The sequence below is a fragment of the Rhineura floridana genome, chromosome 1, assembly GCF_030035675.1.
Source record: "Rhineura floridana isolate rRhiFlo1 chromosome 1, rRhiFlo1.hap2, whole genome shotgun sequence".
NCBI lineage: Eukaryota > Metazoa > Chordata > Lepidosauria > Squamata > Rhineuridae > Rhineura > Rhineura floridana.
The window spans coordinates 168,716,784-168,788,044 of NC_084480.1; the positions used below are offsets into that span (position 1 = coordinate 168,716,784).

General features: G+C 45.0%; 2 protein-coding genes across 8 annotated transcripts in view; both read right to left on the reverse strand.

The window, feature by feature from the left end:
* Nucleotides 1-11,613: 11,613 nt before the first annotated feature.
* LOC133364479 (dimethylaniline monooxygenase [N-oxide-forming] 4-like) lies at nucleotides 11,614-43,913 on the reverse strand. Of its 5 annotated transcripts, XM_061585108.1 has the most exons (9): nucleotides 43,880-43,902; nucleotides 41,478-41,939; nucleotides 40,379-40,567; nucleotides 37,867-38,029; nucleotides 36,295-36,437; nucleotides 18,672-18,871; nucleotides 16,578-16,930; nucleotides 14,256-14,328; nucleotides 11,614-12,187 (listed from the first exon to the last, which is right to left on the reverse strand). In XM_061585108.1, exons 2-9 carry the CDS (start codon nucleotides 41,607-41,609, stop codon nucleotides 11,803-11,805), a joined length of 1,638 nt encoding a protein of 545 aa, XP_061441092.1. In that variant the 5' UTR covers nucleotides 41,610-41,939; nucleotides 43,880-43,902; the 3' UTR covers nucleotides 11,614-11,802. The 5 variants fall into 5 exon arrangements, 4 of the variants coding, with proteins under 4 accessions (XP_061441092.1, XP_061441123.1, XP_061441102.1 ...); XR_009757955.1 differs by lacking the exon at nucleotides 16,578-16,930 and having other exon boundaries at nucleotides 12,162-12,187; nucleotides 43,880-43,913; XM_061585139.1 differs by lacking the exons at nucleotides 11,614-12,187; nucleotides 16,578-16,930 and adding an exon at nucleotides 18,026-18,212 and having other exon boundaries at nucleotides 14,266-14,328; nucleotides 43,880-43,913.
* Nucleotides 43,914-49,368: 5,455 nt separating this feature from the next.
* Nucleotides 49,369-71,261, reverse strand: part of FMO1 (flavin containing dimethylaniline monoxygenase 1) — a 46,183-nt gene continuing 24,290 nt past the window's right edge. For 2 of the 3 annotated variants that reach the window (XM_061585167.1, XM_061585159.1), the window contains exons 5-9: nucleotides 62,025-62,167; nucleotides 59,761-59,960; nucleotides 58,216-58,571; nucleotides 56,983-57,055; nucleotides 49,373-53,439 (exon numbers count right to left, since the gene is read on the reverse strand). In XM_061585167.1, the coding sequence (XP_061441151.1) occupies nucleotides 53,097-53,439; nucleotides 56,983-57,055; nucleotides 58,216-58,571; nucleotides 59,761-59,960; nucleotides 62,025-62,167 (1,115 nt within the window). In that variant the 3' untranslated portion in view covers nucleotides 49,373-53,096. Of the gene's footprint in view, nucleotides 53,440-56,982; nucleotides 57,056-58,215; nucleotides 58,572-59,760; nucleotides 59,961-62,024; nucleotides 62,168-63,213; nucleotides 63,360-71,261 lie in introns of those variants that run through there. The other variant, XM_061585177.1, reaches the window with a different exon arrangement.

The window sequence follows — 71,261 nt, forward strand, 5'->3', positions numbered from 1 at the left end:
TTTGAACCACCTGGCTGGTCCAGTGAAGTTGATGTTGGAGGATTATTGTTTCAACACTGGTGGTCTTTGCTTCTTCCAATATGCTAACGTCTGCCTATCTTCCCAAGTAATTTGCAGAATTTTCCGGAGGCAGTGTTGGTGGAATCTTTCAAGAAGTTGGGAGTGGCGTTTATAGATGGTCCATGTTTCACAGGCGTACAGTAAGGTCGGTAGTACAATGGCTTTGTAAATAAGCATTTTGGTCTCCCTGCGAATATCCCGATCCTCGAACACTGTATGCTTCATTTGGGAGAATGCGGCACTCGCAGAGCTCAGACGATGCTGAATTTCAGTGTCGATGTCAGCTTTTACAGAGAGATGGCTGCCAAGATAAGAAAAGTGATCGACATTCTCCAGCGTTGCACTGTTAAGCTGGATTGATGGTGCTACAGAGGAATTGGTTCGCACTTGCTGATGAAGCACTTTGGGTTTTTTGATGTTAAGCAACAGGCCAAGCTTTTCATATGCTTCTGCAAAGACATTTAGGATAGTTTGAAGATCTTCCTCTGAATTTGCGGAGACTACATTATCATCGGCATATTGAAGTTCTATGACAGAGGTTGTAATTACCTTACTTTTTGCTTTCAGCCTACTGAGATTAAAAAGCTTTCCATCCGTTCGATATGTGATTTCCACACCAGTGGGAAGTTTCCCTTCAACAAGGTGTAGAATCATGGCAATAAAAATAACAAATAAGGTCAGAGCAATGACACATCCCTGTTTGACGCCCGATCCCACTTTGAATGGATCACTTTGAGAGCCATTGTTATTGAAAATTGTTGCCATCATTTTGTCATTGCAAAATATTCACAAATTTATCAGGACATCCAATTTTCAGAAAGATGGTCCAGAGAGCAGTTCGATTTACAGTATCAAAGGCCTTAGTCAGATCAATAAACACCATATACAGAGGTCAGTTATGCTCCTTGCATTTTTCTTGAAGCTGTCATGCAGTGAAGATCATATCCACTGTCCCCCTGGAAGGGCGGAAACCATTTTGGGATTCAGGGAGAATGTCTTCTGAGATAGGTAGGAGGCAATTTGCAAGGATCCTTGCAAGGATTTTACCTACGGTAGCAAGAAGAGAGATACCTTGGTAATTCCCACAATCTGTTCTATCACCCTTCTTGAAAAGAGTGATAATTATGGCATCCCTAAAGTCTTCCAGGATCTCCTCCCTCATCCAGATTTTTTTGATGAGCTTATGAAGTTGTTGTGTAAGTTCAGGCCCACCTTCTTTAAAGACTTCAGCAGGAATCCCATCAGGTCCACTAGCTTTGTTATTTTTCATTTGATTAATGGCTTTACTGACTTCATCCAAATTAGGGGATACTGCAAGCTCATCTCTAATTTGTTGTGGCGGGATTTGCGAGAAGACCTCATCAGCCACAATAGAGTTACGATTAAGGAGGTCGTGGTAATGCTCTTTCCAACGCAGTGCAATAGACTGTCCTTTAGAAGTTTGGTACCATCTATTGAACGTAAGGGATTTGTACCATAATTTGTTGGTCTGTAGATGGCCTTTGTGGCATTAAAAAAGCCCCGTGCATCATGAGCATCTGCAAAATGCTGGATTTCTTGAGCTTTCTTTATCCACCAGGTGTTCTTAAGTTCTCTAGTTCTTCTTTGGACCTCAGCTTTTGCATTGGCATAGAGTATTTTTCTTAGCAGCACAGTTAATGTCTTTTTGCCATATCTGGAAGGCTTTCCTTTTCTTGTCAATGATATGTTCAATCTCACTATCATTCTCATCAAACCAGTCCTGATGTTTCTTAGTTTGGTATCCAATAGTTTGTTCACATGCTGTAATAATGGAAATCTTCAGTTTAATCCAGTGTTCCTCAACGTTTTCAGGGAGTTCCGTAGGTAGATGTTTCTCGAGAGTTGTTTGAAAGCAAGCTTGTTTAATAGGATCTTGAAGGGTGTGGATGTTCATTTTATGCCTTGGTTTTCTTCCTTGGAGCCTACGTTGAGGAACAATATTAATGGCCATAGTGGATCAAATTAGTCGGTGATCTGTCCAGCAGTCATTGGCACTCATCATGGCCCTGGTGAGGAGTACATCATGACGATCTCTGGAACGGACAATTATGTAATCCAGGAGATGCCAGTGCTTTGACCGAGGGTGCTTCCATGATGTTTTAAATTTATCTTTCTGGTGAAAGAGTGTGTTTGTGATAACAAGATTATGCTCTGCACATTTAGTCAGAAGTAGAATTCCATTCAGGTTGCTATTGCCAACTCCTTCTTTCCCAATGGTTTCTGGCCATAAATCAAAATCACGCCCAACTCTTGCATTGAAATCGCCCAGGAGGATAATTTTGTCCTCCTTAGGTATCTCTGAAAAGATGGTGTCCAGCTGGGTATAAAATTTGTCCTTGATGTCTTCATCAGCATTTAATGTTGGTGCATAAGCACTTAGAATAGTTGCCTGCTGGTTTCTGGTGAGTTTTAATCGGAGAGTTGAGAGTCGTTCTTTAATGCCAGTGGGAACTTCTGACAAGAGCTTCACAAGATCATTTTTAATAGCAAAGCCTACTCCATGTATTCATTGTTCTTGTTCAGACAGTCCTTTCCAGAAGAAGGTGTAACTGCCTTTTTCTTCCTTCAGTTGTCCCTCTTCTGCTCTTGGAGTGCTGCTATATCAATATAAAAACGTCTCAACTCCCTCGCAATGATGGCAGTCCTGCGTTCAGGACATTCACTATCTCTATTGTCCAGCAATGTCCGTATATTCCACGTTCCAAAGTTCATTTGTCTTTTGCAACCTCTAAGTGGTGACCCCACTGGATGCGGTGATCCAGTCAGTGAGAGAGATGAGGCAGACTGTGTTTAGGGCACCTTTTCTAGCCCCTTCCCCATATGCGGTGAGCAGAGTGGATCCTGAATAGGACTGCTCAGTCATGGATACAGCTGCCGAACAACTCAACTGCCTTGGTCCTTGAGCCAGGACGACTGAGTCTGTATCCACCGCCCATGTGCCGGTCCATGACTAGCGGCTTCTGGATTTCACAGTCCTGCCCCGTTGCCATTCGCCGATCGCCATGGGACTTTTGGTTTGGTTTGGTTGGAAGATGCCTGTGCGTGAATTTGTTTTATGTGGGGAGATTGGTGCATGATGATCAACACACAGTCTTGACAGAAAAAGGCTTTGATCCAATGACATGGATACCATGACGATTGGAAGTCTTTTATCTGCTGCAGCCTTCATCCGCCTTCACAGCCGTTGTAACATACACATTGTTATCCTCCGTCTGTTCTGCCGTTGAGGACTTTCTTGGATCGTTCTTTGTCTGGTTCCTCTCCCTTGACCTTACCGCCATGGATGATCCTGCTGGGAGTACATGACTCCCGACGGCATCGCTCACAGGGTTCATTGGAACATGCAAGCCCACTCACCACTGCAAGGTGACGATCCATACACATATTCATACAGGACAGGGTCCTCTGCAAGATGGCATTGGTTCCAACCCAGGTCAGAGCTTTTTGTTCAGTCATGGCACAGACAAGGTCGTTGATCATTTCTGATTTTAGAGTGTTTTTAACTGTATTTAATTATGCATTTTATAACTTTTGTGATCCACCCGAAACGTTTTAGTTAACTGCAGGGAATAAATCTAAACAACACCAACAACATTAATTTATGTATCAGAAGAATAGCCAAAATACATAGGAAAGATTATAAGGAACTTGGATGCCCATTCCAAAATATGATTTGGGGCACCACAAATCATAGTTCCACACATCAGGGATACTGTCTTCTATTAGATGCCATCCATGCATAGTTTAGAGTCTCATCTATGAAATTACATCTTTATGCTTCTTGAGTGAATCATTGTCTGGTGATCTGGCAAGGTTTCCATCCGCCATGGCACCAGATAACACAGAGTCATACTTTGAGAAGAATTGTTGTGCATTTGATTTATTATATCTCTAAATAACTTACTACACATATATATTATATTTCTCCAACAGGTAACAACCAAGTATACAAATGAACACGTAAACAAGTGCAGACTTAATTTAAAGGAAAAGAAATAAGGAAGTCATATTTATCAGAACTGGTAAAACAGTAAAACACTTTTTTCTTACAAATACATTAGAACATTTTTGCAGTTTACAAAATCAACAGCATTTCACATGGGCTGGAATTAAACAATTTCACCCATTCGAAATAATCTCCTGGTTTTCTTTTTTTTTATCATTAATTTTTATTCAAATTTTCAAAGACAAAAAACAAAACAAAACAAAAATAATTAAACAATAAAATAAAATGTTGACTTCCCATTTGTCGCAGATCAGTTATAGGTCTACAATATATAACAATCCTGTATCTTAAATTATATTATAAAATCACTTTCCTCCAGTAGTTATCTTAATTAATCATCAAATCTCATAAACATTACTTTATTCTTTCCACAAAAAGTCAAAGAGAGGTTTCAATTCCTTGAGAGATATATCTTTCAATTTTTCTCCAAATAAACATGTTGATTAATCCATTTTATCAAATCTGTTAGGTCCAATAATTTCAATAGCCATTCTTCCATTATCAATGTTAATTCCATCTTCCATCTTCAATAATCCTGTTAAATCCAGTAATTTCAGTAGCCATTCTTCCATTATCAATAATCCTGTTAAGTCCAGTAATTTCAGTAGCCATTCTTCCATTATCAGTATCCCATAATAATCTCGTTATCATAGCCATAGTCCAAATAAACATATAGATTAATCCATCTCATCAAACCTGTTAGATCCAATAATTTCAATAGCCATTCTTCCATTATCAATATTAATTCCATCTTCCATCTTCAATAGTCCTGTTCAGTCCAGTAATTTCAGTATCCATTCTTCCATTATCAGTATCCCATATTAATCTTGCTGTCATAGCCATAGTCATATAATAAGAGTCTGATGGGAATTTCCTTTATCACAAATATTTCCTTGCCATCAGTTCTGAATATGTTGCTGAAATATTGTTGTAAAGTCATATCTCTGTTCTTCTTTTTTACAAAATGCACTGGCTCATCTCTTGAGAATTTTTCCATTGTCACATATCTGTAGTTAATTCCATAGATTTTTTCTATGTCAAGCTCCATCACATCATTCCAGTCCAGAAAATTATCCAAGACATTGATAACTTTATCTCTAATATCTTCATTAATTTCTTCAGAGACAATGTTGAATTCCAAACAGTAAACTTTGTTTCTAATATCCATAAACTCCAGATCTTTTTCCAATTCCACATTTGTTCCAATCTCCAGGGCTTGTATCTTCCCTTTAATTTTTCTTTTCTCATCTCTAATCTCATCAATCTCCTCTCTCACAAGATCCCCTATTTCTTTAAGCTCCTGCGTCATTTTGCCTAATTCAATTTTCATCTCCTGTCTACCCTGTCTCAGGGTTTGTTTCGTTATCTCAATCTCATCCATTATTTTCTGAAACATAATTTCTTCCATGGTCTCAGCCACTTTCCTGATTGCCATTCTTAAAACCACGAAAACAAAAATTATTTTGTAAAATAATTATTACACATTTAAATGTTTTTTCTTTTTTTTTAATAATGTTATTTGTTATTTAATTTTGAGAATTGCATTATTGTATTTATGCTTTATGATGTGTTATATTCATGTTTTTGTAAGCCGCCTTGAGGGCCTTTTGGCCATAAGGCGGGATATAAATTTAATAAATAAAATAAATAAAAATAAATAAATATTTCAGCCACAATTGGGTTAATATTCCAGGCTTGATGACATCACAGTGTAGACAGTACAGCCTGCCTTATCTCTTATTTGTTCAGGAATACAAAACAAATTTAGTTCCCAGCTTCAAAACAGTTAGTGGCATCGTGAACAAGTAGATTCGTCAAAATGAAATAGACCAAAAAGAAAATAGTCCCGGACATATAATACTCCAAAGTTCATAAATCAAATTTATTTATTTATTTTCCCTCCTCAAAATAGAAATCCCTCTTCCGTTTGTATCTTTAGAATGCACTTCCAGGCCAGCTTTTTGCAATAAAAACAAAGATAAGCTTTTTCAATTTCTTTCCTCCTTAATTTCGTGAATAAAAGAGAAGAGTTATAACTCACCCAGAAATTCTTTATAGCTGATTCATTGACAAATCTCTTTTTGCTGCAACGATTTAAACCAAGTGAAAAAAAAATAGAAAGAAGGATGCTTGCCTGTTAAAGTCCATTTTTCTTTGAAGAAAAGATAAACGTGTCGCTTAATCAGTTAGAGCTTGTTGGAAGTCCGTCCGGCATTTGCTGGCTGAACCTTCTCTCATAAATTAATGAAATTCAGTCCTCCCAACAAAAACAGGCTTTTGTGGTTAATCTCTACGTTTCTCCCTGCCCGGGAGAAAATCTTTATCAGTCAAAAAGAATGTTCTGACTGATTTTAAAACTGAAAAAGCTTCTTCTGAGACGAGAGCTCGTCTCAAAAGCAGGCACAGGCGAAGTCACCCTTCCCGGAAGTCAATAATCTCCTGGTTTTCAATCATCTCTGAAATAGTAAGAGATTTAGAAGAGCACCTTCTAAATTGCACATTGCACATCATCGTTATTGTTTGGTCCTTTATAGCCTCATTGCTACAATATGACTTGGAGTACTATTTTTCTTTGTGACGTCTTGGAACAAGTCATCTGTTGCACAAACATCACCACATTTGCCCAGGGTGGCAAAAAAGTGATACCCTCCCAAGTCTTTTAAAAACATCTTAAAAACAAAAGATCTTTACAAAATCAAATACAAAACATTGAAAAACACCTTTTGAAAATTACAAAACATTGTTGAAAACATCTTAAATGTAATTCCAATACAGATGCACACTGGGACAAGGTCTCTCCGTAAAAGGGTTGTTGAAAGATGGGATTTTTTTTATGTTTAATTTTTGTATCAGTCTTCCCTCTTACTCACCTTGTTACAGCTCAAATATTATTATTTTATAAAGCCATTGGTATTGGCGACAGAAGGAAACGTGGCACGTTAAACAACAATGATTTCTTGAAGATGTAATTTCATAGTTGACACTCAAAAGCATTCATGAATGGCATCTCAGAGAAGACACTCTTCCAGGTGCAATGAAGTATGTTTTATTGTGCCACAAGCCATCTTTTGTGATGGGCACCTCATTTCCTTATTCTTTTCCTGTACATATTCGCTATATTTTCTAATACATATATGCCCTTGTCTGTGCCATACAGATACAAGAAATATGATTTGTCCTGGCCCAGAGCAGAGTTTGGGGCGTGTACCCCTAGTTACTTATTTTTTCTGCGTGTTTTTGTCCAGTTTGATTTTGCATAGATGCCCTCCCATGTGCCCTGTGCCCAGCAGAAGCTCTGGGCCAGGCAGGACGTAGTGGCATCTTGTAGGGGACACCCTCCCCTTTTCTGGGGTATATGATTTGTCCTGACCCAGAGCAGATTTTGGGGCATGTACCCCTAGTTACTTATTTTTTTCTGGATGTTTTTGTCCATTTTGATTTTGCAGAGGCTCTCCCATGTGCCCTGCGCCCAGCAGAAGTTTTGGGCCGGACGGGTCGCAGTGGCATCTCGTAGGGTACACCCTCCCCTTTCCTGGGGTATATGATTTGTCCTGGTCCAGAGCAGTTTTTGGGGCGTGTACCCCCAGTTACTTATTTTTTATGATTTTATGACATCATTATGTATTTATAATGATATCAGAATCCTGATGATTTTGATTGTATACATGTATTGTCAGTCTTGACGGGGAGAGTCTCCTGATTACAGTGATATAGCATACAGGGTACCCCATTATATATTTTGGGGTTCAGGGGCATGTTAAATTTGGCTTGACGTTGCTGTAGCTGTCAACTTTTCTTGTTAGTGATTGAACTTTCACGCAAATAAGGAACTGGGAACTAGGAACCAACTTCAGCGTGGTGTTGCCAAAGATGTGTTTGCTGTATCTCAATGACCCATTTACTATATTAAACCTTTGTAGATGAAGCACCCTTCAACATAGTTTGCTTCACATAGGGGAAGAGCAGGTGGAGATTGCTGGGCAATAGAGGCAGCTTTTACCTGCTGCCCAAACAAAGAAGGAAACTGAGCTTGAGAAAGCCAAAGGCTACGAACCTCTTTTTCTGTCGTCGTCGTCGTCCCCCAGTCCCAATTAAAGGCTTGTTATTTTGTTTTTTCTTGTCTTTGTGTGTCCTCTAGTGGCCACGAGTGGGAGTACAGTATACTAACTCAAAGGTATCAGATAACCAAGAAGGCTCCTTGGTTCCTGATGGACAAAGCCTGCCTACCCCTTCTTCCAAAGGAACCTCCCTCTTTTTTGTTTGTTTCTCTTCTTGCTGTATTATTAAAAGCTGGACACCACTGGCTTAAGGGTCAAACAAAGGCTCTCCCTGCTGGGTGCCTGCAGAGCCCCACAGAGTTGGCTGCCTTCATAAGAGATATCAAGCTCCTGTTTCCAGGAGTCTAGCCCTTTCCATAACTTGAGCCCAGATGGAATCTGCTACAGAAATACTGTGATTCCACCAAAGTGTTTCCCCATTCCTCATTTACTTGCACTGAATACATGCTAATCATACTACAGTTGATCTACAATTATACTACAGTTAGTATATGCAGATATTAATTCTCAAAGGGAGCTAGGCTGGGGCATTCTAAACTATAAATATGATATGACTTTATTAGTTATTATAGTTGATCAGCCCAACAACAACAACAACATTTTTAGTTGCCAAGGATGTTTGAATGACTTTAGGGTACTTGGGGGGTGCTAAATCCAAAAATGACATTAGTTTTGTCAAATTGGCTCTAGCTTTTGAGATAATGGATACCCCTCAAATGACGATTGTACCCCAATACGACCTGTAGCTGCTGACATATGCAGCAGGGTTTGGTCTGTCTTTTTACTCTTGAACATTGTTTTGCAAGTTTATCCATTGCATATAATATCATATTGTTTATTATTATTATTTTTGAAGAGGAATATGAGTTCATCACGAAAAGGCTGCTTAAACAATCCTAATGCATTCTGCTACATTTGTGGTGAATACACTCTGCAAAAACAAAGAAAAAACATCACTGACTTTGTAAAACAAGCATACCTTGCTTATTTTGGAGTGAAGCTTGGAGATCAAGATAAGTCTTGGGCTCCCCATAAGGTTTGCAAAACCTGTGTAGAGTGCCTACGACAGTGGAAAAATGGAGAAAGGAAACGTTTAAACTTTGGTGTGCCTATGGTGTGGAGAGAGCCGCAAAACCATCACGATGATTGTTATTTTTGTGTTGTGAATGTGAAAGGCTTCAATCTCTACAAGAAACATAAGTTGGAGTATCCTGATTTGGACTCAGCAAGGCGACCTGTGCCACACAGCGAAGACGTTCCCATACCAGTGTTTACCTCACTGCCTGACCTTCCATTGTCAGATGTTGAAGAAATGCTGGATGTGGAGTGTAGCACAGGTGGTAGCCCTGGAAGTGGATATGAAGAAAGCTTTTCAACACCTGAGCAGTTCTCCCCAAAAGAACTCAATGATCTGGTACAAGACCTCAGTCTGTCAAAGCAAGCATCTGAACTTTTAGCATCCAGGCTAATGGAAAAGAACTGTCTACAGCCGGAAGCTAACATAACAGCTTATTGGACAAGAGAGGAGGGACTTCTTCCATACTTCAGCCAAGATGAAGAACTTGTATACTGCAATAACATTCCTGGACTTCTTCTCCAAATGGGACTACTGGAATATCGACCAGAAGATTGGCAGCTTTTTATAGACAGCTCCACCACAAGTTTGAACTGTGTTTTATTGCACAATGGTAACCGCTATGCATCTCTTCCAATTGCTCACTCAACAAAACTTAAAGAAGAATATGAAAATATCAAAATGGTCTTGCAGAAGCTCTGCTATCATGAGCACCAGTGGTCTATTTGTGTTGATCTAAAGATGGTGAACTTCTTGCTTGGGCAGCAAAGTGGATACACGAAGTACCCTTGTTTCATCTGCTTGTGGGATAGTAGGGCAAAACGAGATCATTGGGAAAAAGTGATATGGCCTTCAAGGGAACACATGACTGTAGGTGCAGCGAACATCATTAACAAGCCATTGGTTGACAGAGAAAAAAATCATTCTCCCACCACTCCATATCAAGCTTGGACTGATGAAGCAATTTGTTAAGGCCTTGGACAAAGATGGTGATTGCTTCAAATACATTTGTAGATCGTTCCTTGGACTGACTATGGAAAAACTAAAAGCAGGAATCTTTGATGGTCCTAAAATTCATAAACTCATCAATGATTTGAATTTCACTAAATTTATGAATGATGTTGAAGCTTCTGCCTGGTGCAGTTATGTCTCAGTTGTCAAGAACTTCTTGGGTAACCACAAAGCAGACAATTATGAAGAATTGGCACAAAACATGCTCACTAACTTTAAACATTTGGGTACTAATATGAGCATAAAGGTACACTATCTCCATAGCCACTTAGACAGATTTCCGGATAATCTTGGTGATTTTAGTGAGGAACAAGGGGAGAGGTTCCATCAGGATATAAAGGTGATGGAGGAAAGGTATCAAGGCAGACGGGACAGACACATGATGGCAGACTACTGCTGGAGTCTCCAACGTGTTTGTCCTGATGCCCCACATAAAAGAAAATCGTACACACAGCGTTTTTCTATGCATTAATTGTAATTATCTGAATCAGCTTACTTTGTTTTAATGTTATTGTACTGAATACAATGCCATTAGGTATTTCATGTGTTTACTTTTGTATGATTTGAGACAGTTTCCATGTCATTTGTGGGCAGGCTATGCCTGACCATTAAACTTTTTGAATTTGTTATGTTTTTCAATGGGGGCATCCATTATATCAAACATTAGAGCCAATCTAGCAAAACCGATGCCATATTCGGAATCAGCGACACAAAGTTACCCTAAAATCAATCAAACATCATTGGCAATAAAATTAGAGTTGACCAGATCATCTACAGGTATTTGAAAGACCAATGAGGAGAGATTGTGCACCAACAGCTCATGGTCTGTCTGACCTGATGACGTATTGGGAAGGGTGCAGTAGATGAAAGACCAGGGAATATTTGGTGTCAGATAAACTGCTGCTCTCACCAAATTTGTTTCCTTGTAGGTCATTAACATTACTATATCACATGATCAATGCAACAAACATACAGGCTGCAATCCTAAACACACTTATTTGGGAATAAGCCCCATTGGAAATACAGTGAGACTTAGGGTAGAGACACACTCAGTGTTCTGCCGGTTCCAGCACGTCTTCATCTCTCTCTTCTGAAAACAGGGGAACATGATGCTAGTCAAACCCCAACACTTTTTACTGTAAAACCTGGTGGGAGCAGCTTGAATGCATTTTTTTTAAAAAAAATCAATTCAACGAGATTTTGCAACTGATGGGCAAATCAACCTATTCCCCCTCCAGATGTCGCCAATGGAAACGCTTTGCTGCAGGTGACTAGTGTGCTCAGCCTTATTTCCAAGTAAACCATTCTCAGACTGCCCTGTTAGACACACAATTCATCCTCACAACTAAACCATGATTGGCAAAAAAGAACCAACCTTCACATTTATCCAGTCAAACCATATACAAGGTTTATAACATCATTTTCCCAAGCTTATGGGACCCATAAAATACAAGAACAGCTTGTGTATGTGTACACGCTGCACATGGCTTCTTAGAGTACATGTTTCCCGTGCCATTATTAACTTTTTAAAACCAATGCAGTAAGGCATGAAGCAAATGTAATGTATCCCATCACTTTATCCTAGGTAACGATGAAGGAGCTAAGTACTTAAGAATGAGCAAGGCAGCCCCAAATAACATAGGCAGGGGAAGGACTTTAACCCAACAGGAAACCATTGGATGTTTGGGAGAGTCATCTACTATCACCCGAGTCTTCAGGGGCTTTAGAACTCGGTCCCACTGTGTCAGGATTGCACTTCTGGCTTCCCCTGACTTTCCAGGTCCAGCCAGGCGGTACTGGTAAGAACTGCAGGGGCCAAAAAGAACTCTCCAGGCTAGCTTGGGATCTAATAGGAAGAGCAATGGCATATTTGGCTTAACGCCTATGCAAGCAGCAATTTCATCCATGTAGGAAACGAAACTTGTCCTTGCTTTGTCCGTCTCACTGGAAATACCCCTAAAGTAGAAAAAGAAATGGGAAGACTGTCAAGCTTCCAAACAATTCCAGTACTGTACAATTCACCTCTTTTGAAGCCCAGTGTAGATTACTGTAGTCCTACTCAGGCATTCAACCTGATCATAACAGTGTTAAATGTGTGTAGGGCGCTGAGTGCCTGTATGCACCAGCCCCGTCCCATTGTCCCCTGGGTGCTGAGAATGCCTCCTCCTCTCCCCAGACATTTGCTTGTTTTGCATGAAGGCAGTTAGAAGTCTCCTCAAGTTTGGGACCTCTGATAATGTAAGGTTTCCGATTGCAGAAAAGCTTCCTAACTGTGCTCAGCTGAATGTGGTGGTTAGAAGCCCCTTTCAGACTTTTGCACTAAATACATGAAAGATGCGTGGAGGGTACATGCCTGGTACACAGGGGATGTTGGAATGGGAACGAAGTGCCTGAGAAACTTGGTCTTCATTTGTCTGTATAACTGGCCCGTAGCCTTACACTGAGTTTCATGACTGAGGAAAGGTTTGAATTTAGGTGTTTCCCAGCAAATTTCCATAGTCCAGCCTGATAGCAAATGGATTCCTTCCTGCAGTGGAGTCACTAGGGTTGGTGTCACCCAGTGCGGTAACTCATGGTGTCACCCCCATGGACCTCCTCCCCTACCAGACCATACAGAATCCTAACCATGTCTACTCAAAAGTAAGTCCTAATGAATTCAATGGGGTTTATTCCAGGTACATGGAATTAGCATTCCTTTACTCCCAGAAAAGCAAGTATTGGATTAAAGCTTTCATATTGGAAAGGTTTCCAAAGCACTGCCCTCTCCAACAGCCCAGGGTCTGACTGCGTGCTACACACAAGAGAAAAAAAGTTATCCCACTTTCTAGTGCTTTCCCCCATCACTTCCCTTATCACAAAAAGTCCAATCTTTTGGGGAAATGGGTTTGTTGCGCAAAACCTCCCAATCAACTATGATTGTGTAGCCTGAATTTGCCAGTATGTGACTGAATCCCACCTGAGTATATCAACAGTCTGGAAACACTTGCTATCTAATCTCCCCCCCCCAAAAAAAATCAGGATGACTGCTCAGTTAAACAGATCTGGAAGCTATCTCTGTGTAGGTTTTCAAATGTCATGAAATGGGATTCTAAGTAATAAAATGTTCATACACACAGAAGGAAAAATGCACAAGTATGGTAATGGTGTGTGCTGTGTATGCAACACTGAACAGTTCTAAAGTTTCCTTATGAAAACTTCTGTGCCATAAAAGAGGCTGCTCTTGGTCAAAGATGATTAATGAAGCCCTGCCTTCCGGAGCAAGTGGGAGGAGCAATCTGGTCAAGGACAACATTCATCCACTGAAGAGAATTAACTTATCATAAGAATGCTAGACTCATTTCTCTCATCACTACAATGTTGTTGATTCCTGAAGTTTTAACTAAAACAAATTTTGTTGGAGGAAACATGTGGTAACCATTCCATGACTAGCACTCATTAAAAAAATCCATGGAGAGTGTAGGTGCCTCCAGGCTGTCTATTTTGCAGAAGGGATTCAAACATATACTAGAACTTTAGATTTGAGCGATGAAAGTGGATTGAAGGGCTCTGTTGCTCTAGTGCAACAAATCCACATAAAAAAGGGTAAGTATGTTTGCAGTTTGGGAAATGAAGGGGAAATGCATTGCAAAGTGTGGGATAAGCAAATGATTAATGGGAAGACATATAAACACCCCATAAGCAAAACAGGGTGAATGCAGGACAAATGCCCATTATCATCTAATTTGCCCTATGTTAGAGGGCTGCCATGCCTCTGAATGGTGGTTTCAAGAGTGTTAAACCTTGGCTGATGGGAAGGGAGGTTTAATTTACCAACCCCTCCCTTCTTGGATCTTCAGTTCTCCCCTCTCGCACTCACTCACTCTCACACACACGTATTTCCAGGTGTCCTATATCACTGAACCTTGGCTTAATGTGCTTGTGGCCTCTGATTTCTGGTGCTTTCTTTTGGGTTATTGAACCTGGCGAAAAATAGCACTGACTGAATGATTATATAAAATGTACAAGAATACATAGCATTTCATACTTCTTATGGAGATTATTCTTCTGTTTAGCAACTTCACTCATCAGTCTGCTCATTGGAGGGAGCTCACATGACCCTGAGTATAAGAAAAGAAATGACAAATATGAACAGCTATATTTCAACCAATATAATCAAAGTACACTTGCTGCTTTGATTTAAATTGGCTTTCATGAGAGAAAGCCTGCCAGGCTTGGGGAATTTAAAATTCACATTGGGATAGTTGTGTTACTCTGAGGTCCTAACTAGATGTTGTGATAGCAGCATGTCCATATATGATATCACATGCAGACATACACACATAGAGGAAATGTTAGCAGATTTGTGGGAATTTCGAGGTTTGCAAAAGTACAGACACATCTGGGGGGACATCCACAATGTCTTTCTGGCTTTCATAGCTCCCCACTTCAATCCAGATTCTAGAAAATCTCCATAAGGTGCCAAGAGTTTTAAGAAAATCTGTACTATAGGAGGAATGCATTTGAAAAACTCTGCTGCGACCTTACATAACTTTTGATGACAGTGTTGTGGATGTAGACGATTGGATGCATGCTCTAATTTCACTGCCAGAGACAGTATGTCTCTGAATACCAGTTGCTGGGAATCACAAGTTGGGAGAGTTCTGTTGCACTTCTATCCTGTAGGAACAGGATGCTGGATGAATGTCTCTCTCTCTCTGTCTGTCTGTCCACCCGTCCATCCAGAAGTCTTTCTGGGATTGTGCCAAAATGAATAGACTGTTTAGATACATAAAGCCCAGTCCTAACCCTGTTTGTTTACATAGGAAGTCAGTCCAACAGAGTTAAACAGGTCTTAATGCTTATGTTCATTTTCAGGGTTACTTTTTGAGGGTCCTCTTAACTCTAATCACTATGGTGCACAGACTTTTTTCTTGAAGTTTAATTTTAATTTTAAAAAGTATTTAATGGCCAAATTACCCATGTTTATTTAACCATGTGTCATCCTTGTGTAAAGCAGGAGTGGGGCAGGGCCTGATTTTCACATCAAAAGGAGCACAGGGGGGTGAGGGATGCTAACCTTTCCCCCTCCTTCCTACATTGTTACAACTATTGCTTCATTTAGAGAGTGCTGAACATTGTTGCACTTTCCCTCTATGTAAATTGGAAACTGACTGTAATAAAGTTTATCATAGAATCATAGAGTTGGAAGGGGCCTTAAAGGCCATCAAGTCCAACCCCCTGCTCAATGCAAGAATCCAAGTTAAAGCATACTTGACAGGTGCCTGTCCAGCTGCTTCTTGAAAGCCTCCAATGTTGGAGAGCCCACCACCTCCCTAGGTAATTGGTTCTGTTGTCGTACCACTCTGACAGTTGGGAAGTTTTTTCTGATGTTCAGTTGAAATCTGGCTTCCTGTAACTTGAGCCCGTTATTCCATGTCCTGCACTCTGGGATGATCAAGAACAGATCCTGGCTCTCCTCTGTGTGACAACCTTTCAAGTACTTGAAGAGTGCTGTTATATCTCTCCTCAGTCTTCTCTTCTCAAGGCTAAGCATGCCCAGTACTTTCAGTCTCTCCTCATAGGGCTTTGTTCCCAGTCCCCTGATCATCCTTGTTGCACTCCTCTGCACCTGTTCCAGTTTGTCTGCATCCTTCTTGAAGTGCAGAGACCAGAATTGGATGCAGTACTCAAGATGAATAGAAGGGAACCGATACTTAACACACTGTGGAAACTATCTTTCTGTGATGCTGTCTAAAATAGCATTTACCTTTTTTACAGCCACGTCACACTGTTGACTCGTATTCAGTTTGTGATCAACAACAATCACAAGATCCTTCTCGCATCTAGTATTGCTGAGCCAAGTATTCCCCATCTTATAACTATGCATTTGGTTTCTTTTTCCTAAGTGTAGAACTTTGCATTTATCCCTGTTAAATTTAATCCTTGCTGTTTTCAGCCCAATGCTCCAGCCTATCAAGATCCCTTTGAATTTTGTTTCTGTCTTCTAAGGTATTAGCTATCCTTCCCAATTTTGTATCATCTGCAAATTTGATAAGCATTCCCTGCACCTCCTCATGCAAGTCATTAATAAAAATGTTGAAGAGCACTGGGCGCAGGACCAAGCCCTACAGTATCCTGCTTGTTACCTCCCCCCAATTTCAGAAGGAACCATTGATAAGCACTCTTTGAGTATGATTCTGTAGCCAACTGTAGATCCACCTGATAGTTGTTCCATCCAGCCCACATTTAGCTAGCTTGCTAATCAGAATATCATGGGGCACTTTGTAAAAAGCTTTGCTGAAGTTGAAATATATTGTGTCCACAACATTCCGACAGTCTACCAGGAAGGTAGATTATTTGTTCATACCATTAAATACTCTTGTGACCCAGCGAGCCTGAAGTTCCACCGCCGGTAGAATGGATCCAGTTATTGCTATAAAGCCCATGACAGCCAATGTGGGCTTCTCTAGATGAGGAGGGAAGATCTGTTTATAAAGAGATGCACTGCTCTTGCAGGCCCTACGGATAGACTCTTCCAGGAAAGGAAATGAGGCAGTGTAGCCAGTTGAAAAGATGACCATGTCTATGTTATCTTCTACGGTTTCATCTTCAAAGATGGCGGAGGTCTCGGCAAATTCCTTTACGTTTGGCTTAACTACCACAGTACCACAGAGGATGCAGCTAGGCAGCTCATCATTCAAAATTAAAGGTGTCCATGGACTGTTAAATAGAGGAAAGTGGAATGGAACACCATTAGCCCAAATATGCTTTCCTACTGTCTCTATTTACCAAGGACAATTATTACCAATGCTTTTTTTTTTTTTTTGTAAAAAGTGAGGTGCTGGTACTTTTTATCTTGATAAAAATGCCGTGGGTGACAGCACAAAATGGATGCCAAGGGCAGCAGAAAAAGGAGTGCTAGTACATGATACCAGTGAGCACTCACACAAAAAAAGCTCTGCCTGTTACTGTCTTATTTTGCCACGGAGAGATGGCGAGCATGCCTGTTAAGGATACTGTTAGTGTCACAGGTTTACTCCACCTCAACTCACCAATCTCTAGAAGTTGAATCTTTGAGGAGGAAGGAGCAGATGCACCATGTCTCTAGTGCATATGCATGCAAACGCCGACATGTGGAGAAAAAAGGGCACTCTGTTGTTTTCCTCCCATTGCCTCCTTTCAGTGCTGTTGACAGGTTTCCAGGTGCCCTCTGGAGGGGGCATCCTCCTGTACCCCACCTGTTCTCTTCCCCCTGCCATCTTAGTACTCCTCTTTCTCCCGTGCCCATTGCCCATTCTATGGAATGCAAATTGTAATAGAATACAAGACATAAAAGAAGGTAAAAAAATACAATAAAACCATACAGCATTTAGCACAGCACATGTCATGGCCCCTTCAGAGGACTCGGAGGAGGAGGAAGAGGCAGAGTTGGCAGACCCAGGAGAAGGAACTAGTGGAACCCCTGAGGACACAACTCTGGCTCTTCCCCAGCTGGAGAATGTCCAGGACCTGGCTGAAGCCCCTCAATCAGATTCTGGGCATGAACAGGAGGCTCCCCTCCCCTCTGCAGAAAGGAGATGCCAGCGAGTAGCACAGCAATGAAGGAAGAGGTCGGGTCGTTTAAGAACAAGCAGCTCTGAGCAGCTGGGAGACTAATCATGGGCACCTGGCTTAGGGAGTCTGTTATAAAAGGCAGCTCATGGCTGCAGCAGACTGCTGACTACAACGTCGGTTGTGACCCCTCGCGTGTAACGCCGTTGCTAGCCTCTAGACCTTCGGATTGGACCCCTGGCTTTCTGAACTCTGCTTCCCTACCTGGACAACGCTCTTGGACACTGCTACTGGTTAGGTTGTCAAGCCTTTCTTCTGCCAGCCAGCCTCCGTTATCTGCCTGGCCTTGATGGATTTATTGCCCAGCGAACTGCCGGCTGCTTCGTTACTGCCTGGCCCCCAGCCCAGAAGCTGACAGCACATTGCAATGGCTACAGTTACAATTGCACTCCTTGAAGGAAGGGCGGGATATAAATTTAATAAACAAATAAATACAAATAGGCAGAAAAATTAATAAGTTGTCCACCAAGACCCTCAGCAATTTTCAAGTAGTCTGTGTGTGGGGGGGGGAATTTGGGAACCAGTGGTACAGACAGTTTTACTGCACCAGTTCCCAGTCCCAGTGGGCTTTCAGCAAAATGCTTGTCTTCATAGAAATAGCTCATAGAAATCTTCAGGGAAAACACAAAATGATCAGCAAGTATGTGTGTTCCTTGACAAACTTGGCTAAAGATTTCATGGGGGGGGGGTTCGCTTTGTCCAGAATGCATTAGAAATCCCCCCTCCCCAATAGGTTCATGTTTACCCATAGAGGTTAGTTACTACATAACCATGCTAATCCCACAAATGTCAGCTTTTGGAAGCAGGCTGTTCTGGCATAGACAATTTAATGCTTAATTAGGAAGAATACCTTTTAATAGGGATCAATCCATAGTTCTCATGGTTAAACCATCGATTGAACAGCTTTGCCCTTATCTTGTTCATGATGCCTGCTGGAAGGAACTTTTCCATGAACCCCTTAAAGCGAGTTGTCAAGACCATGTCAACTGGCCAGCCAGCCTCTGAAAGGCGGCTTAACACCCATGTTCCTCTTCTGGTGCTGAGAAAGACCTAAAGAGAATTCAAAGCTAAGAAGAGTATTCTTAGGGACTTGGCAGCTTCCTGGCAGATGATTTGAGAGCACGTGAGAACTGATCTAGTAGCGGCAAAGAGACTAAGGGCCAAAGGCTGGCCAACCCCTTTGCTAGGTCACACTGTTTCATTATGATCTCCACAGTAAAAGTAGCTCCTCGGAAAATAGCCATCAGCTGATTGATGAAGTAGGAGAGCAAGCTCCTCCAGATATCATTTTCAGTGTGCATTTGTGATGGTACAGGGGCAGGGTGTTTTGTTTTTTTAAATAGCACAAACTGAAGTAGCACCATAACATTTGCCAATGTGATGGACTGAATGAAATTTATTCAGAGGGTGCATGGTGATCAAGACAACTTTGTTGAAGTGGCCATGGCTGTGTTGTCCATGGCTCTGAGCGAAGGAAGCAGGAATTAAAGGACTGATGTGGTGTTTGACTCATAATAGGAGACATCTATAAAGGAGACGGAACGGTGAAAGAGATTACAGAGAAGCACACTACATCTGCAAGTAGAGGGATAGGCACACAGTTGTTTGTTTCTCTGATAGCTTTGTCTAACGTGGCACAAGGAATCCCCATAACAACTTCCTGCTAATCTAAAAATATCAAACCTTGAGAAGATAATAGAGATGGAAATAAGAGTGTCAACTGATGTGTCAGTAAAAGCAAGTGCAAATTGTATAAGATGGGACTTTCTGGAGAGGGGCTCTTTGTTGTGGGTTCCCTACAGAGCACATTAAGACACCAGCAGGAACACCAGAGAGCTAGGGAGAAGCTCTGACATCTCACTCCTCCTCTTAGCTATCCCACCGCAAAAAGAAAAGAAAAAAGCCAGGAACACATTCCATCTGGCCTGTGTGAGGAGAAGCATCACCCTTGAGCGCCAGTTACATCTCGTGCTGTCTGGAGTAGGGTTGCCAGGTCGGAACCATTCAAAAACCTGAGAAAATGGGGGCGGGCCCTAGTGACATCACCGGACGGGCCCTAGTGATGTCACGGGGCAGGCCCTAGTGACATCACAGGGCGGGCTCTAGTGACATCACGGGGTGGGCCCTAGTGACATCACGGGGTGGGCCCTAGTGACATCATTAAACATGATACATTGTATCAACCACAGTTGCTTGGAGCATACCATTCAAAAAAAATTCTCTGGAGATTAAAATAGAAATCTTACCTAAAATAGGGTGTTCCTAGGTCCATCTGAAGTGACAAGGTCATTCTTTCTCACAAGCTTAGGGTGATGCAAAATGGAAATGGACTGCCTTCAAGTTGATCCCAGATAGGGTCTTCATGGTAAGCAGTATTCAGACAGAGGTGGTTTACTATTGCCTTCCTCTGAGTCTGAGAGGCAGTGACTGGCCCAAGGTCACCCGGTGAGCTTCATGGCTGTGTGGGGATTCCAACCCTGGTCTGCCAGGTCACAGTTCAACGCCTTTAGGGAACATTTAATCTAGCTTACTTGCTTCTGGCAAGAAGGGTTTACGTGCCCTCAGGCCAGGCCATTATTGGAAGAAAGAAGCTCAGTGTTGCAGAGATGTTAGATGGGAGCACAGATGGATGCCCCTGAAGGCAACAACTGTAAACATGCTTATTAAGGAACTAAGCCCCATAGAACTCAATAGGACTTACTTCTGAGTAGATATGGTTGCAGCCATGTTAAGGACAAGGGAGGGCATTCTAGGCAAGCAGTTGGCAACTGCCTGTCAGCATTGTGCTGTTGCTAAGACTTGACTGGGGATCATCCACAAAGTTATCCATAAGGCACTGCAACTTTATGTGTTGGCTGGCTACTGCAGTGGATGTCCCCTAATATTTATGGCCATACAAGCAGGGTGAGTGTAGGCAGCAATTGCCTTTCTACTTTATGAGGCCTTATATAGGACCGACAGGCAGCAGGAGAGAGGGGAGGACCAGAAAAAGAACAAAAATAAAAATAAAGGAAGAGAGCGCCTCCTCCTAAGCAATAAGCATGTGCACTGTGTAGAGCGCCTGTCTCCGTTTCCCCCCGAAGCCGCCCCACCCAGCCTCGACGCCAGCGCCTTCTGGGCCAGGCAACCTTGGTGATCTCTGGGCCGCTTCAGCCCCGGCACCTCTCTGCCCTCCCCCCCCTGAGAAAAATCAACTCATTTGAAATGTGGTGTTTGAGGAGAGCTTTGCGGATACCATGGACTGCAAAACAGACAAATAATTGGGTGTCAGAACAAATTAAACCAGAACTATCACTAGAAGCTAAAATGATGAAACTGAGGTTATCATACTTTGGACACATAATGAGAAGACAGGATTCACTAGAAAAGATAATAATGCTGGGAAAAACAGAAGGAAGTAGAAAAAGAGGAAGGCCAAACAAGAGATGGATTGATTCCATAAAGGAAGCCACAGACCTGAACTTACAAGATCTGAACAGGGTGGTTCATGACAGATGCTCTTGGAGGTCATTGATTCGTAGGGTCGCCATAAGTCGTAGTCAACTTGGAAACACATAACAACAACAAATAGCTCCCAAATGTGTCCCTTGCTTCTGATTGCATGGGACAAGAGAGTATGTGACCTATAGCTGTTCATTCACACAATATGCCACCATGGTTTAGCATTACATCTGAACATAACTACTCTGTCTTCAACAGCAGCCAAACAAATTACTTCAAATGCCCATAAGCAAATCAGGATGTGCCAACCAGAAGTATACAGCCTCTGAATGTAGATTCCATTTGCAGCCATGTTAAGGACAAGGGAGGGCCTTCTAGGCAAAACAGACAAATAATTGGGTGTCAGAACAAATTAAACCAGAACTATCACTAGAAGCTAAAATGATGAAACTGAGGTTATCATACTTTGGAGACATAATGAGAAGACATGAGTCATTAGAAAAGATAATAATGCTGGGAAAAACAGAAGGGAGTAGAAAAAGAGGAAGGCCAAACAAGAGATGGATTGATTCCATAAAGGAAGCCACAGACCTGAACTTACAGGATCTGGACAGGGTGGTTCATGACAGATGCTCTTGGAGGTCACTGATTCATAGGGTCACCATAAGTTATAATCGACTTGAAGGCACATAACAACAACAACAAACCTCCCTGATAGACTGTGGGAATGCTGTGGACACAATATATTTCAACTTTAGCAAAGCTTTTGACAAAATGCCACATGATATTCTGATTAGCAAGCTAGCTGAATGTGGACTGGATGGAACAGCTATTGGGTGGATCCACAGATGGCTACACAATCATATTCAGAGTGCTAATCAATGGTTTCTTCTCAACCTGGGGGGGTAACTAGCTGGCTACTATAGGGCTTGGTCTTGGACCCAGTGCTCTTCAACATTTTTATTAATGACTTGGATGAGGAGGGGCAGGGAATGCTTATCAAACGTGTAGATGATGCAAAATTGGGAGGAATACCTAATTCCCTGGAAGACTGAAACAAAATTCAAAGGGATTTTAATAGGCTGGAGCATTGGGCTAAAAACAGCAGAATGAAATTTAACAGGGATAAATGCAAAGTTCTACACCTAGGAAAAAGAAACCAAATGCAGTTATTAAGATGGGGGATACTTGGCTCAGCAATACTACATGCAAGAAGGATCTTGGGATTGTTGTTGATCACAAACTGAATATGAGCCAACAGTGTGATGTGGCTGCAAAAAAAGCAAATGCTATTTTAGGCTGCATTAACAAAGTGAGTGAAGTACTAGTTCTCCTTTATTCAGCACTGGTTAGGCTTCATCTTGAGTACTGCGTCCAGTTCTTGACACCACACTTTAAGAAAGATACAGCAAACTAGAATGGGTTCAGAGGAGGGTAACGAGGATAATCAGGAGACAGGAAACAAAGTCCTATGAGGAGAGACTGAAAGAACTGGGCATGTTTAGCCTGGAGAAGAGCAGACTAAGGGGAGATATGATAGCACTCTTCAAATACATGAAAGGTTGTCACACAGAGTAGGGCCGGGGTCTCTTCTTGATCGTCTCAGAGTGCAGGACATGGTATAATGGGCTCAATAATGCTGGAAGCCAGTTTTCGACTAAACATCAGTGCATTAAATTGAGAGAGAGAGAGTGACTGGCACAAGATCACTAAGAAACTTTTATAGCAGTGTGAAGCTTTGAACAAAAATCATCCTGGTTACTGTCCAAATACTTTCTAGCTGATACAAGTACAGTGGCTATTTATTGTCCTGGTTCTACCCTACAGATCCTCCACCTGCCTTTCATTTCCTCTAACCTCCATAGTCTCTCCAGTCAATCCCCCTTTTTAAAAGGTCTTGTTCCTTCCCACTCTATTTTCTATATTTTGGTACATGCATTTTCTTTACCGCTTGCCTTTTTAAAAAAACCAGTACCGCTGGTTTGGACTGAGGAAAAGGTGTGTGGTTTTGCTCTAACTCCCGTCTCAATAATAATAAAAGGCTCCATCTACGCAAAACAGGAACGTGTAATGATTATTTTCTTCCACTGGCTTTTCTTGCTAGGTTACTCACTGCTCCCCCAAATCGCCCCTGTTCCCATTTCTCCCAGGTAGGGAGGAAAGAGCGCGCTGAGTCTCCTACCCGCCTGCTGGGAAGCCTCAGCTCAGGCGTCCTGTGATCTGGAAGAGCACCGGAAGTGCCCACTCACTGACGGGAAAAATCGCCAAAATAAAATAACGTTTGATATTGTTTTTAAAATAAATAACTTCGTTTACGCTAGGCAGGATTTCATTTCTTTTTTTAAAAAAAGCAAAACGTTAAACATGTAAAAGTGAGCTATTTTACTTTTAAACCATTTAGGAGGGCAGGCGGGGGGGGAGAGAATGGGGGTGGGGGCAGGGAGAGTGAGCGATCTTACTTTTAAACCATTTAGGAGGGCAGGCGGGGGGGCGGAGAGAATGGGGTGGGGGCAGGGAGATTGAGCGATCTCTTACTTTTAAATCATTTAGGAGGGCAGGCGGGGGGGGGAGGGAATGGGGTGGGGGCAGAGAGAGTGAGCGATCTCTTACTTTTAAACCATTTAGGAGGGCAGGCAGGGGGGAGAGAATGGGGGTGGGGGCAGGGAGAGTGAGCGATCTCTTACTTTTAAACCATTTAGGAGGGCAGGTGGGGGGAGGGAATGGGGGTGGACGGCAGGGAGAGTGAGCGATCTCTTACTTTTAAACCATTTAGGAGGGCAGGCGGGGGGAGGGAATGGGGGTGGGGGCAGGGAGAGTGAGCGATCTCTTACTTTTAAACCATTTAGGAGGGCAGGCAGGGGGGAGAGAATGGGGGGGCAGGGAGAGTGAGCGATCTCTTACTTTTAAACCATTTAGGAGGGCAGGCGGGGGGATGGAATGGGGGTGGGGGCAGGGAGAGCGAGCGATCTCTTACTTTTAAACCATTTAGGAGGGCAGGCGGGGGGATGGAATGGGGGTGGGGGCAGGGAGAGCGAGCGATCTCTTACTTTTAAACCATATAGGAGGGCAGGCGGGGGGGGAGAGAATGGGGGTGGGGGCAGGGAGAGTGAGCGATCTCTTACTTTTAAATCATTTAGGAGGGCAGGTGGGGGGAGAGAATGGGGGGGCAGGGAGAGTGAGCGATCTCTTACTTTTAAACCATTTAGGAGGGCAGGCGGGGGGAGGGAATGGGGGTGGGGGCAGGGAGAGTGAGCGATCTCTTACTTTTAAACCATTTAGGAGGGCAGGCGGGGGGGGGAGAGAATGGGGGTGGCGGGGGGAGAGAATGGGGGTGGGGGCAGGGAGAGTGAGCGATCTCTTTTAAACTATTTAGGAGGGCAGGTGGGGGGAGGGAATGGGGGTGGGGGCAGGGAGAGTGAGCGATCTCTTACTTTTAAACCATTTAGGAGGGCAGGTGGGGGGAGGGAATGGGGGTGGACGGCAGGGAGAGTGAGCGATCTCTTACTTTTAAACCATTTAGGAGGGCAGGCGGGGGGAGGGAATGGGGGTGGGGGCAGGGAGAGTGAGCGATCTCTTACTTTTAAACCATTTAGGAGGGCAGGCAGGGGGGAGAGAATGGGGGGGCAGGGAGAGTGAGCGATCTCTTACTTTTAAACCATTTAGGAGGGCAGGCGGGGGGAGGGAATGGGGGTGGGGGCAGGGAGAGTGAGCGATCTCTTACTTTTAAACCATTTAGGAGGGCAGGCGGGGGGAGGGAATGGGGGTGGACGGCAGGGAGAGCGAGCGATCTCTTTAAACCATTTAGGAGGGCAGGCGGGGGGAGGGAATGGGGGTGGGGGCAGGGAGAGTGAGCAATCTCTTTTAAACCATTTAGGAGGGCAGGTGGGGGGAGGGAATGGGGGTGGGGACAGGGAGAGTGAGCGATCTCTTACTTTTAAACCATTTAGGAGGGCAGGCGGGGGGAGGGAATGGGGGTGGACGGCAGGGAGAGTGAGCGATCTCTTACTTTTAAACCATTTAGGAGGGCAGGCGGGGGGGGAGAGAATGGGGGTGGGGGCAGGGAGAGTGAGCGATCTCTTACTTTTAAACCATTTAGGAGGGCAGGCGGGGGGAGGGAATGGGGGTGGACGGCAGGGAGAGCGAGCGATCTCTTTAAACCATTTAGGAGGGCAGGCGGGGGGAGGGAATGGGGGTGGGGGCAGGGAGAGTGAGCAATCTCTTTTAAACCATTTAGGAGGGCAGGTGGGGGGAGGGAATGGGGGTGGGGGGAGGGAATGGGGGTGGGGGCAGGGAGAGTGAGCGATCTCTTACTTTTAAACCATTTAGGAGGGCAGGCGGGGGGAGAGAATGGGGGTGGGGGCAGGGAGAGTGAGCGATCTCTTACTTTTAAACCATTTAGGAGGGCAGGCGGGGGGGGAGGGAATGGGGGTGGACGGCAGGGAGAGCGAGCGATCTCTTTAAACCATTTAGGAGGGCAGGCGGGGGGAGGGAATGGGGGTGGGGGCAGGGAGAGTGAGCAATCTCTTTTAAACCATTTAGGAGGGCAGGTGGGGGGAGGGAATGGGGGTGGGGACAGGGAGAGTGAGCGATCTCTTACTTTTAAACCATTTAGGAGGGCAGGCGGGGGGAGGGAATGGGGGTGGACGGCAGGGAGAGTGAGCGATCTCTTACTTTTAAACCATTTAGGAGGGCAGGCGGGGGGAGAGAATGGGGGTGGGGGCAGGGAGAGTGAGCGATCTCTTACTTTTAAACCATTTAGGAGGGCAGGCGGGGGGAGGGAATGGGGGTGGACGGCAGGGAGAGCGAGCGATCTCTTTAAACCATTTAGGAGGGCAGGCGGGGGGAGGGAATGGGGGTGGGGGCAGGGAGAGTGAGCAATCTCTTTTAAACCATTTAGGAGGGCAGGTGGGGGGAGGGAATGGGGGTGGGGGGAGGGAATGGGGGTGGGGGCAGGGAGAGTGAGCGATCTCTTACTTTTAAACCATTTAGGAGGGCAGGCGGGGGGAGAGAATGGGGGTGGGGGCAGGGAGAGTGAGCGATCTCTTACTTTTAAACCATTTAGGAGGGCAGGCGGGGGGAGGGAATGGGGGTGGGGGCAGGGAGAGTGAGCAATCTCTTTTAAACCATTTAGGAGGGCAGGTGGGGGGAGGGAATGGGGGTGGGGGCAGGGAGAGTGAGCGATCTCTTTTAAACTATTTAGGAGGGCAGGTGGGGGGAGGGAATGGGGGTGGGGGCAGGGAGAGTGAGCGATCTCTTACTTTTAAACCATTTAGGAGGGCAGGTGGGGGGAGGGAATGGGGGTGGACGGCAGGGAGAGTGAGCGATCTCTTACTTTTAAACCATTTAGGAGGGCAGGCGGGGGGAGGGAATGGGGGTGGGGGCAGGGAGAGTGAGCGATCTCTTACTTTTAAACCATTTAGGAGGGCAGGCAGGGGGGAGAGAATGGGGGGGCAGGGAGAGTGAGCGATCTCTTACTTTTAAACCATTTAGGAGGGCAGGCGGGGGGAGGGAATGGGGGTGGGGGCAGGGAGAGTGAGCGATCTCTTACTTTTAAACCATTTAGGAGGGCAGGCGGGGGGGAGGGAATGGGGGTGGACGGCAGGGAGAGCGAGCGATCTCTTTAAACCATTTAGGAGGGCAGGCGGGGGGAGGGAATGGGGGTGGGGGCAGGGAGAGTGAGCAATCTCTTTTAAACCATTTAGGAGGGCAGGTGGGGGGAGGGAATGGGGGTGGGGACAGGGAGAGTGAGCGATCTCTTACTTTTAAACCATTTAGGAGGGCAGGCGGGGGGAGGGAATGGGGGTGGACGGCAGGGAGAGTGAGCGATCTCTTACTTTTAAACCATTTAGGAGGGCAGGCGGGGGGGGAGAGAATGGGGGTGGGGGCAGGGAGAGTGAGCGATCTCTTACTTTTAAACCATTTAGGAGGGCAGGCGGGGGGAGGGAATGGGGGTGGACGGCAGGGAGAGCGAGCGATCTCTTTAAACCATTTAGGAGGGCAGGCGGGGGGAGGGAATGGGGGTGGGGGCAGGGAGAGTGAGCAATCTCTTTTAAACCATTTAGGAGGGCAGGTGGGGGGAGGGAATGGGGGTGGGGGCAGGGAGAGTGAGCGATCTCTTACTTTTAAACCATTTAGGAGGGCAGGCGGGGGGAGAGAATGGGGGTGGGGGCAGGGAGAGTGAGCGATCTCTTACTTTTAAACCATTTAGGAGGGCAGGCGGGGGGGAGGGAATGGGGGTGGACGGCAGGGAGAGCGAGCGATCTCTTTAAACCATTTAGGAGGGCAGGCGGGGGGAGGGAATGGGGGTGGGGGCAGGGAGAGTGAGCAATCTCTTTTAAACCATTTAGGAGGGCAGGTGGGGGGAGGGAATGGGGGTGGGGACAGGGAGAGTGAGCGATCTCTTACTTTTAAACCATTTAGGAGGGCAGGCGGGGGGAGGGAATGGGGGTGGACGGCAGGGAGAGTGAGCGATCTCTTACTTTTAAACCATTTAGGAGGGCAGGCGGGGGGAGAGAATGGGGGTGGGGGCAGGGAGAGTGAGCGATCTCTTACTTTTAAACCATTTAGGAGGGCAGGCGGGGGGAGGGAATGGGGGTGGACGGCAGGGAGAGCGAGCGATCTCTTTAAACCATTTAGGAGGGCAGGCGGGGGGAGGGAATGGGGGTGGGGGCAGGGAGAGTGAGCAATCTCTTTTAAACCATTTAGGAGGGCAGGTGGGGGGAGGGAATGGGGGTGGGGGGAGGGAATGGGGGTGGGGGCAGGGAGAGTGAGCGATCTCTTACTTTTAAACCATTTAGGAGGGCAGGCGGGGGGAGAGAATGGGGGTGGGGGCAGGGAGAGTGAGCGATCTCTTACTTTTAAACCATTTAGGAGGGCAGGCGGGGGGAGGGAATGGGGGTGGGGGCAGGGAGAGTGAGCAATCTCTTTTAAACCATTTAGGAGGGCAGGTGGGGGGAGGGAATGGGGGTGGGGGCAGGGAGAGTGAGCGATCTCTTACTTTTAAACCATTTAGGAGGGCAGGCGGGGGGAGAGAATGGGGGTGGGGGCAGGGAGAGTGAGCGATCTCTTACTTTTAAACCATTTAGGAGGGCAGGCAGGGGGGAGAGAATGGGGGTGGGGGCAGGGAGAGTGAGCAATCTCTTTTAAACCATTTAGGAGGGCAGGTGGGGGGAGGGAATGGGGGTGGGGGCAGGGAGAGTGAGCGATCTCTTACTTTTAAACCATTTAGGAGGGCAGGCGGGGGGAGAGAATGGGGGTGGGGGCAGGGAGAGTGAGCGATCTCTTACTTTTAAACCATTTAGGAGGGCAGGTGGGGGGAGGGAATGGGGGTGGACGGCAGGGAGAGTGAGCGATCTCTTACTTTTAAACCATTTAGGAGGGCAGGCGGGGGGAGGGAATGGGGGTGGGGGCGGGGGGAGGGAATGGGGGTGGGGGCAGGGAGAGTGAGCGATCTCTTACTTTTAAACCATTTAGGAGGGCAGGCAGGGGGGAGAGAATGGGGGGGCAGGGAGAGTGAGCGATCTCTTACTTTTAAACCATTTAGGAGGGCAGGCGGGGGGATGGAATGGGGGTGGGGGCAGGGAGAGCGAGCGATCTCTTACTTTTAAACCATATAGGAGGGCAGGCGGGGGGGGAGAGAATGGGGGTGGGGGCAGGGAGAGTGAGCGATCTCTTACTTTTAAATCATTTAGGAGGGCAGGTGGGGGGAGAGAATGGGGGGGCAGGGAGAGTGAGCGATCTCTTACTTTTAAACCATTTAGGAGGGCAGGCGGGGGGAGGGAATGGGGGTGGGGGCAGGGAGAGTGAGCGATCTCTTACTTTTAAACCATTTAGGAGGGCAGGCGGGGGGGAGAGAATGGGGGTGGCGGGGGGGAGAGAATGGGGGTGGGGGCAGGGAGAGTGAGCGATCTTACTTTTAAACCATTTAGGAGGGCAGGCAGGGGGGAGAGAATGGGGGGGCAGGGAGAGTGAGCGATCTCTTACTTTTAAACCATTTAGGAGGGCAGGCGGGGGGATGGAATGGGGGTGGGGGCAGGGAGAGTGAGCGATCTCTTACTTTTAAACCATTTAGGAGGGCAGGCGGGGGGAGGGAATGGGGGTGGGGGCAGGGAGAGTGAGCGATCTCTTACTTTTAAACCATTTAGGAGGGCAGGCGGGGGGAGGGAATGGGGGTGGACGGCAGGGAGAGCGAGCGATCTCTTTAAACCATTTAGGAGGGCAGGCGGGGGGAGGGAATGGGGGTGGGGGCAGGAAGAGTGAGCAATCTCTTTTAAACCATTTAGGAGGGCAGGCGGGGGGAGGGAATGGGGGTGGGGGCAGGGAGTGTGAGCGATCTCTTACTTTTAAACCATTTAGGAGGGCAGGCAGGGGGGAGAGAATGGGGGTGGGGGCAGGGAGAGTGAGCGATCTCTTACTTTAAACCATTTAGGAGGGCAGGCGGGGGGAGGGAATGGGGGTGGGGGCAGGGAGAGTGAGCAATCTCTTTTAAACCATTTAGGAGGGCAGGTGGGGGGAGGGAATGGGGGTGGGGGCAGGGAGAGTGAGCGATCTCTTACTTTTAAACCATTTAGGAGGGCAGGCGGGGGGAGGGAATGGGGGTGGGGGCAGGAAGAGTGAGCAATCTCTTTTAAACCATTTAGGAGGGCAGGTGGGGGGAGGGAATGGGGGTGGGGGCAGGGAGTGTGAGCGATCTCTTACTTTTAAACCATTTAGGAGGGCAGGCGGGGGGGAGAGAATGGGGTGGGGGCAGGGAGAGTGAGCGATCTCTTACTTTTAAACCATTTAGGAGGGCAGGCGGGGGGAGGGAATGGGGGTGGACGGCAGGGAGAGTGAGCGATCTCTTATTTTTAAACCATTTAGGAGGGCAGGCAGGGGGGAGAGAATGGGGGTGGGGGCAGGGAGAGTGAGCGATCTCTTACTTTAAACCATTTAGGAGGGCAGGCGGGGGGAGGGAATGGGGGTGGGGGCAGGGAGAGTGAGCAATCTCTTTTAAACCATTTAGGAGGGCAGGTGGGGGGAGGGAATGGGGGTGGGGGCAGGGAGAGTGAGCGATCTCTTACTTTTAAACCATTTAGGAGGGCAGGCGGGGGGAGGGAATGGGGGTGGGGGCAGGGAGAGTGAGCGATCTCTTTAAACCATTTAGGAGGGCAGGCGGGGGGAGGGAATGGGGGTGGGGGCAGGGAGAGTGAGCAATCTCTTTTAAACCATTTAGGAGGGCAGGTGGGGGGAGGGAATGGGGGTGGGGGCAGGGAGAGTGAGCGATCTCTTACTTTTAAATCATTTAGGAGGGCAGGCGGGGGGAGAGAATGGGGTGGGGGCAGGGAGAGTGAGCGATCTCTTACTTTTAAACCATTTAGGAGGGCAGGCGGGGGGAGGGAATGGGGGTGGACGGCAGGGAGAGTGAGCGATCTCTTACTTTTAAACCATTTAGGAGGGCAGGCAGGGGGGAGAGAATGGGGGTGGGGGCAGGGAGAGTGAGCGATCTCTTACTTTAAACCATTTAGGAGGGCAGGCGGGGGGAGGGAATGGGGGTGGGGGCGGGGGGAGGGAATGGGGGTGGGGGCAGGGAGAGTGAGCAATCTCTTTTAAACCATTTAGGAGGGCAGGTGGGGGGAGGGAATGGGGGTGGGGGCAGGGAGAGTGAGCGATCTCTTACTTTTAAACCATTTAGGAGGGCAGGCGGGGGGGAGAGAATGGGGGTGGGGGCAGGGAGAGTGAGTGATCTCTTACTTTTAAACCATTTAGGAGGGCAGGCGGGGGGGAGGGAATGGGGGTGGACGGCAGGGAGAGTGAGCGATCTCTTACTTTTAAACCATTTAGGAGGGCAGGCAGGGGGGAGAGAATGGGGGTGGGGGCAGGGAGAGTGAGCGATCTCTTACTTTTAAACCATTTAGGAGGGCAGGCGGGGGGGAGGGAATGGGGGTGGGGGCAGGGAGAGTGAGCAATCTCTTTTAAACCATTTAGGAGGGCAGGTGGGGGGAGGGAATGGGGGTGGGGGCAGGGAGAGTGAGCGATCTCTTACTTTTAAACCATTTAGGAGGGCAGGCGGGGGGAGAGAATGGGGGTGGGGGCAGGGAGAGTGAGCGATCTCTTACTTTTAAACCATTTAGGAGGGCAGGCGGGGGGGAGGGAATGGGGGTGGACGGCAGGGAGAGTGAGCGATCTCTTACTTTTAAACCATTTAGGAGGGCAGGCAGGGGGGAGGGAATGGGGGTGGACGGCAGGGAGAGTGAGCGATCTCTTACTTTTAAACCATTTAGGAGGGCAGGCGGGGGGAGGGAATGGGGGTGGGGGCAGGGAGAGTGAGCGATCTCTTACTTTTAAACCATTTAGGAGGGCAGGCGGGGGGAGAGAATGGGGGTGGGGGCAGGGAGAGTGAGCGATCTCTTACTTTTAAACCATTTAGGAGGGCAGGCGGGGGGGAGAGAATGGGGGTGGGGGCAGGGAGAGTGAGTGATCTCTTACTTTTAAACCATTTAGGAGGGCAGGCGGGGGGGAGGGAATGGGGGTGGACGGCAGGGAGAGTGAGCGATCTCTTACTTTTAAACCATTTAGGAGGGCAGGCAGGGGGGAGGGAATGGGGGTGGACGGCAGGGAGAGTGAGCGATCTCTTACTTTTAAACCATTTAGGAGGGCAGGCGGGGGGAGGGAATGGGGGTGGGGGCAGGGAGAGTGAGCAATCTCTTTTAAACCATTTAGGAGGGCAGGTGGGGGGAGGGAATGGGGGTGGGGGCAGGGAGAGTGAGCGATCTCTTACTTTTAAACCATTTAGGAGGGCAGGCGGGGGGAGAGAATGGGGGTGGGGGCAGGGAGAGTGAGCGATCTCTTACTTTTAAACCATTTAGGAGGGCAGGCGGGGGGAGGGAATGGGGGTGGACGGCAGGGAGAGTGAGCGATCTCTTTAAACCATTTAGGAGGGCAGGCGGGGGGAGGGAATGGGGGTGGGGGCAGGAAGAGTGAGCAATCTCTTTTAAACCATTTAGGAGGGCAGGTGGGGGGAGGGAATGGGGGTGGGGGCAGGGAGAGTGAGCGATCTCTTACTTTTAAACCATTTAGGAGGGCAGGCAGGGGGGAGAGAATGGGGGTGGGGGCAGGGAGAGTGAGCAATCTCTTTTAAACCATTTAGGAGGGCAGGTGGGGGGAGGGAATGGGGGTGGGGGCAGGGAGAGTGAGCAATCTCTTTTAAACCATTTAGGAGGGCAGGTGGGGGGAGGGAATGGGGGTGGGGGCAGGGAGAGTGAGCGATCTCTTACTTTTAAACCATTTAGGAGGGCAGGTGGGGGGAGGGAATGGGGGTGGACGGCAGGGAGAGTGAGCGATCTCTTACTTTTAAACCATTTAGGAGGGCAGGCGGGGGGAGAGAATGGGGGTGGGGGTGGGGGCAGGGAGAGTGAGCGATCTCTTACTTTTAAACCATTTAGGAGGGCAGGCGGGGGGAGGGAATGGGGTGGGGGCAGAGAGAGTGAGCGATCTCTTACTTTTAAACCATTTAGGAGGGCAGGCGGGGGGAGAGAATGGGGGTGGGGGCAGGGAGAGTGAGCGATCTCTTACTTTTAAACCATTTAGGAGGGCAGGCGGGGGGAGAGAATGGGGGTGGGGGCAGGGAGAGTGAGCGATCTCTTACTTTTAAACCATTTAGGAGGGCAGGCGGGGGGAGAGAATGGGGGTGGGGGCAGGGAGAGTGAGCGATCTCTTACTTTTAAACCATTTAGGAGGGCAGGCGGGGGGAGGGAATGGGGGTGGGGGCAGGAAGAGTGAGCAATCTCTTTTAAACCATTTAGGAGGGCAGGTGGGGGGAGGGAATGGGGGTGGGGGCAGGGAGTGTGAGCGATCTCTTACTTTTAAACCATTTAGGAGGGCAGGCGGGGGGAGGGAATGGGGGTGGGGGCAGGAAGAGTGAGCAATCTGTTTTAAACCATTTAGGAGGGCAGGGGGGGGAGGGAATGGGGGTGGGGGCAGGGAGAGTGAGCGATCTCTTACTTTTAAACCATTTAGGAGGGCAGGCGGGGGGAGGGAATGGGGGTGGGGGCAGGAAGAGTGAGCGATCTCTTACTTTTAAACCATTTAGGAGGGCAGGCAGGGGGGAGAGAATGGGGGTGGGGGCAGGGAGAGTGAGTGATCTCTTACTTTTAAACCATTTAGGAGGGCAGGCGGGGGGAGGGAATGGGGGTGGGGGCAGGGAGAGTGAGCAATCTCTTTTAAACCATTTAGGAGGGCAGGTGGGGGGAGGGAATGGGGGTGGGGGCAGGGAGAGTGAGCGATCTCTTACTTTTAAACCATTTAGGAGGGCAGGTGGGGGGAGGGAATGGGGGTGGGGGCAGGGAGAGTGAGCGATCTCTTACTTTTAAACCATTTAGGAGGGCAGGCAGGGGGGAGAGAATGGGGGTGGGGGCAGGGAGAGTGAGTGATCTCTTACTTTTAAACCATTTAGGAGGGCAGGCGGGGGGAGGGAATGGGGGTGGGGGCAGGGAGAGTGAGCAATCTCTTTTAAACCATTTAGGAGGGCAGGTGGGGGGAGGGAATGGGGGTGGGGGCAGGGAGTGTGAGCGATCTCTTACTTTTAAACCATTTAGGAGGGCAGGCGGGGGGAGGGAATGGGGGTGGGGGCAGGAAGAGTGAGCAATCTCTTTTAAACCATTTAGGAGGGCAGGCGGGGGGAGAGAATGGGGGTGGGGGCAGGGAGAGTGAGTGATCTCTTACTTTTAAACCATTTAGGAGGGCAGGCGGGGGGAGGGAATGGGGGGTGGACGGCAGGGAGAGTGAGCGATTTTACATTTTACTGCTGGGGGGGTCCCTGCAGGGGCGGCGGCTGCTCAAGTCCTCCTGTCTGTCTGCACTGCAGTCCCTGCTGCCTGACTGAGAAAGAGCAGGAAGGCGGCCAGCTACAGCCCAACAGTATGCGTGTGTCAATCACGCATGCGTGGCTGAGGGGGCCAATGAAAAGCCGGAGATCCTCCAGTTTAAACAAAATATTGCCGGAGGCCGGAGACGGCCCCCTTTTGCCGGAGACTCCAGCAGAAAACCGGAGACCTGGCAACCCTAGTCTGGGGGGATATTTCCTGGAACTGAACTATCTCCCCAATGGTGGTGGGAACACCAGAGTGCAGGAGATTCTGTTCCCCCAGCTCTCTCTCAGCAGTCCCCCCACCAAGAACGCTTCAACGGTTTTGTATGAATGGTATAATCTGTTGTTAGCTGCCTTGGGGATCATTTAGATCAACCTCCCCCAACCTGGTGATCTCCAAGTCACATCCACGCTATACAGTTTAAAGTACCTTTGAAGCACATGGCTTCCCAAAAGAACCCTCGGAACTATAGTTTATCCCTGACAGAGCAGCAACTCCCAGCACCCTTAACAAACAATGTATGGTGTGGATGTGACCAGAGGTCATCCTGGCTGGGGATGATGGGAGTTGTAGTCCAAAATGTCTGGAGAGCACCAAGTGGGGGGAGGCCAATTTAAATCAAAACACAGAGTGAACCAAACTAGACTTGGCATTACATTGCATGAATGCTCTTAACATGCACTTTAAAAAAATTACATAAATGGCAGCTCTGGGGTTGGGTGGCAGCCTGAGTTGCATGGGGACCACAGGGGTGGGGAAAGAGAGTTTAATCCTCTCTGTGCTATGGGCCCAATGAAAATCACCTTCCCCAGCTGCTATTTCCATCAGGTGGGAAGCTGTTATTGGCACCAATGCATGCTTCCTTCCTTCTCAATGAAAATGACAGTTTGTGGGGGAGGGGCACATATTTTTGTCAGTGGGAAAGGATTATATTTGCCAAAAATCAAAACAAGCTTTCACCCCCTGAGTGGTAATGATGGCTGAAATTTGAAGTGCATGCTTGTTCGTTCCTTTGATGACTGAAGGTAACTACAGTGACTTGCACTTACAGATGAGCTTTTGCAGATCAAACACTGCAGAATGAATTTTTTATCATCTTAGTGCTGGAGTCAGTTCATGCATTCAGCTGCAAATCATCAAGCAGCAGAGGCTGATTAATTTGGTCAAACGGAGCCCTGCTTCATCAAGCTGATTCTGCCGTCAGCCAATTCCCACCTGCCTACCTCCTTATTTATTATTTGACTTATATTCCGCCCTTCCTCCCAGCAGGAGCCCAGGGCGGCACTTACAACCAGTCCAGGAGGTGGCCCTGGCTGTCAGCCTCTGCCTCCTTAGGCTCAGTGTTGCCTTTGTAGAACTCAGCAGGGAGGAGGAGGAAGATGGAAACAAAACCAGAATTAGTCGGCTCTGCTTAATATTGGCTTTGGACCTGTCAGTCATTTGCTCTGGCTCCACCTACTGTTGACCTCCTTGCCTTCCACCCTACCAGTCCCGACTGTACTATCTTCCACTGGCACTGTCATCAAATGTTGAGTAAGGAGAAGGCAAGCTATGTGTATGCATATGAGCTAGTCCAGAGATTAAGAGGTCAATGTGAGTATGGGCTGGAAAGAGATTATGCTTCAGAATGGTGAAAGTGATTAACAGAAGCATTCTTGCCTATAATCTGCAGTGCACCCTTAACACCCGCTGTTTACTCTGCTGAGATTTTTTTGCAGATTTTGGGAGTGCTTCTAAAACCCTACAAAATCTATTTGACCAGTGAACAAAAGGATAAACAAAACAAGTGTGACATGATGGGCAATGAAGTCTCTGTCATACCACCTTTACTTTTTCAAAACAGTCTCCGCATTTGGGACAGCCTACTCTCTGGTTGGCTGCACAGTACAGTGGCTAAGAGATGGGAGTCATGAATCAAGAAGTCCCTGATCTGAATCTTGACTCTACCGTAAACTCACTAGGTAGCCTGAAGCAAGCCACTCTCATTCAATCTCATTACATTCACTCCCATCTGTAACTTGGGAATAATAATGATCTACCTTACAAGATCGCTGTAATGATTACAAGATCATGTGCGTCAATGTGTGGAAGCACTATATGAATGTGTTATTATTTTGAATTATCATTACTCTATGGTGACAATGTGATTGTATTTCCCCACAGTCATTTGTTCACAAGGGATGGTACCTTAGCAGCTGTGTGGCTGACCTCAGCGGCAATGTCCCCTCCAGTGTTCCCAGCACCAACTACAAGGACGTTTTTCCCTTCAGACCTTCTTTGATCTCTGTATTCCCAGCTATGCAAGTAGTGACCTTTAAAGTTTTCAATCCCTGAGGAAAGACAGAAGGAAATGACTTACATTGAATCATAGAACCATAGAGTTGGAAGGGCCATCAAGTCCAACCCCCTGCTCAATTCAGGAATCTAAATTAAAGCATACATACCCTTGTTTAATGAGATTTTCAATTGGATAAAAACAGGTTTCTTCTCTTTATCATTACAACTGACCAATTCAGCACCAAAAATGTATTCAAGCCTAAATGTTCACCTGTCAAAGGCTGTCAGGTATGAGAGCTAAAGGGAACCATCAAGGCAGTATTTCTCTGAATACCAGATGCTGGAAACAAAGGTGGGGGGAATAGGGAGAGCCAGGGCTGCCTTCAGACCCTGCTTGGAGGCTTCCTAGAAGCATTTGGCTCCTGTCTGTTGGAAAAAGAATGTTAGACCAGTGGTTCCCAACCTTTTGGTGTGGTGACCCATCGTTTTATTGTCACGTGGATTTTAGACCTTAGGTTTTTGGCAGCTGTTGGTTTCATGCATTTTAACTGCAAGCTTGCCTGTTTTATAACCATTGCTTGAAGCATCCAAGCAAAAAAATTGCCTGATACCTCTATTAATTGGTTGAAATATTTATAGTATTCACAAAGTTCATCATACCAGTTAAGGACTGAAAACAATAATTATTTTGGGTTTACTTATAAAGCTCGTGACCCACTTGCACAGGTTTCGCTACCCATTTGTGGTAGGGAAACACAGGTAGGGAAACTACACAGAACGTTGGGATGATCCAACAAGGCAATTCTTAAATTCTTATAAAAGATTAAATAAATCCATTGTCTATCAACAGCCATCATCCATAGCAGCTAAATGGAACCTCCATGTTCAGAGGCAGTATATCTTTGAGCACAAACAACAGAGGAAGGCCTTATGCCTTGTCTGTGCTGTACTAGATAGACCTTTGAGCTAATCATAGAGAACTCTTACATTATCAAATCTACCCGCTATAAATAGGAGCCTTATTGACCATACTGGGGACATCAGAGACAGGGCCAGCCAGCTCGAGACATTTAGATACCAGAGAAATAGAAAATCCAAGTGGCAACTGTTTCCTTGTCACTAATTACTAGTTACTGTAATCAATAACTGTTCATAATAATTTCATTGTGCCTTGTATGGGAGTAGACTGTGCCCTGTGGGTCAGATGATCTGTCTGTCATTTATTCTGCCACTCTCAACACCCTTCAAAATCTATTGTCTGATGATAGGGCAGCCTCTGGTAGCAATCAGATACAGTGATAGCCACTTCCCTCCCTTGTCAGTGATTTAAGATAAAAGTTGCACTGCAGTACTCAGTTAATTCCACTGACGGAAGGTAACGGCTTTTCTAATATTTTAGTTCACATTTCTTTTGCTTGCGGAGCGTGAGAAGACAATCACACTAGCCTATGTGCTATTTTAGATAATATATTGAAAACTTACCAGGAAAAGAATCAAGTGGAAGATTGAGCTCTGCATATCTGCCACTGCAAACCATTACAGCATCAAAGATGGCTGATGCCTGTTGCCCGTTCACCTCAGTATAAACTACCCATTGTCCAGTGGCTGTGAAATGGGGGTGTTTTCTGATGCTGCATACTGCGGTCTTGTATAAAGCAAAACAAACATAGAAACAAACAGAACAAAGCAGCCCCATATAATTACAGAATTATATCCCCTGTTGACATCCTCAGTCGTTTTTTGTATTTGGGGGGCTTTTGTTGGGATGTGTGAGGCTTAGGGAAGGGGTGGGGAACCTTTTTCAGCCCTCATGGGCAATCTCCCAGGGGCCGCACATCAGTGGTGGTGGGCAGAGCCAGAGGGAGAAGGTGACAGAGCAACAGATGCGACTTTGCAGGAGGCATTTTCACCCTTCAAGGATGCGTTCCAGTTAGGGAGAAGCATTTGAGGAGGACAGGTAGCAGGGCCAGTGAGGGGCTTGGCCTGGAAAGGGGGTGTAGCATCTGGAGTCCTGAGGGCCAGATAGAGAGATCTGGAAGGCCACACATTCAGCCCCGAGCTTCTCCACCTCTGGCATAGAGGACAGAAGGAGAGAGATTCTCAACAAAGGAGATTAACGTAAGAGGCATGCCAGAGAAATTCCTAGTTAAATGACACTCACTTTGCTGCTTCTCCAGCAGTCCCTAACAAGGTCTAACCTCCAGGGTTTTATGGGCTCTTGAGGCTTCCATCCCAGGGCGACTCCCTCTTTTCTGCGTGTTCGTGGACGGCATGAGCAAGGAGCTGCAGCATCAGGGTCCGCCTGATCATCTGCCCACCTTCTCATACCGTGGGATGGCCCTTCTCCTGGCTGCTGCCACAGGCCACCCGCAGCTTCATAGAGGCCACCATGTGGACACGAGGCCTGTTTACTGCTTTCATCCTCAAAAACCAATTCGGGGGGGGGCAGTAGTTTTTGCTGAAAATACAGTGATTGTGTCCACATCTACAGATGCACTCTGATGTAATGTGGGAAGTTAGTAATCACTTCTTGGTTCTCCTCTGAATTGTTTTTATGTTGCTTTACACTGCCCTGATGTTTTGCAGGTGGGTGGTATATAAATACTTTTTATAAGTAAATAAATAATGTGAACCAATGTCTGGAGTTACATTTCTCTGTGGAACAGGTACATTTGTAATCCTTCCTGCATTATGTACACATGTATCTTAAGTCACAGATATTATGAACAGTAGTTTAGTGGCAAATTCAGAAGTGAAGGGTCCCTTCATGTTAGTCACAGCCCCCCTTTTTTTGCTGCAGAGTTGAGAATGAGATCCTTGTTAATGCCTTCTCCCACAACAGACATCCCTAGACGCCAATAAGCATAAAAGAGGAGAGTGTTAGCTATTGAGAAGAGTCTTCTCAGTGGCCGACTCACCTCCTTTCATTCTGATTGGCTCCAATCAGCAGGAAAGGACAAGGAATCATGTTAGAAGACTCTTCTCAGTGGCTAAACACTACCCATTCATGCTGAGGATGCTGGAGACATAGGGACCCTGCTCCCCAAAAAGTAAGGGGTCTAAGACCCCCTGAGACCCTGGAAGACTACACCCTCTGATTATCAAAAGGTAATATGGGAAGTGGATATCGGAATGCAAGAACACAGTTGAAAAGAATTTTCACACATGGTACTGAAGCATTTTTAGCATTTCTCTAGAAATTGATAAGAACACACAGCTTTTTCCTGCATGCTATGTCACAACAACATTACTGATGATCACACAAAAATATTGGATGAGGTGCTTTTGTAGAGTCACTTGTGAAAGTGGGCTATGGGCATATTTACACTACAAACTCAAATAAGTCCTGCTTTCATGTTACCTTGGCACTCTTCCCTCACTAAGGAATCCTGGGAACAAGAGTGCTTGGAGCAGATTAGGAAATTTTCAGCAATTTCCTCCCCCAACCCCCCAAATCAGCAATGGCTGCTCCATGAGAGAAGCTATAACAGAATGGTTCCTTTGAAATAACTTGGAAAGTGCTTTGCACAATGCATAATTAATGTAAGGAACTCTGTGTTGGAATATGTGGTGATAACGTACATGGTTTAAAACCCCTCCTGGACGAATTAATGGAGGTAGATCCATCACTGTTTATTACCTATGATAGATAAATGGAACCACCATGTCCAGAGCCACTATACCTCTGAGTAGTAGATACTGGACTGCAAGGGAAGGCTGCTACCTTAATGCACTGCTTGCGGGTTTCCACTTGGCCACTCTTTAAAATCATATGATTGACTAGATGGGTCTTTGATCTAATCTTTTCTTCTTACCTTTCTAATGTTTAACCCACATGGTTTAAGTTTATAATGCCAATGAAGCCTAAAAGTTGCAGCTGAAAACAGAGTTCAAATAAATCTGTTTTATGTAAACATGGAAGAAGAGCCTTATGAATGAAACACTTTCTTGTCTTGTTCCTTGCAAAATATCTGCCTGTTAATCTTTTCCTCACCTTAAAGTGTATGTGGTCAAGAAGATGGAAATGTTCCGCATACGCCCTGAGGTACTCCAGGAGCACAGAGTGGTGCAGGTAGTTGGGGCAATCCTCTGGGAATGGGAAATCACTGAAGCAGGTCATTTCCTTGGAGGTATTGGTCATAACAGATCTGTAAACACCAGTCCTTCCCTTCTGAGGATTTTCCTGCGTGACAGCAGCAGTTAGGAAGTAAATGAGATTCCAAAAGGGTACACTGGTTTCAACTGACTTTAAATATTGGGAAGGGCCCTAGCACAGTGATAGAGCATCTGGTCTGCATACAAAAAGCTCCTGGTTCAATCCCCAGCATCTCCAGGTAGGGCTGGAAATGTCCCCAGTCTGAAACCCCAGACAGTGTGCCAGTCAGTGTGGCAATAATGAGCTAGAAGGACCAATGGTCTAACTTGGTATAAGGCACTTATTCCCAATAAATAAGGCATCCTCCAAAGAAGTTTGAGGTTTTAGAGTTTCGACAGGGTGTTGAGAACTTTCTGTTAGCAATCCTTAGCAATAAAGTGGGCTAGTGATATCACTGGATTCCAACCAATTAGCACTTTGCACAGGTAGGTTCTGCTGTGAGCAAACACAAAACTTGTTTCCTTTGTGTTTGATCCAGGAGCAAAGTTTGTGCATGCCTTTTCAGGCATTCAAATATGTTGATTGTGCTTGAGGGAGAGGAAGCTGTCTTTACTTTCAACCTGTACATGTTCATTGAAGGTCTAGACAGAACTTTCTTGAGTACAGCTGTGCTTTTACAGAGTTCCTGATGACATGAAAAGAACCTTATGTGGACGCTCTGTTCTAACTTTCAAATGAATGCATGTAGGTTGGGGGTGGGAACAGTGCACGCAGTCCATTCCCCCCACATGTTCAATCTCAACAGACAGAGAGTCTGGAAAGACCTAATGTCAAAAAATGTGGAAATGTGCTTCCACGGCAGGTTTACCACTCTATGGATGTACACCTGCCCACATTTTGAAATAAGACCATTGTCTCTTGGCTTCTGTTCTGGCAATTCTGGCAACAGTATGTTATCATGTCCTTTCAGTTTTTAAACAGAGTTCATACCACTTACTGTGAATTGCCACAGTCCCCCGATGTCATCACTCTTCTCAAAGCAGGTGGGCTCTAGCCCTTCATCCAGGCAGCATTTGATGGAGGCCAGTCCACTCACCCCTGCCCCCACAATTGCCACACTTCGTACCATGGCCTCTGGTGTCAGGAAAGAGGCTTTTCAGCAGAAGAAGAAAGGGCTGAAATGAGCTTACTCTGTACAAGTTATTCCTTCCGCACACATTAAGTACGAAGGTCATTGTTACGCAATGTGGCATTTAAATGTTTCCTACAGATGACTGGAATGTTGCTTAAGCTGTTATTTCTCAGTCCCAGGCACCGTTCCTAGATGTATTTGTCAACCAAGGTGGTTAGCTTAGCAAATTCAAAGCAGCATTATTCACTTCTGGATGGGCTGTGGAACTGGCCACTAGTTCCCCTTCCATTTGCCTGTTACCACCAAGCAATCTGACTCAGTGTCCTCCTATGAGAAGGAAAGAGGACATTAGAACATTAGCAATACTCACTGTTGTTGAGCAGTATTCTCCCCAGAAACCATGAGAAGCATAACAGATATTCAGCAAAACATGCCAAAGTATGCATTTTTTCTAGCTCTTAACCCACTAATATGGCTGGATCATGAAACAAAAAATGTTAAAATACTACTGACCACCACCTTGCAGGCTTTGCAAATCTGGATAAGCCCAGCCCCAGTCATGATGCTGTATTAAGATTGCTTATGGATTACAGTGTACTAGCTGTGATCCTTTGTAACATGTACATAGCACCAAATACATTATTATACAGCCACAAGGGTGGCTGTATACTATAGCCAGCATGGATTTTTCACATTCTGCAATGTTAAATTGAAAATACCCCCCATGCCATTCTGCTGCTTCCATAAGCTCATTTCAAAACAAAACCTTACAAAACTTATAGTCCTGAACTCAGAAACGCTTACTTGAGGTGATACACAAAACACTGAGAGAATATAGAGTTCAATGTGTAAGACAAGAGAGAGAGAAACCCAGAGCCCTGTGCAACTTTTTTCTGTCAGTGCTCTCATAATTTGTTGAAATTAAAAATCAGCCATATTCACAGAGTATCTATAATCCTATTGCTAACCTTGCCCCATACTCTGACCTTCATCTTCTGCAGTTTAAAAGTTTAAAAATGCATGGCTGATCTTTAATTAATTTAAGAAAATTAGCATTGGAGTCTATGATAGCAGAGGCATGCTCTGTAAGAACCAACTATCAGTGTTCTAAAAGCCAGACTAACAGTTGTTTAGTTTGGCTAATCGGGGGGCCACAACCACACCAGACATTTATTCCACTTTAAACAAACATGGCTTCTCCCAAAGAATCCTGAGAAGTGTAATTTGTGAAGGGTGCTGAGAATTATTAGGAGACTCCTATTCCCCTGGCAGAGCTCCAGTGGCCAGAGTGATAACAGTCAGACCTTCTTCGCAGAGAATTCTGCTGATTGTAGCTCTGCGAAGGGAATAGGGTGTCTCCTGACAACTCTCAGCACCCTTCACACTTCCCAGGATTCTTTGGGGGAAGCCATGTCTGTTTAAAGTGGAATAAATGTCTGGTGTAGATGTGGCCAAGGACAGCTTTGGTTTAAATTTGGGTGGCAGATTACATGTGTCTGCTGTAGAATAAAAAGGTGGTGGTAACCTCTCAAAAGAATGATACTGTAAACAATGTTTTCCGTCTGCCCAGTGCCCACCCACCCAATCTCCTGTCCCCCTCCTTGCCCCTTCCCCAGGTAAGTTTCACCTATCCTAACCATGATTGTACAGGAGTAAATCCCACTGAACTCAATAAACATGCAAATGATTCCACTTCTCCCTCTCCTCTCCTCTCCCCCTCCCTTCTCCCCTCTCCCTCTCCCCTTCTGTTCCTCCTCTCCCCACACTTGCCCTCCCTCCCCCTTCTCCTTCTCCCCTTGTCAGTTTCACCTATCATAAGCATGATTGCATGGGAGAAATCCCATTGAACTCAATAAAAGATCAAACTTGCCTTTCCCGCCCTCTGCCCCTTCCTCATCCCCTCTCCTCTCTTCCTCGCCCTCTTCCATCTTCCTCCTCCCCTGCCCATTCCAGCCCTCCCTCCCCCTTCTCCTCCTCCTCCGTGGTCAGTTTCACTTATCCTGACCATGATTGCATGGGAGAAATCCCACTGAACTCAATAAGCATGCAAATGATCAAACCTGCCTTCCTTCTCCCCCCTCCTACCTCCTCCCCTCCCACCTCCTCCCCTCTGCTCTCCCTCCTCCTCCCCTCCTCCCTCTTCCTTCCCTATAGTCAGTTTCATCTATCCTAAGCATAGTCGCAGGGGAGTAAATCCCATTGAACTCAATAAACATGCAAATGATCAATCCATTCTCAGCAAACTTGCACAGGATCCCATTTCTTACCTCCTGGATTAAAAAGCCGCCCTGGGCTCCTGCTGGGAGGAAGGGTGGGATATAAATCAAATGATAAATAAATAAATAAATAAAAAACAGGGAAATTCACTAATAGGCAAAAAAAAACCCTTGCAGTTTAAGAACGTATCTATAGCCCACAGATATTTCTATCAAACTTTTAAAAGCAGGGAAATTGGACATCTATAGTGAATGCACCAGGGGAGCTGTAGACCTGACCTCTCTGAGATACTGCACTGCCCTACAAATATGTACAAAACAAACTCCTGCATTTAAGCGCACAAATACATAGCTAAGATGACATTTAATTTGACCCACGGTATCTTACAGTTTATATGATTGAATGTCATCATCAATGGGGATTTCTCCAAACTCTCAGATGTTACTGTCAGTCTCATAATTGCTTCAATATCAAAATTGATAGGCAAAGAAACAGAAATCATTGATGTAGCTCTGCCCCTGCCAAAAATGTTCTGCTCTCCCCGAAGACCCCACTGATTCTGGTGATGGTGGCAAATAAAATAAAAATAAAGTAGATATAGCACTGGGGTGAATTGAGAGAGTTAAACTACAGGTGTGCACCAGTCACACTGTAGCTTTGGAAAGCAGCACAATCTGTTTCAGAGCTGCTCTGTGTCTTTCCAACAAAAAATTCTATAAATACATTCAAAGCAGGAGACCATCCAGGGAGGCGACTGGACCCTTGGATGATAAGGGAGTCAAAGGAGTACTAAAGAACGATAAGGAGATTGCAGAGAAGCTAAATGAATTCTTTGCATCTGTCTTCACAGTGGAAGATATAGGGCAGATCCCTGAACCTGAACTAACATTTGCAGGAAGGGATTCTGAGGAACTGAGACAAATAGTGGTAACGAGAGAGGAAGTTTGAGGCTTAATGGACAATATAAAAACTGACAAATCACAAGGCCCGGATGGCATCCACCCGAGAGTTCTCAAAGAACTCAAATGTGAAATTGCTGATCTGCTAACTAAAATATGTAACTTGTCCCTCGGGTCCTCCTCCGTGCCTGAGGACTGGAAAGTGGCAAATGTAACTCCAATCTTCAAAAAGGGATCCAGAGGGGATCCTGGAAATTACAGGCCAGTTAGCTTAACTTCTGTCCCTGGAAAACTGGTAGAAAGTATTATTAAAGCTAGATTAACTAAGCACATAGAAGAACAAGCTTTGCTGAAGCAGAGCCAGCATGGCTTCTGCAAGGGAAAGTCCTGTCTCAGTAACCTATTAGAATTCTTTGAGAGTGTCAACAAGCATATAGATAGAGGTGATCCAGTGGACATAGTGTACTTAGACTTTCAAAAAGCTTTTGACAAGGTACCTCACCAAAGGCTTCTGAGGAAGCTTAACAGTCATGGAATAAGAGGAGAGGTCCTCTTGTGGATAAGAAATTGGTTAAGAAGCAGGAAGCAGACAGTAGGAATAAACGGACAGTTCTCCCAATGGAGGGCTGTAGAAAGTGGAGTCCCTCAAGGATCGGTATTGGGACCTGTACTTTTCAACTTGTTCATTAATGACCTAGAATTAGGAGTGAGCAGTGAAGTGGCCAAGTTTGCTGACGACACTAAATTGTTCAGGGTTGTTAAAACAAAAAGGGATTGCGAAGAGCTCCAAAAAGACCTCTCCAAACTGAGTGAATGGGCGGAAAAATGGCAAATGCAATTCAATATAAACAAGTGTAAAATTATGCATATTGGAGCAAAAAATCTTAATTTCACATATACGCTCATGGGGTCTGAACTGGCGGTGACCGACCAGGAGAGAGACCTCGGGGTTGTAGTGGACAGCACGATGAAAATGTCGACCCAGTGTGCGGCAGCTGTGAAAAAGGCAAATTCCATGCTAGGGAATTTTTTACCTATTGTTATTAATGTGATTACATCTGTTATTATTGTATTTTATCTCTTTTAATGTACGTCGCCTAGAGTGGCTAATTGCCAGATAGGTGACAAACAAATTAAATATTATTATTATTATAGGGATAATTAGGAAAGGTATTGAAAATAAAACAGCCGATATCATAATGCTGTTGTATAAATCTATGGTGCAGTCGCATTTGGAATACTGTGTACAGTTCTGGTCGCCTCATCTCAAAAAGGATATTATAGAGTTGGAAAAGGTTCAGAAGAGGGCAACCAGAATGGTCAAGGGGATGGAGCGACTCCCTTACGAGGAAAGGTTGCAGCATTTGGGGCTTTTTAATTTAGAGAAAAGGCGGGTCAGAGGAGACATGATAGAAGTGTATAAAATTATGCATGGCATTGAGAAAGTGGATAGAGAAAAGTTCTTCTCCCTCTCTCATAATACTAGAACTCGTGGACATTCAAAGAAGCTGAATGTTGGAAGATTCAGGACAGACAAAAGGAAGTACTTCTTTACTCAGCGCATAGTTAAACTATGGAATTTGCTCCCACAAGATGCAGTAATGGCCACCAGCTTGGATGGCTTTAAAAGAAGATTAGACAAATTCATGGAGGACAGGGCTATCAATGGCTACTAGCCATGATGGCTGTGCTGTGCCACCCTAGTCAGAGGCAGCATGCTTCTGAAAACCAGTTGCCGGAAGCCTCAGGAGGGGAGAGTGTTCTTGCACTCGGGTCCTGCTTGCGGGCTTCCCCCAGGCACCTGGTTGGCCACTGTTAAAACAGGATGCTGGACTGGATGGGCCACTGGCCTGATCCAGCAGGCTCTTCTTATATTCTTATGAAATTTGCATCAACCTCTGTCTTAAGATAGCTTTAAAAAGGAGATTAGACACATGTATGGCAGAACAATGGCAGGGGAGGGCTATTGCACTCATGTCCAGTTTGTGGGCTTCCCAGAGATGTCTGGTCAGCCACTGTGGGAAACCCTTGGTCTGATCCAGCAGCACTTTTCTTATGTTGAGTTCCTCCACTGACCATTGATCAGTCTTACAGCTATTTAGCCTGGTATTGTCTCTTTCCTGATTTTTTAAATAGCTCTGCTGTAACCTGATAGACCCCAAATTCCTATCAGGCCTTGAAGTTGAGCAAGTGGAAGTTTTTCAGGTGAGCAAAGGATTGGGGAGGGAGGGGGTTTCTAGATGTCCAGCTACTGTAACTGAGCTTGACTTCCCCAGGCTCGCTTCTGCTGTTCTTGAACTATCTGCTGTGACTTTGTACATGTCTTTGGCTTAGGCACCTGAAAGTCCCCCAAAAGAGTAAGGAAAAGACTGTGTAGTCTGATATGTGTATGCCTGAGGTTTTGATACTCTCTTATGTTGCAGAGGGAAGCTGTTGTATTGCAGACAATTTAAGAAGCCCTCTGGGTTATGGTGGTGGTGGAGGACGAGCAGAGCAGGGCTGTCTGAATTGGGGAGACAGGGTCATCTTCTTGGGGTGGACTGGCATTCCTATCACACATTGGCTTAACTCCTGGCTGCAGGGAGCGAGGCAACCCTCATTTCAGGGCACTTCAACTGGGGCTAAAAGGGGTAACAGACAAGAAGCCTGAGGCAGTGCTTGAAGTTGGAAAAGAAACCTCTGCCTTTCTTTTTTCCTCTCTGAGTGATGTCATCTGCTTTGAAATGCTTTCTATTTAACCCTAAACATGTGGGGAGGACAGATGCAATTGTGGGTGAGGAAGGAAAGGCACTTTGTACATGCTTAAGTGCTATTCTTAATACTTACTGCAGAAATCTCAGGCCATAGTGTTGTGTGTGGTATGTGTGTCACTCCTATGCATGTGGCATGTGTGTGCATGATTGTGTGTTTGCAACTGATGAACCTGTGTGTGTGCACAATAGAAACATCCGTTTGCATCCAACATGCTGCTACATGTTTTTGTATATTTTTGTGTAGCCGTCTGCTGCATGATGATGTTTGTGGATTGTATTCCACTAGGTCTTACTCATAATAGACCCATTGAAAGTAATAAAGCTAACTTAGTCATGTCTGTTAACTTCAGTGGGTTTACTCTGAATTGTTGTATTATTGAATACTATCCTGTGTGTTTGCATCTCATGTGTTCTTACATATAGCTAAATGTGTCTGGAGCACACCACATGCAACTTGCAGAAATGCCTTGTATGCAAACATGCACTGCAGCATGCTAGATGGAAAGACACACAGGAGTGTGCCATTTGCAGCAGGTGCAGCAACATGCAACAGCAGGTACCAGTGCTGAGTAGTTCCAGCTTTCAAAGCAGTGACAGGCAGGGGAAAAACCATACAACTCTTTCCCCCCCTTAGGCTTCCTCAGAAATCACCTGCAAATATATCTGTTGCTAACTCCTACCTACTCCTGTTTTGGGTACGTAGGGCAAGAAAACATAGCTCAAAATGAAAAGAAAAATGACCAGTCCTAACAATGTGTAATATATTTTGTTTGATAAATTGTGTTACCTTTCAGTTCCTTCAAAATATCCAAAAGAACACCTATATTGAGAGTTTGCATATATTTGCGTATAATTGCTTAATTCACAGATCAGGTGTGGGGAACCTTTGGCTCTCCAGATGTTGCTGAACTACAACTCCCATCAGCCCCAGCAAACATGGTCAAGGATAATGGGAGCTGTAGTTCAGCAACATCTGGAGAGTAGTCAGATAAAAGGCAGGTAATTCATCTATTAAAAACGAGCCTAAGAGAGTCAGGGCATACTGTGTGGTATACATAGCTCTGCCCTCCAACAGAGGGGAGTGACTAGCCGGATCAGGAGAAATGGCAGGGGGCTGCTGCTGCTCCTGCCCAGCCTGACACCCAAGGCTGCCATTTTACCAGATGTTGCTGAACTACAACTCCCATGACCCCTAGTCATTGGACATGCTTACTAGAGCTGATGGGAGCTGTAGTTACCACATGTGGAGGGCCAAAATTCCCTACTCCTGCTCTACCTAATGTTAGTGCCAGCTTGGCGCCTTTGCAACAGCAGCTCTCTGAGAATCTGATGCAGATTTGGCAGCTGTGGTGTGTGATCAGTGTATTTTGCTCCACTGTGATCTTCTATATATTAGTAAAGAAAAGAAAAGCCTACACAGACATCACAAATTCCCAGTGCTCTTATCAAAAGAAAATCAAGCAGTATAGGATTGCTCCGGACCTTTTCCCCACTCAGAAATCGGGAGTTGAAATATGTTTCTGCGGTGGCCACCTAGTGGCCAAAGGGCAAAAGTGTTTCTTTCGAAAAGTTGGAACTGAGCATGCTCTAGGCCTGCATTTGTGGGCGTGGTTCCAAGAAGAATGCTGAGACAGTGTAAAAAGAAACCAAGAAATAAAACCAGCTGTTGTTTAATTATATTGGTGTAAGCAGATATTTTTTCTCCAGGATAAGCACAATATAGATTGATTAAAAAAAAGTGAAATTGCTGTAATTTATATATGTTTGATGGACCTAAAGAAATACAGGTCTGCTAAAAGAAAACAGCTTATGTAAAAGTTAAATGATCAAGTATGATATTCCCCGTTAATCCAAACAATATTTTGCTAGGATATTTAAACAGCTCTATAAAAAACAATAAAGAACATCAAGTCCTTTTTGGAAACTTTTTAATATCTGCAAATCATTTTAGTAGCCTCTACATGATACATTCTAGCTGTTCCTATCAATAAAAGCATGGTGACATAAAACACATGAGATCCTTAAATGCAGAAGTTTATCAAGATTGCCCAATTAAAGGAGTGCAGAAGGAAAACAAAATTCAAAGGTAATTCAGTCTTGGCATTTGGTAACTGACAGAAAGATCAATATAATTTAAACAAGCTTTGCATACATAATAAAACAATCTGTTCCAACACTAGGTTTTTCCACATAGCAATTTGTGAAGCCCCATTATTTCCCCTGATATACCTGTCATTTTGAACTTACTGAAAATATTTGTAATATATTGTTATATACTGGCTTACAATGATATTCAAAACTGAGATGTTCTTTTTTTAAAAAAAGAGTAAAACAAAAAAGTTTGTAAAGAGCAATATATAGCTGACAAACACTAGGGATATGATTTTTTGTTTGAGTTTGAGAGGACTCAAATCTCAGGCAAGCTTATGCGCCATTGGGGAACGGATACGCAACTTACTCTTAAATATATTTCAGATGACTGTAAAAGGGGATTAGACAAATTTGTGAAGGATAGGTCTATCAATGGGTGCTACCAGACGGTAGCTATTTTGGGGTGGGATTCAATCATATACTGACAAATGCAGATTTCACAATTAAAGTTGATTTGGAAGTTTGCACAACCCACTTTCCCCAAAGATCAGACTATGCAGTGAAAAACGTGAGGTAACACTTTTTAACACAATGTCATCTAATCTCCCCACAAAAAAATCAGGATGAATGCTCAATAAATAGGTTATCTGGAAGCACCTAATGGCTATTAACCACAATACCTAAAGGAAACCTTCAGTTCAGAGTCAGCATACTTTTAAATACCACTTACTGGGGAGACAGCAATAAACAGGAAGGGATTATTACCTTCATGATGTGACAGTGGGCTTTCCAATCAATGGCATCTGGTTGGCTGCTGTTGGAAACAAAATCCTGGACTTTCTGTCCTATTGGGGCTTTTCTTATCTCTTTAATATAAGTATCAGCATAATTCTGAAAGAAGCACTATATTGTTCAGAGTAAATTAATGTCCTAAATGTTAAGAACATTCTGCATTTATACTATCCAAGCACGCAGAGCAAACTTCTTTGCGTAGTGTACACACAGAAGTGTGCAAACAGTGCATAAACAAATACATTTGGAAAATAATGCATTTAAAAAGACAGGGTGGTCATGATACATTTTCAACCACACATAACTTTATTCAAAGTTTCAACTTGGCACTGAAAGTTATGTGAGGGCTTTGGAAAAGAAGTTCACATTTTTTACTATTATGACCCCCAACTAAGAACTGACTCATGGCTTTGTGTACGTGCTCCTGAACTTCCTTGTCTATTCTTTATAGAGCAACAATTCCTGCTAGGTTCCTTGTTTGAGAACCATAACAATGAAATTAGGTTTGAAATTAGTTTACATTTGCAGTGCAGGCATGAGATCTGGTACATAGGGGATAGGTAGCTTATCTGCCACTGCCACTGGATTCCACTTGAGTAATATTATTTAATGGAACCATTTTAGTTATTTCATTCATTTCAAACATTTGTTTGCCACTCTTCAATCCAACAGATTCCAGAACAGAAAGCAACAAATCATACTATTTCCCAATTTGTTCCCTTTATGCTATAGTTTTTGTGCCAGGGAATGTTGTTTTGTTGCAGGTTTAAATCTCCTTGTACCCTTCCACACCACTGGCAAATACATGATCCAGGCATGGATGTATTCCGAGTCCCTCCTGAAGCCTCCTTATATCAGGTCAGAATGGTTCATTTAGCTCAGTCACTGGGAGTGAGACTTTGACTGGCAATGGTTCTTTAGAGCTTCAGACATGGGGCATTTCCAGTCCTATCTCGAGATACCAGGGATGGGGCATCTACCAGTGAGCTACTGTCCTTCCTCTTTGGCCTGATCACCTGTAAATGCTGCTTAAAAGAGGATAATTAGGAAGAGTTCAGCACACATGGGAAGACTAGCATCCACACCATACATTTAAAGTACATTTAAAGCACATGGTTTCCTCAAAGAATCATTGGAACTGTAGTTTGAGGGTAACGGGAAGTGTAGCTCTGTGACAGTGAGGGTGAGGTTTACTCCTCACTTCCCATTACCCTTAAACTACAGTTCCAATGATTCTTGTGGAAGGGGAATCATGTGGTTTAAATGCATGGTGTGGATGTGATTGTGTGTTGGAAAGCAGTTGCCTTGCAAACAGAGCTCCACCAGCCACCTTAACTCAGATGTGCGCAGCTTTTCCGCTTGTCCCTCTCCTGCCCCCAGGACTTGGGCTGGCAGGCTGCTCAGATTCAGCAGCAGAGGGTAGAGAGGGGTCAGCAAGCAGCAGGAGCTGCTTCAAGTATAGTGTGTAAATCTGCAACAAAGGGAGTAACAAGAGAGAAGATGTCAAGGGAAAGGTTCCAGAATCACCACTTTGAGGACCTCGGGGGCTTCCAGAGTGGCTATTCACTGAGCATTCATGCTGATACGTTGGCACACAACTTGTGTGGAGGACAGTTATACACCATCACATGTTTATTTAGCATTCATCCTGGTATGTTCATGTGAAGGTTCTATGACATTTCTAGCTAGTGGTTGTTCTCCTGCACTTTCCATGCAATCTCCCATCATCTTCTTACCAGACTTTCTGCAGTTAGAAAAATTATGGGATAACTGCACTAGAAAGTATGGAATGACAACTAAATTTTGTGCAAATACACAGCCCATCTAGAAGTGCCTCCAGCCAACTGAAGTTGATCATGATTTTGGCTACAGGCCTAAGCACACTGACTAGGGAGTAAATCCCATTAAAATCACTCAGATTTCTGTAAATCACATTGTAGCATATAAAACAAACTAGCCCAGTCTGTTTGCTTTCAGTGAACTTTAGGCTGCAATCCAATACACACTTACTTGGGAGTAAGTCCCAGTGAACCCAATGGAGCTTACTTCTCAGTAGGCATGCATTGGAGTGTGCTGTTAGTCACACCTGACATACCTGCACCATGGCGTCTACTTTTAAGCATACAGATGAATAAAAGGTGACTGTGTGTGTCTGGTGTTTGTAGAGCTGAAGATACTCAAAAACAGATAGCAATTTAAACTGACATTTCTATATTACTATGCCAAATGTTGAAGAAAAATAGCGAAAGTCTTTTCTCCAAGTTGCAGGAAGGGCTGTGCGTGTTTCTCCTCCTTTTGCCCTCACAATAATGCTGCCTGTGGGAGAGGCCGAATGCGCATCATGGCTGAATGGGGATTTGAAGCAGGGACTCCATATTCCCTACTACAACTACTTCCACCACACTAGCTCCAAAAAACCCACCAATTGGATTTCAAGTTAACCTGTATTTGTAAATTTTCAGGTTTAGGAATGGACTTTGGTTTGGTTCGTCTCTCTCATGCATTGCTGTCAAATATTTGTTCTTCTGTCTTAAAAACAGTTTCTTTAAAAAACAAAACACAACTCTCAGATATAAACATTTCAAATTATCTGAATTTAGATTTGTGTAAAATTCTAGTTGCGTATATATTTCGTGTGCTGCCTTTATCAGCTGGTGCAAGGTGCAGCATCATGTAGACAGAAAATACGTACCCAGAAAGATAAAGGTAATAATGCTGTAAATTTGCAAGAACTAATTGAAACCAAAGAAAATTCCAACAAAGACAGCAAACAGTATCAGCACTTTTAGCAGGTACATGAGGAAATTTGAAGAGTCTTCCACAACCCGAGTTCTTGTGGGCTTCAGGGTCCGTTTCCACTGGCTCATGATGGCACTTCTTGCTCCCTCCCACATTCCTGGTCCAATCAGGCGGTACTGGTAGGAGGAACAGGGCCCAAAGAAAATCTTCAGGGCCAGTTCAGGATCTTTCAGAAGGAGAGCTGGCACGCTTGGTTTTGTGCCAATATTGGAGGCAATTTGGTCCATGTACACAAGGCAATCTGTTTTCAAAACCTCATCAAAGGACAAGCCAAACCTTAATTACAGAATATATAAAAGGGGGAAAGGGGAGGGAAAAAACAACCACACACATTTGATTTGTAAGTGAAATAGAAGACATGAGTGCCATTGAGCATTCTGTTCATAATTCCATTGCAAGGGAACTCTGGGAACAGGGTTTCCTTTTTCTGTGAAATAGGGATTTTTAATTGCAGGACCCTCAGCAAATTGTAATTTCTGCCACAGAAGTTATAGTTACTGTGATGCAATTTAAGTTCATAGTGAAACTGTGTTCCTGGGAGCACCATGGTTTTGGTAGAAAGCCTGGTAGTCAACCAATACCCAGAGTCAGCCCCTTGGCCCCTCTAGTCTGGTATTGTCTACTCCAGCCTTCCCCAACCTCGTGCCCTCCAGTTGTCTTTTTAGCGCAACACCTATCAACCTCAGACTAGATTAGAAAATGCTCTCCAAAGTATCAAGAAGAAGCCTTTCCCAACCCTTCCACTTCAGATGCTTTTACAGCTGGAGATGCCAAGTGTTGTACCTGCAACTGAGTGCAAAGCAGGTGCTCTATAATTAAGCTACAAATTAAATTAAATTAAATTAAAGGGTATGGATGGGATTTTAAATTTATCTAGTCCCACCTTTTGAACAAACAGTTTTGTTTATGCTTTCATGTCTTCTCTGAGGCAGGATTCCAGGAGGACACATGGGGAGGGCCATGTATAAAATTCAAGATCCTACCCCGTAAATATTTGTAAAAAAGGCACCAGTGACACATTACACTGCCGCCAAGCATAACATTAATCTGACATCCCCTTTCTCTGGTGCAAAGTGTCCTCAGGAGCCCTTTGCTGCAGAAAACGTGGGGAGAAAAGGGGCTGCTTAACTCTTCCCCTGCCAGCTGCTATTCCTCTCAACTCTACCCCCCCTCCAGTTTTTCCTCCACAGACTCCCAGACCAGTATTTGTGGGGTAAACTAAACATGAGCTTGGAAACACAAAGGAGTGCAGTTGTTGAGGAAAAGTAGCTGTCATGAGGAGGGTTAAGCATTCCTTTCCCTCCACCCTTTCTCTGCTAAAAAGTGCCCCCTCCTGAGGACACTTTGTAAATAAGACATAAGTAATTGGGCTAATGATATGCATGGCTGCAGTGGAATGTGTAGCTTGGACCTGAGGCTCTGGGTGCTTCCAGACAGTCACTGTCTTCGGATGGAATTCAATCACATACTGGCAAATTCAGTTGATTGGGAGGTCTTCTGGAACAAACCCTTTTCCCTGAAAGACTGGACTTCTTGAAATAAGGAAAGTGACAGGAAAATGCACTGGAAAGCATGGGATAATACTTACTTTTGACACAACATCATCTAACTTCTCCGCAAACAAATCAGAATGAATGCTCAATAAACAGGTTGTCTGAAAATGCCTTCTGCTGGCAAATTATGTTCTTTGCAGTAGTAGCAATGCCACATTCTCCTAAGCACTCTTCTGAGTTAAACAAGTCTCACTACTATTTAAAATTGGATTTGGGCCAAGGATGCCACACTCCACTTCAGATGGCCAGCCCAAGTGGGTGCTCCGTTGCTGTGTTCAGCCTCAGTCACATTACCAGCTGGGACTGGGCAAGCGAAACACACCATGTCAATTTTACAACAACTGCATTGACTTGACAAATGTTAAAAGTAGGAAAATAATTTAAATCTTGAGGCTTAATGGACGCTGTTTAGGGATGGGCGAGAATTCAGATTTAGCACCAGATTTTTCAATTGTCCGCATATTCTCCATCTTTGCAGAGCAATCCTGTTTGTTCCAAACTTCAGAAGATTTCCCCTGACACTAGATTTCCCCCCCTCAAATATTCCCTTGAATATATTGCTCTTTTATTGATTTTACTCATAACATATTACAGCAGTACAGCGCTCTCTCGCTTTCTCTCTCTCTTCTCTCTTTCTTTCTCTCTCTGCCATTCTCCCTGCTCAAATAATCCAAGCTCCAAGCAGGGAGGAAGCAAGCCAAGCCTATAATATCCTATAATAGTGGAGGAGGAGAATGCAAAGATGCTTTCCTTTTACATTATTGATGGTTTCCTTCAAAATATCAGTATTAATATTGATATTTTTGGGGAGGGAAAAATCAGATTGGTAAAAGCAATGGATACCAGACAAAGAACAAATCTGAATCATTAGATCAATGGAATGCTTTCAAAGTGGCGCAAACAGATCCCATCCCTAACTCTGTTATCTAAAAATCTCTAAGATTAGTGTTAAATGATAATAGTAAAAATAATGTTAAAGCCTTTCCCTCTAGTTATTTGGATAATAACTGAAAAAAGGAATTGTATTTTACTTCATAAGGTTATTGTGGGGGTGAACATAATGATGACTGCAGAGTGCTTTGTATAAATAAAAATTGGGCCTGATGATAAGCAGCAGGAATAAAAACACTAATGACTTCAGGTGGTGTCAACTACTTGGTTTGAAAATCCCCCCAGCTATAATTAATATAATTTAAAATGCGAAGGGGTGAGAAGCGCATAATGGTCATATCCTTTTCTCCTACAAACTGATTTAATCTCTTTGGATTTTGCACACAAGCACCATAGGGCTTCTAATGTTGCCACCAGGTATCAGGACTGAAGCCCACCCTTGGTCTAGAACTGGGAACCCTGAAGATGATAGGTGTGGATTCATCTTGTGACCCACTGCCCAGCTCTGGCTAAAGAAGAGAACTGCAAGGAGACCAGCCAGGAAGCCTCCTTGTGCCAATAGGCCCACATGTGTCAGATGATAACTATCTAGGGATGGAAGGATCTGTCAGGTTCAGTGCTCCCAGTTTCTCATTTTTCCAATCTTTGATTCTCCATATTTTTGCAGCAATTGGTGAATTTTATTTTTTTAAGATCCTCATGAGAATTCTTTAGCATTTTAGTGAGAATTTCTCTTGTATGCAGTTTTGACTAATGTACACATTTTTGCAAGCAATTTCTCTTAATATAATGCATATTTTATGTTGTTTTTCACTAATATATTCATTTTTATGCACACTTTCCCCTGATATATGCATTTATTGCAAAGATTGCTTAGTTGGAGAAATGCATGACAAAATTCGGAAATTTCAAAGGATGGCTGTGTGCTGTTTTGGAAAGTGCAGATATGATGAATTCAGCTTTAAATGTGAGCTGAATCAAATTTCTCACCCATCCCTGTAGCAGTCTCTCCGACACTACAAAAGCTTCTGGGATAGGTTTGGTCACTGACGGCTGAGTGACTTGCTCATGCTGAATACACACCGACTTTACCTTCCTCCCCTGCCAACTGCACAGAAGCTATAGCGGAATCTGTTGCTGGGTTTGGCAAATGTGCCTGGAACTACAGCATGATGTAGAGACATTAGTAGGCAAGAATGTTTACTTTCATGACATTAAACACTCCACTTACTGTTTTCTAAAGATCAAACATTGGTTGAAAGCACAAGGATAAGCCAGGCTGGGTCTCTTCCTGATCAGCTGGCAAACTTTATGCACCTCCATTCAACCAATGAAGATTTGGCTCAACGTGGTCACGTTATAAAAAAGAGCTTACCAGTTGACGTTGTTTTTCTTCTTTTCATTGACCTCCTCCATCATTGTGTTCACTGGAGGCAACTTACACAAACCTAGAAGACAGGAGGGATTTTTTTCTCAGCAAGTCACATTTTTGAGGTACATCAAAAAAGAACTTTATTTTTCCAATGGGTAAAATAGAGCAGTTGTCTTCCAGGAAGAAGAACAGGATGTTCAGTTATTAGTGGCATCAACCTCTGTTTAGTGTGAGATGAAGCAGGGGTTTTGAACAGAGTAAGTTACATATGGGAGAGATGATTGTGGTATTGTGTACGGATGGGGTGAGCACCCAGGTTAATCTAGGGCTTGGGCTTGGAAAACCAACCTATTTTCCTCAAAACTCTTGAAAGTTTTAAAACTATAAGGAAGGGCCATAGCTCAATAACAGAGCATTGGCTTTGCATGAAAGAAGTCCCAGGTTCAATCCCCTGCATCTCCAGGACAGACTGGGAGAGAACCCTGCCTGGAATCTTGGAGAGCCACTGCCAGTGAGTGCAGGGGGTGATACTGAGCTAAATGGACCATCTGTCCCTATCACAGAATCTAGAAAAATATCAGCCCAGCCCACCCCCTTAGGTAAGCCGGCTCAAGCAGCAGGAGCAGCCCAGACTATAATTGAGGGATTAGACCCTAAGGAGCTGAGCCAGAGCCAGAAGCTTTATATCGCAAGGTGGAATCCAACTAAGCCAGAGTGTAGGTGGAGCATCCACAATGAAGCAAAATTGTTGAAGCTAAGCAGATCTGGGTCTAAAGCAGGAAATCAGTACAGGCAGTAAGTTGCCATAAGTCATAATCGACTTGAAGGCACATAACAACAACAGTGACTACCATTATCATTAACAACAACCGTCCTTGGTGTCATGAGCCCTGCTGAGCTGGCGGCTGCATAACTGCTCTCTAGCCACCTGCAGGTGTGGCACTGAAGTCCATCGGAAAGCAGCCCAGCAGGTCCTTCTGCTGGCAAGTTACTGGCAGGGTGAGGGGGTGTCCACCCAGATTTCTTGGCCTACAACTCCCATCACACCTGACCACTGGCCATGCTGGTTAGGCCTGATGGGAGGTGGAGTCCAACGACATCTGAAGGTCCACAGGTTCCCCATCTCTGGTGCCTGGTCCACCTGCCAGAGTTCCCAGTCTGAGGTCCCCCAGCATTTTACACACATAATAAATATGCTCTTGACACCATGGAGTGCTCATATCTCACTCTACCTACCATTAAAGATACGGGTGACCCAGCGTGCTTGCATTTCCACAACAGGCATGACTGCCCCAAAGGGCCTGAGGAACCCTATAACGGCAAGTGTTGGTTTCTCCAGCTGAGGGGGGAAGATGTATTTGTACAAGGAAGCATGTTTATTTTCCACCTTGATAACTGACTCATCAATGAAAGGAAAAGAAGCTTTGTATCCAGTGGCAAAGACAACAACATCCACTTCCTCTTCACCAGGAGTATTTGCGAACACAACAGAGTTTTCTTTGAACTCCTTCACCTCAGGCCTCACAGAGACCTTCCCAGTGATGATGCATGCAGGGAGTTCATCATTTAGCACTGGCTCTCTCATCACAGACCTACAAGGAGGAGGAACGATAAAAAAAGATCAGATAAGTAAGCTGGGTGCAAAGGAGAGTAGTTCAGTCTGTGTTGTCATGCTGGTTTTACAAAAAAAAGAGAGAGAAATGTAGGCCCCCGCTTTCCTTCTTTATCTTTCATTTTCTTATAATTCCTTCTGCAGCCAAATGCCTCTGGAAGCCCATAAGCAATGTGTGAAAACAGTTGCCTCCTCTGTAGTTCCTTGCATCTGGTTTTCAAAGGTACACTGCCTCTGAACTTGGAAGTTTCATTTACTTATCACAGCCAACAGCTGCTGACAAACTCATTCTCGATGAATTTGGAAGCTAAGCTAGTAGCCATCACCACTGTGGCAGTGAGTTCCATATGTGATGTGTCAAAAATACTTTATTTGGTCTCTTCTGAAACTATTGCCCATTAGTTTCACAGGGTGATCCTGAGTTCTAATACTATGACAGAGGGAAGAAAATGTATCTGTATCCACTTTATCCCCAACATCATAATATTATTTCTCACGTTACGTTAATGTAACCACAGTGAAACTTCTGTTTTCTATTACAGGTTAGGAAACAATCCTCAACAAACTGAATGTGTTTATGCGTGCGCGCGGTTGTATTTCCTTTTCAGTCTGAAATGTAGAATGTTTGTTTTCTAGTCAGTTATAGCTAGGAACAGTACAAATAACGTTGTCAAGCTACACAGCTTGTAACCTTGCCCTGGAAGGAACCTTGCCCGTGTTTTAAAAGCAAAAGGGAGCCTACCATGAGGCAGAAGCCTCCAGAGGTGAATCTGGGGCACTTTTAAGGGTGGCCGATTGGAAAGCAGGCAGATCTGATCCATGGGGAAGTTCTCCATGCCATGCAGCCCCCATTCATTTAAATAAGGCTTGCACAACAAGCAGAACACCCTAGTGGATTGTGTCCCATGTTAATTGGGGAAGGGGATTTTACACGTTATGCCTAAGGCAGCAACATTTCTTAGACCACCTCTGCCTCGACTCTCATGGAAGCTGGGAGTACCCTTTCTTCTAAAGGTTCTTCAGTTGGGCCTCTTGGAGAATGTGTTTGGTTATTCTGTCTTGGAATATACTTTAGACTGTTTTTATCATTTACAGAGGTATAACATAAATATTACATTTCTGCTTGCTATCTTTATGTTTTCTTTTCCCTTTCAACACTGAGAAAGTACCTGTCCTTTGGAATGATGCCATAGTTTGCATGGTTAAACCACTGGCTCACGTGGCTTGCAATCAGCCATCCTGTGAAGTACCCAGGAAGGATATTTCGAATAATATTCCTAAAACGAGTTAGGAACACCATGTCCCATGGATAGCCATTGTCAAAAACACGGCTTATCACCCAGGCACCTCTTTCTGTGCTGATCATCACCTAGGAAAAACACACCTTAATATAGTTTATGGAGTAGATATGTCCTAACCCTGTTTTTAAAAGGAAGTATGGTACTTAGAGCAAAGAGCAATGATAACACTGTTCATAAGCTTGTGTTTCAAAGCCAACCCAAGGCCAGGACTGTACAACAGGCTAAAAACTAGACATGATGCTAAATGTGTTGCTAGCAACTACTTCAGGATTTTAACAAATGTAGTAATAGGTGTACATGACAGATTTTTATTGTGATTAATGTGCATGAAGAGAGGTTTGACCTTTCCCTTTTCAACCACAATCCTAATAAAAATCCCCCCTCTTAGCTTTACGAAAAAGCTCCCACTTGTGCCTCTGAGAGCTTCCCTCCTAACTGTAGCACAAGGGGAAGATTTTAATCTGAATTGTGACTATGGAGGGAAGGGTTAAAGCTCCCTTTCCCTTGTGTGGTGCTCCTGATGAAAACGGCCTTCCTGTGCTTAGTACTAAATTAAAAAACAAAATCTGAAATGCCTGCTAACAGTGCATTTAGCTTGACATCTCCCCTCCCCGTATTTGACATCTTAGGCAGCGGGTGGCTGTATATGACTGATGGGCTTCATTACACTTTGTAGCTCAGAAACTGAATAGTAAAATGTCTTGGGTGGGTCTTCCTGTGTTGAAAATCCAAATGATGATACTACATGTAATAAAGATCTAATAATACATTCAAGTGATTTTCTACGCTTTAATAGAGCCAAAAATTAACTACCTGCGGCAGCTACCTTCCTCTGCCCAATCAGATTTGAAGATTTGCAACAGGGCAGTGAAGAATCTTTCTTGAGTAGCCAAAAGACTCTGCTAGCTTGCTTCTAAGCAAACTTATTTCTTAGCATAGTATTTGTGGTGCTTTGGCACAACAAATGGGTGCCTCCAGACTATCAATATTTTGTGGGAGGGATTCAAGCACATACTAGAACTTTGGGTTTGCACAGTTGAACTGGATTAAAGGGTTCTTTGCCTCGGTGCAACAAGCCCATTTAAAAAAAGAATCGGACTTTTGCAGTTTGGAAAATTATAGAGAATAGCATTGAAAAGAGTGGGATGACCAAATGACTAACAGGTAGACATATGAACATCCAGCAAGCAAATCAGGATGAATGTACAACCTCTGTGCAAATAAATTAGAACAAGCAAATATAACCTAACCTCTGTGAAAGCTCTGTGAAAGCAGCTCGGATTGTGCAAGTAGAGCAGATACTCTGGAGGAGCTAATATCTCTTGCATGGAAATGTAGTAATATTTACATTGCCGTAGCCAACCTTTCCCACTAGGTGGGGCCGCCACATTTCTAGATAAGGAAAGCACTGGTTGAAACCTCATACCAAAAACCCAGCTTCTATAACCCTGTTGCCAAGCTTAATTGTCTGAGTTTTTAGTGTCTAGAAACTGTTAGCATCAGAAATGTGTAAGTTGAATAACAACAGCAATTTATTGTTCAGAAGCTCTTACCTACTTAGAAAGAACACCTTAAAAGGGATAATAAATTCCTGCCATGCTCACAGTCAAATTGCTAAAGGAGATTTCCCACAGGGTGACTTAAATGAGGAATTTTGGGTAGGCAGAGCTGGGTAGACAAGCAAGTGGACCATTTTGGAGGGGCACCACCTGCCAGCAAATATTTTTAATAAGAAATTTTGTATTCCTAAAACAAGCTCTTATTTTTTAAACAGAAAGTGTTGCCTTCTAAAGAGCCTTCCTTGTACACAGTGCCTTATGCATTGTGGCAATGGCAAAACCACTCTCTTGTGAACCTTCTCCCATACTCCAGGGGTTTGGGTTGGATTTGTTAATGTTGTGACTCAATACAGTTGTAATGAGCAACATACCTTACTAATTACAGTTCAGAGTAGCAATTTATTGTGTTTTAATTGCACATTAATGTTTGCATTTTGATTTCCCATCTGGGTTCCTCACAAGAGAACACCACTGATAAGAAAACAGACACTCTGCTCCTCTGTGCCCAAACAAAGGGGAAAGTATTGCATAGTCCACTTCCAAAACTTCAAGCTGGTCTGAGAAATATCTTACCTTTCTGGCTGTGTGAGTGGCTTCCACCGCAATATCAACTCCAGAATTCCCCATGCCAATCACCAGCACTCTTTTACCCCTGAAGACATCAGGGGTCTTGTAGTCCCGACTGTGAAAGTACTGCCCATTAAACGTCTCTATACCTGTGTGGAAATGAGGACGTAACCCAAGAATATTTAATACAGCTATACCTCAGTCCTGTGCATGTTTGTTCAGAAGTAGTAAGTCCCACTGGATGCAGTGAGTAGGATTTACTCTCAAGTATGACTGCAGCTTTAGGATTTATATAGTACATTTCCAATGTACAAAGTGCTTAATATACATTATTCAGTTATCCCTACAAGAGCCCTGTAAAGTAGGCTGGTATCATTATCCCCATATTGCAGGTGGGGTCTGAGGCTAAGTGGCTTGCTTAATACCATCTAATAAATCTGTTATCTTTTCAGTGCTTATTGAAGACCTTCCTCTTTCAACAAGCCTTTTAAGTTGAGAATTTATCCCAGTCTGTGTCTAAGGATTCCGTTAATCACCTAAAAATATATGAACGTAATTCATATATGGATGGAATGCTCAGAGGGGCGTACGCACAAGCTTCAGAAACCACAAGTTGGCAATCTTAACAAAAAAAAGTGGAGCAACCAGTTGGAAAACATTTCAATATTGAGGGTCACAGCCTGTTGGACTTTTCTATAACAGCGATAGAGATGCCAACAGATCCAGCAGCATTGACTAAAAGGGAGAACTTTTGGATTATACAGCCATGAGAGTGGCTGTATACTATATAGTCAGTAGGGATTTTTCACGTTCTACCATGTTAAATGAAAATACCCACACACACACCTTTCTGGTGCTTTCTTATAGTCCCAATTCAAAACAAAAACAAGTCTTATACTGTTGGATTCAGAATCGCTTGCTCTACAACTCTGAAAGTTTTCTTGGTGATACACAACACGGAGAATCCACAGATTAAAGTGAAAAACAGGAGAGAGAAAAACAAGAAGCCGTTTGGACTTTTCTCTTGAGAAGTTCTCATAATCTGTTGTCGTTCATTAAAACTCAGAGATGACTGTAAGGTATCTCTAATCAAATCCCTGAGCTTGCCCCAAACACAGAGCTTCATTTTCAGTAGGTTTAAAGTAAAAAAACCGGCATGGTTTGTTTTTAATTAATAGATAAAAAAATGCATTACCGTGGGTGATAACGTCACGCAGGCGCAGTAGAAACCAGGAGTTCTTTCGTTTCACTCCCCCTTCCCTTCCAGTTACTTGGAGGAAGCAGGGGAAGTCTTCTGCTCCTGTGATTGGTGGGCAACAGACATGTGACTCACACTGGCCTTCTGCTCAGCTCCCTCGTGCTCTGTGTGAGGAAGCACGAAGGAGGAAATGGAGACCCAGACAGTCAGGAGAGAGAGAGAGAGAGAGAGAGAGAGAGAGAGAGAGAGAGAGAGAGAGAAATGGACAGTGGTGGGAGAAAGCCAGAGGGCAAGGATGACGGAGAAGGCAGCAGCAGAATGGAGGTGAGTGACGGTGATGTGTGTGTGTGTGTGTTCCCACCCCTGCTGTCTCCCACAGCCTGCTCTTTCCGCTGGCTCAGTTGCCCTGCCACCCCCACCCCCTATCCTTAAATGGGTTTATAAATGAGTTATTTTGAGATTGTACGAGACTCTTTGTTTGTACCACTTTAATCCTGAATTTAGCTCTTGGTTGTTAAATCTCTCTCTCTCTCTTTCTCTCTCTCTCTCACTCACTCACTCAGACACACACACACAATCAATCATTAGTATATTCATAGTGCAGCAGTGGGGAGGGGTGGATATAGTGCTTGAGAATGCATAGGTTACATCAGCCCTGCAAATTAGCCTAGTGTGGCTGTACAAATATGGGGGGGGGGCTGAGAGGGAGTTGTGCAAGAAGGGAGTGATTCTTCCCCACTCTTTGCTGGGAAAACCACAGCTCACAGCTGTACCACATGCCCAGGGGTCTGGAGGAATGCTTTCCTCCTAGAATTAGTTACTTCCTCAACTGCCCTTGTTGTATGAATTTGGTTAATCTGGTTAATCGGTCTGCAGGAATTTATATATGGGTATACTTAAATATAAAGTGATGATGAGACAACGCAAAACTATTTGAACTAGATTATATAGTAGTGTTCTCTGAACTTAAAAAAATGTAGAACCTACAGTTATAAGCATAGTCTATCTGAAACTTTATTTTGGAGGGGTGGATATAGTGCTTGAGAATGCATAGGTTACATCAGCCCTGCAAAGTAGCCTAGTGTGGCTGTACAGATATGGGGGGGGGCTGAGATGGAGTGTGTATGACAACCCTGAAGTGTAGTCCAGAGTTGTTCAGTCTCTTGGTTTTGTGTTTCTCACAAAAAGATTAAAATTAATTAAAATACATAAAATACAATATATACACACACACATATATATACATATATATAGGGATTGGTACTAAAGGGACTACAAAGGTAAAATTTCATATAGAAGGCATAAAACCAGTGTCAATCTACATTTAAGGCTGATAGATATTTGTTTATAGTACTTAATAGTACTACTACTGGGAGGAAGGGCGGGATATAAATCTGATAATAAATAAATAAATAAATAAAGGAAAGGGGCTTCCCCTTTGCCCAGTGCCCACCCACCCAATCTCCTCCCTTGGGTCAGTGTTGGACTATGACCTGGGAGACCAGGGTTCGAATCCCCACACAGCCATGAAGCTCACTGGGTGACCTTGGGCCTGCCTCTCAGCCTCAGAGGAAGGCAATAGTAAAACCACCTCCGAATACCGTTTACCATGAAAACCCTATTCACAGGGTCAACGTAAGCCAGGATTGACTTGAAGGCAGTCCATTTCCATTTTCCAACATGACTGCACAGAAATAAATCCCATTGAACTCAAAAAGTATGCAAACAATCAAACCCACCCTGCCTTCTCCTCCCTCCTATTCCCTCCCTCTTGCCTCTTCCCTCCCCCTTCCTTTGCCCCTCCCTCCCCATCCTCAACCCCTTCCAATTCCCTCCTTCCCCTTCCCCTTCCCCCTCCTCCCCCTCCCCTTCCTCCTCCCCATGGTAAGTTTTACCTATCTTAAGCATGATTGCACGGAAGTAAATACCGTTGGACTCTGTAAGCATGCAAATGATCAAACCTCCCCTCTCCCTTCCTTTGCCCCCTCCAATATGGTCCCCTCCCCCTCCTCCCCCCACATGGTCACTTTTTCCTATCCTAACCATGATTGCATAGGAGTAAATCCCATTGAACTCAATAAGCATGCAAATGATCAGACCTGCTTTTTTCCCTCCTTCCCCTCTCCTCTACCTTCCTTCTCCCCTCCCCTCTTCCTTCTTCCTCCTCCCCTGCCTACTCCAGCCCTCCTCCCCCTCCCCCTCCCCTTCCCATGGTCAGTTTTACCTATCTTAGGCATGATTGCACGGGAGTAAATCGCACTGAATTCAATAAACATGCAAATGATCAAATCTGTCCTTCACCCCTCCCCCTCCTGCCTGCTCCCCTCCCAGTCCTCCCCTCTTTGGGTTGGTCTTTCACAATCCACTTCCTGTGTAGCTTGGAAGAATCTGGTAACATGTGCCTCTGACCAACCCAAATTTTGTTTGCATTTTGACCAATTTGTAGGGCAGTACAATATCTCAGAGAGGAGTTCAGGTCTCCTGCTCCCCTGGTGCATTCACTATAGCTGCCCAATTTCCCTGCCTTTTAAAGTTTGGTAGAAATATCTGTAGGCTATAGGTACATTCTTAAACCGCAAGGTTTTCTGCCTATTAGTGAATATACTCTCTGGACACATTGGCACCACATGGCCTGAACCTGGAGGACAGTACCACCACTGCAAATGAAGCCTCTCTGAGCATTCCATCGTCAAAGCTCTATAACTGCCACCTTGGTAACAGCATTTATATGTTGGCAGCTGATGAAGGTGGAAGCTGAAACGTTTTGTTAATACAATAAAAACCTCTGTTTGGTTAATCACAATTACGTTCATATGTATGTATGTATGTTTTTAACCTTTTTTAGATGGAAGCGTTTTTTTGAAAGAAATGTTTTTAAATATGTTCTGTTTTAATTCATTTTAAAGTCTGTTTTAAGCGGCGGTAACGCTCTGCTCACGGCCGGAGTTCGATTCCAACGGAAGGAGGAAGTCGAATCTCCAGTAAAAGGGGTCGAGGTCCACTCGGCCTTCCATCCATCCGTGGTCGGTAAAATGAGTACCCGGCATATGCTGGGGGGTAAAGAAAGGCCGGGGACGAAACTGGCAATCCCACCCCATATATATGGTCTGCCTAGTAAACGTCGCAAGACGTCACTCTAAGAGCCGGAAACGACTCGCACTATAAGTGCGGGGACACCTTTACCTTTTTCAAAGTGTTTTTAGTGCTTTTGTTTGCTGCCCTGGGCTCCTGGGTGGGATATACATCAAATACTAAACAAACAAATAAATTCATAAAATGCTTCTTGCAGAATGCAGCAAAGATGGATAGCATATTCTGTGATTAATATAAGAAACAAATAATTACAGAGAAAGACTATCTTTCTCTGTCATGTGACTGTTTGAGAGTCACATGAAATGCTCCCTAAAACCACATCGCTAGAACAGACCTGCTGTTATCATCCTCTCCCAGTGGTGCCATTAGGGCAGGACTTTGGGGAAGGTGCCCAGGGCCCCATTCAGCAGAAAGAGCAGGAGGGCCCCCAAACTACAGCAAGGCTGGCCCAACACATTCAAAGTAAGTGAGGTAATACATATTGCCATCTAAAGGGGGCACTGCTGTATGGCCATTAACTCTAGATTCTAAAGTTACAGAACTGCACCATATTGCCCCACAACTCCTGACACCTGATCCTTGCCACAGACTAATATTCATTGCCTACAGTGTACCTTGCCATAAACTAGAGGTGGAATAAAGGCAAAATGTGGTTAACCAGGGGACCACTGGTCAGTTCCATATGGAAATGAGAATGAGTGTGATGGAATGTGTTGGAGGAAGCATAGTGGAGATGGGGCGGGGGATATCAGCATCTGCTACAATTTATCTCTGGGAGGGGAAGGTATGGTATGGTCAAGGATAGCAATTGGAAAAATCAGCAAAGGAGAAGGGGACAACTGCTTTAGGCTATCCCCTGTACTGGTTCTACCTGGTGTAGAACTGGTGACTTGGCCACTAAGCCCTAACCTGGTGGTGCAGTTGTTCAATGCTAGGTCAGCGCATAATAAGACCATGCTTATTTGTGGTTTGATTATAGATGGGGAACTGACCTGGCTTGTGTAAGTGAGGGGTGGGTGAATTGGGAGGTAGATTTGACTCAGCTCTGCCCCCCCATGGTACACAGTGCAGCACCAACCAAGGCTAGGAGGCTGGGATGGGGGAGTCACTGTGGTCCATAAGACATCCATTCAGCTTGTCAGAAAATCCCTTTGCTTTGGAGTGGGACTTGAGGGCCTATACCTCAAGGGGCTGTGGTTGGGTCTTTGGGATGCTGTTGGTTTAAGGGCCACCCTGTTGCCCAAGCTGCTTTGTCTGGTCTGCTCAGGACATCATGGGGCTGTCTCAAGTTTTCAATGGACAGGACACAAACTAGATTAAATCTTCACTTCAGGGCAAGTGTGGGTGGCTGAATATTGGAAAGACGGAATTGAGATGGAACTGATCACATCACTATCAGGTAAAGATTGGGATTGCAGAAGCAAGGCTAGCCTGCAATCCAGATGAAGGCATAGCTTGTGCTCTTGACAACATACCCTGCTTAAGCTTTGAAAAGGCTAGATGTTCAATTTCATACTTTCTGTAAGTAACACCGGTTGGGAGGAGGAGATTGCAAATAGTGAGAGAACAAAGTCCCGGAGTCTCTATCTCATCCTTAGAGAGGTCTAGGAATTTTGGCAGCTCTGAGAAAAGTAAAACTGACAGGCTCAATATAGCAGCTAGCAAAATGAAGGTGGGGAAACCACCAAACACTCCACCGGAGCTCCCCCTCTGATTGCTCCTAGATTTCACTACAGATTGGCAAAATGCTCTTGAGCTCTCAAGCGGTCTTTTAAAGAGTTATCTGCTCAGGTGGTTGATGGTAATGGTAAGAGTGGGGTGAATGTTCCCTTCCCATTTATAACACAGGGCTCTCCCAGATTCTCAGAAATTTTAATCTTATTGACATATGCAGGGAGTCCTACCCCCTGGAGCACAAACTCACTTTCCTCACAAATAGGCGCGAAGTTTACTCCTGTATAGATATGTTCCTTATCTGCATGACCTTAGTATAAGCAACTGCGGATGCTGCTGTTGACATGATTCTAGTTTCCAATTATGCACCAGCCTTCCCCTTGCTTAACCCTATCCTTTTGCACTGGTGAGTCTGGTAGACAAGCTTAAATCATCCTTGGCTGAATACTTCAAACTAAACGTTTCACCTCAGATGCTCCAGGTGACAGAGTGGGATGCCATGAAATCCATGATGAGAGGGTTATACATCAAAGAGGCCTCAACCTTGACAAGGCTGAGGGAGGCAGAGTCTTCTTAATCAGAGAGATCTCTAAATTAGAAAAATGCTGTAAATGCACTGGGAGCTCTAAGGCTTATTGTAAAATTGGTGGCCAAATGTACTGAATTGGAAGCTTATGGAACCGATTAGATAAATCCTTAATATTCACAAGGCAACACTACTTTGAGTTTGAGGGGGGGGAATCTAAGTTCCTTGCTAACACTATGTGAAAAAAGAAGCTTAGAAATATGGTTTCCTGTGTATTTAGCCCAAAGGGCAAGAAGTGTCAAACCACAGTGGAAATCAGCTCTGCCTTTGCTAACTCTTATTCAGCCCTCTACTTGTCACTCACCAGAGAAATCTGCTCTCAACATTTTTTTGGCTGATTTACATATTCCTCCACTGCGCCTGGCTCACAGGGACTATTTAAACAGCTCCATCCTTTCAGAGGAACTAGAAGCAGCTATTAAATGTTTAAGCCTTGATGGTTTTGGAACCAAATTTTACATAACCTTTGGTGAGGTTCTTATCCCTCACTTGCAAGCGCTACTCAATGATGTCATGCGGGGGTGATCCCAGAGACCTAGAGAGAAGCCAGGTTAGTTATCATACTGAAACCCAACAAAGATCCACAGTCGCTGGGATCGTACCAGCCCATATAACCCTGCTTAATCAGGATGCCAAGCTGCTGACCTTGATTTTGGCTCAGAGATTGAATGCGTTTATTTCCACTTATATTAAAGGTAATCGAACAGGTTCATGCCCAAATGGCAACTCCCTGATACACTTAGAGGTGTTATTAATGTGGTCCATCATGGTTCCAAAACCATGAGCCCCTTGCCCTGTTTTCTCTCAATGCCTTCAAGGCTTTTGATTGCCTTGAATGGCTCTTTATATTGAAGTTGTTAAATTCAATGTTGGTTCTCAGTTTCTTAATGTTATCAAGCGGCTGTACTCTTGGTCTCAGGCTACTATATGAGTTAACAGTTTTGATTCTCCCTTATAAACCTGATGAGGGGCACTAAGCAGGGATGCCCCCTAACCTAATCACTCCAGGTACCCCACTGGGCTATACTACTGAGTAAAGCAACAAAGAATAAAAAAGAGAGGTAGTTCCCAGCTTGTCCATATGGATCCCCAAATAAGGTGATCAGTCAAAACCTGATCATGAAGCAAATTCGGCAACTGAAACCAACAGGAGAAATGTCCTCAAACACAAGCCTGCTCACTCCACATTACATTCCTCCCTCGCCATATCATTTCCAGATGCTCCAGAATCGAGGTAATCTATACAAATAGCAAAGCATGTGTCGGAAGGCAGAGCTGGGGTCCCAATCCCGGGGAGCTGGATCCCCGAGAGTTGGGAGAAGGGTATTCGGATGGATGGCAGAGGGAAGGGGGAGGAACTTCCCCCCTTTGGAGCGAAGACGAAACAGAGGAACTGCCAGTGATAAGGTCGCTTAGCAATGGGGAGCCTGAGCCCTCCCTGGACATTCTCACGCCTCCCCCTCTTTCAGGCTCAGAGCAAGAGGGGGAAGAGGGAGGGCTGCTCACAGCCGAAAAGCGGGGAGGCAGTTTACCATCAGCCCCTCCCCTATCCCCCATCCTGGAATCGGAAACTTCAGAAGAGGAGGGGGTGATGCTTCCCCCCTCACCGCGCACACGCAGACAGCTGAAAAGACAGGAGAGAAGGGGGGAAAGGCGGGCAGTACCTGAGGGGCAGTTAAGGAGGAGCGAAAGATTGCGTGCCCGTTTGGCCCCTTCTTAAAGAACAGGCGGGAAGAAGTCCCTTGCTCTGTCAACTTTCTCCCAATGCTGCAGGACCTGTATCCCTGTATTGCTTCATGAGAAAACGCAGTCTTTGTTTGAACATTACCCTAATAAAACACGAATTAACTACAGCCGTTGGTCTGGTTCCTGAGTCACATCCTGGGCCTGACAGCTTGACAGAGCCACCTAAATCACCCTCAACGCTCTCTTCACTTGACTGGGACAAGATGTCAAAGGGAGCAGCGGGGGGGACGAACCCCACTTCTGAGACGGAAGAAGTGAAACTCTTGAGGAATAAGGTAGCTGATTTGCAGACGGATGTTCAAGCCCTGCTAGCAGCAGTCAAGGCGCTGAAGACGGATAATCAAACCTTGAAGGCCACGATAGACCAGATGCGAACAGCCCCTCCAGCTGCCGTAGTAAAGGTTCCCATTGGATTGCCCCCAAAATATGCGGGACAAAGTGATCAGTTGGCAACTTTCGTGGCTCAATGTGAGTTATATCTGGATGTCAGGCACACGGAATTTCCAGACGATGGGGCTAAAGTGGCCTTCGTGATTAGCCTCCTGGAGGGAGAAGCTGCAAAATGGGTGACTCCGTATCTCGTGAGAAAGGATACTGTCTTAAGAAGGTACAGAGGATTTATACAGGAGATGACCAAGATGTTCCAAGACCCGCAAAGAGCTGAAACAGTAGCGCGGCAACTAGGCGCTCTGAAGCAAGCTAAAGGGACTGTTTCCGAGTACACTAACGCTTTTAAAATTCTGTCCCAGGAAACTGGTTACAATGATGCCGCCCTGATGTTTATGTACCGGAGTGGATTAAATGCTGAAATCCTGGATGAGTTGGCCAGGACCTCCCCCCCCGCTGACCTACCAGGGCTCCTCCGGCTATGCCTACAGATAGATCACCGGATGGAAGGAAGGCGCCTGGAAAGGAAGCAGGAGGTCCCGAGATACTCAGCCTCGGC

Excerpts from the sequence above, each read along its gene's own strand:
- LOC133364479 (XM_061585108.1), bottom strand. The coding sequence starts at position 41,609 with ATGGTACGAAGTGTGGCAATTGTGGGGGCAGGGGTGAGTGGACTGGCC. Across the intron at positions 38,030-40,378 it reads TTGACCACATACACTTTAAG|ACCGCAGTATGCAGCATCAG; the intron begins GTGAGGAAAAGA and ends GCTTTATACAAG. Across the intron at positions 16,931-18,671 it reads GGATTGATCCCTATTAAAAG|TCCATGGACACCTTTAATTT; the intron begins GTATTCTTCCTA and ends TCTATTTAACAG.